A 72,089-nucleotide genomic window follows, 5' to 3' on the forward strand; every position below is an offset into this window, starting at 1 on the left:
TGATTGTCAATAGTTCCTGCGGGTTTACGTTTCCTCCTGAATTTCTTTATCTCCTTCCAAAATGCATGAGAGTCAGAAATATTCAACAGCAGGCTATTCACTCTATTTTGTTTATGACTGTCTTTTTTCTGTTTGAGCACTTTGGAGTATGACTTTCTCTCCGTTAGGTATAACATCTTTAACCTGTCTTTCTCTTGTCCTGTCTTTTCCTTTTTGTACATCCGAAATGCCTTGCGTGTTTGTCTTTTTAATTTTCGGCATTCAGAATCGAACCACTTGTTGTTTTCGGAGATTAAAGGTGAGTCATTTTTAAACACCCTTTCCATTGGTTTGGCAGCGTCTTTCCCGTCCCTTCACAGTTCCCCCTTCCCGCCCTTTTCCCCGCGCGGCATTCCCTGGCGGTTCGTTTCTTTAGCTAAACTACTGACAAACAGTATGCGCAGTGCTTAGGCCGCACAGTGGTTTTGACATATCAGAAGATTTGAGAGAGAGAGAGAAAGAGAGAGAGAGAGAGAGAGACAGAGAGAAAAAAAGAGAGAGAGAGCCTAGGTAACAAAAATATTCTGTGAAGAATGCTGTCTACACGAAAAAAAGCACACACGCGGGTTTCGCAGCTTCTCACGGGAGCCTTATTATGTTTCTTAGTCAGTTCTGCTTCCCTATGGTGAAGACGCATGTAGACATCCTTTGACAATCATTGTTTTTAAACTTATAAATCATCTTCACGGTGTTTTTTGCCGAATGGGGGAGAAGTTAAACCTATTTATTTTTTGCGGTACAAGCGATTTGCCGATACAAAATTGTTTTGTTAACCTTTTGTTTCTGAGAAGATTGATAAAACGTACATCTTGGACAGGTATGGGGGGGGGGGGGGAGGGGAGGGAGGAGGGAAGGGGAGGTAAAAGGAGGTGGGGGGGGGGGGATCTAGGGGGACATAGGTTTGGGGACTTTGATTTTCATTATACTGTCTTTTTACATTTAGTCAAGTTTTTACTAAATGTTTTAACATAGAGGGGGAATCGAGACGAGGGTCGTGGTGTGTGTGTGTGTGTGTGTGTGTGTGTGTGTGTGTGTGTGTGTGTGTGTGTGTGTGTGTGTGTGTGTGTGTGTCTGTCTGTCTGTCTGTCTGTGCGTTCAGTTTCATTCTGTGAGTTCGACTGAGCTTGACTAAAATGTTGTATTTTCGCCTTACGCGACTTGTTTTCACTTATGACTAACACTCACAAAGAAACAAACAAACAAGTCGCGTAAGGCGAAAATACAACATTTAGTCAAGCTCAGTCGAACTCACAGAATGAAACTGAACGCATTGCATTTTTTCCGCAAGACCGTACACTCCGTAGCATCGTCTGTCCACCGCTCGTGGCAAAGGCAGTGAAATTAAACATCCAGAAAAGCGCGGTAGCGGTTGCGCTGAGGAGGATAGCACGCTTTTCTATATCTCTATTCTTCTTAACTCTCGGAACGTGTTTTTAATCCAAACATATCATATCTATATGTTTTTGGAATCAGGAACGGACAAGGAATAAGATGAAATTGTTTTTAAATCGATTTCGCAAATTTAATTTTAATCATAATTTTTATATTTTTAATTTTCAGAGCTTGTTTTTGATCCGAATATAACATATTTATATGTTTTTGGAATCAGAAAATGATGAAGAATAAGATTAACGTAAACTTGGATCATTTTATAAAAAAAAATTTAATTACAATTTTCAGATTTTTAATGAACAAAGTCATTCATTAATTTTTAAGCCACCAAGCTGAATGCAATACCAAAGTCCGGCCTTCGTCGAAAATTGCTTGGCAAAAATTTCAATCAATTTGATTGAAAAATGAGGGTGTGACAGTGCCGCCTCAACTTTTACAAAAAGCCGGATATGACGTCATCAAAGACATTTATCCAAAAAATGAAAAAAACGTCTGGAACTCTCATGTCAAATTTCATAAAGATCGGTCCAGTAGTTTACTCTGAATCGCTCTACACACACACACACACACACACACACAGACACACACACACACACACACACACACACACACACACACACACACACACACACACACACACATACACCACGACCCTCGTCTCGATCCCCCCTCTATGTTAAAACATTTAGTCAAAACTTGACTAAATGTAAAAAGGTCAATCAAACAAAAAATAAATTAAAAAAATAAAAAACATTAAGTAAACAAACAGTTTTTCAGTCCTTCAATCAATCAAGCAAACAAACAAACAAAAACAAACACAAAACAACACTCAATCAATCTAAGAAACGAGCGTGTCAAACATGTCATGCTATTATTATAGGTGTTCAGTTTCGAAAATAATCTATCGTTTTATGATGTATCGGTCGAATGAACATGATTGTATTTATACTAGCCTACAAGCTCTGTCTGCTGGAGGCTTTTCTTTCTTTCTTTCTTGTGCCCCTCCTTTTTACATTTAGTCAAGTTTTGACTAAATGTTTTAACATAGAGGGGGGAAGGGTCGAGACGAGGGTCGTGGTGTGTGTGTGTGTGTGTGTGTGTGTGTGTGTGTGTGTGTGTGTGTGTGTGTGTGTGTGTGTGTGTGTGTGTGTCTGTGTGTGTCTGTGCGTGTGTGTGTAGAGCGATTCAGAGTAAACTACTGGACCGATCTTTATGAAATTTTACATGATAGTTCCTGGGTATGATATCCCCGGATTTGTTTTTCATTTTTTCGATAAATGTCTTTTATGACGTCATATCCGGCTTTTTGTAAAAGTTGAGGCGGCACTATCACACCCTCAATTTTCAATCAAATTGATTGAAATTTTGGCCAAGGAATCTTCGACGAAGGCCGGACTTTGGTATTGCATTTCAGCATGAAGGCTTACAAATTAATTAATGACTTTGGTCATTAAAAATGAAAATTGTAGTTAAAATTATTTTTTTATAAAACGATCCAAAATTACTTTTATTTTATTCTTCATCATGTTCTGATTCCAAAAACATATAAATATGTTATATTCGGATTAAAAACAAGCTCTGAAAATTAAAAATATACAAATTATAATTAAAATTAAATTTCCAAAACCGTTTTAAAAACTATTTCATCTTATTCCTTGTCGGTTCCTGATTCCATAAACATATAGATATGATATGTTTGGATTAAAAACACGCTCAGAAAGTTAAAACGAAGAGAGGTACAGTAAAGCGTGCTATGAAGCACAGCGCAACCGCTACCGCGCCAAACAGGCTCGTCACTTTCACTGCCTTTTGCACTAGCGGCGGACTACGTTCAGTTCCATTCTGTGAGTTCCACAGCTTGACTAAATGTAGTAATTTCGCCTTTCGCGACTTGTTTACACTTAGTCAAGTTTTGACTAAATGTTTTAACATAGAGGGGGGAATCGAGACGAGGGTCGTGGTGTATGTGTGTGTGTGTCTGTCTGTGTGTGTGTGTGTGTGTGTGTGTGTGTGTGTGTGTGTGTGTGTGTGTGTGTAGAGCGATTCAGAGTAAACTACTGGACCGATCTTTATGAAATTTGACATGATAGTTCCTGGGTATAATATCCCCAGATGTTTTTTTAATTTTTTCCATAAATGTCTTTGATGACGTCATATCCGTCATTTTGTAAAAGTTGAGGCGGCACTGTCACACCTTCATTTTTCAATCAAATTGATCGACATTTTGGCCAAGCAATCTTCGACAAAGGCCGGACTTTGGGATTGCATTTCAGCTTGGAGGCTTAAAAATTAATGAATGACTTTGGTCATTAAAAATCTGAAAATTGTAATTAAAATAATTTTTTTATAAAACGATCCAAAATTACGTTTATCGTATTCTTCATCATTTTCTGATTCCCAAAAAATATAAATATGTTATATTCGGATTAAAAACAAGCTCTGAAAATTAAAAATATAAAAATTATGATTAAAATTAAATTTGCGAAATCGATTTAAAAACAATTTCATCTTATTCCTTGTCCGTTCCTGATTCCAAAAACATATAGATATGATATGTTTGGATTGAAAGCACATTCAGAGAGTTAAAAAGAATAGAGATATAGAAAAGCGTGCTAACCTCCTCAGCGCAACCGCTACCGCGCTTTTCTGGATTGTTAATTTCACTGCTACGAGTGTACGGTCTTGCGGAAAAAATGCAGTGCGTTCAGTTTCATTCTGTCTTCTTCTTCTTCTTGGCGTTCGCAGAGGTTACACAATCAGTCCAGCACTGGTGATAAATGTTGTCGTTTTCTCCAATTCCTGTCGACTGCCGTATAGTTTGGTCTGCAAGGGAGTTGGTGACGGCCACACTTCTTTTCGTTCCTCATCTAGTAAGGGACATCGCTGTAAGATGTGTTCCGCTGTTTGGTCCTCTTGACCGCAGGCACAGGTTGGTGATGGCGCCAGCTTGAACTTTCGGTTCATGTGAGCATTGAGCCTGTTGTGGCCAGTACGCAGCCTGATGAGGTTGACTTGCTGCTCTCTGGACATTGTGTGGTAGTCATCTCTGTTTGTCCTTGGCCTCATCAATGCCTTGATGATTGTTTTCTGCTCACTAAAGCTGACACTGTTTTCAGGTTGGTCTTCCACGGCTCCTTCTTTTGCCAGCTCATCTGCCCTTTCATTTCCTGGTATCCCACAGTGTGCTGGTATCCACTGGAGGACAACTCTTCTGGTTTGTCTGACCATCTGTAATGCTTTGGCCAGGTGTGGGAGTTTGTCGTTCTCTAGGGCCTGAAGGACTGAAAGGGCGTCCGAGAGGAAGACAACTTGGTAGCAAGGGTCTGCGGAATCCTGAACGAAGGAGGCGGCCTGCATGAGAGCTTCTGCTTCTGCTTTATAGTTTGGTTTCATTCTGTGAGTTCGACTGAGCTTGACTAAATGTTGTATTTTCGCCTTTCGCGACTTGTTCTTCCTTTTCTTCTCCTATTATCCTTTTGTACATCGGAAATCATTCATTCCTGTTTCGCTAGGCACTGCATGGCCTCTTCGTTTCACTGAACATTCCTGAAAGGTTGATGACAGAATGCCGTGACAAAACACAGCTATTTCTTATATTCGCCTCTGATCTAATCCCTGTAATTAGGTGGTCGAAAAGTTCCTGCAATTCCAGATAACCATTAATCGATCAGAAGCTCAAACTCACTCCGCCTGTTTACCGTATAAGCCCGCTGTGCTAGAACAAAGTTAGCTTTGTTCAATGAAAAACTGATGTTCTCAAACTGAAAGAGACAACGAGTAAGCCAGAGGTCGGCCGCGGTCTTTCAAACAAACATCTTGCTTGGATGCATGGTTCTTGTACAAGATAATTTATAGTTTGATAGAATTAAAAGATCAGGCAGCAAATCAGAAAATGTTCTGACTACATGCTCCTATAATTATTTGTTAAAGTAATACGACACCGATAAAACAAATTGCACTAATCATACTACTACAATGAACATAACTGCTAAAGGGGGACGGGGGCGGGGTGTTGTGGTTTTTCTGGTGGTGGTGGTGGGGGGGGGGGGGGGCGTTGATCGACTACGGGGATAGCTTTGCATCTTCATATCTCTTCTGATGCTTTCTACCCTTAGGGACAATGATCCTTCTCGCAACCTCCACAAGTATTCTGCTCACAAAGGGCGCGGGTAATTAATTCATACAGGCTTCGTTAAGACTGACAAGCCGAAGTGTTCATCAAAAGCAAGATGATTAACGTGGGGAAACCGGCACGGTTGGCCTTAAGGCATCCGCCCTGTGATCGGGAGGTCGTGGGTTCGAACCCCGGCCGGGTCATACCTAAGACTTTAAAATTGGCAATCTAGTGGCCGCGGCTGCTCCGCCTGGCGTCTGGCATTATGGGGTTAGTGCTAGGACTGGTTGGTCCAGTGTCAGAATAATGTGACTGGGTGAGACATGAAGCCTGTTCTGCGACTTCTGTCTTGTGTGTGGCGCACGTTAAATGTCAAAGCAGCACCGCCCTGATATGGCCCTTCGTGGTCGGCTGGGCGTTAAGCAAACAAACAAACAAACAAACAAACAAACAAACAAACAAACGGGGGAAAATGAAATAGGCCTACTTTCTTCAAGGCGCTTCGGTTATAGTAGGTCTATGTCTGTAATCTCGACTCAAAAGCCGGCTCAGTGGAAAGAATCACTGAAGAAACAAAAGTGTTCACCCGAAAATTATGTAACAAAACCCAAACTTTTTTCTCTCGGTCTGTGTCCACAAGCATATTATAATTTGCTTAAAATATGCTCTCTTTGTCTCTCTGTGTCTCGGAAACAGTTCCGTTAGCAGTTCGAGGAGTGGGGGGGGGGGGGGGGGGGGGGTCTTCCCCTGCATTGTTAGACACCTGCAGGGAAAATACAACAACGAGAAAGACGTACGCTGGTCGTTAAGGCAGCCATCATAGTACACAGTATGAGGACGCGCCCCTAGTTACGCGCGATCTGTTTGTTGAGGGATCGATCGCCGGGTTGTGCTAGTGTTCGTTGTATGTGTGTATGTGTGGACTGATTTAGCCTTTCCTTTCGTCTCTGCCCTGGCCACACAACCGTAACACTTCAACATGACTGACGCAGGGTGAGTCAATTCTTTCACGATAATAGAGATTTCACCCTGACTCTTGTCCCTTTTTGCTTATCAGCTATGACTTTGCTAAAGCTTCTCAATAGTCAGAGTGTGGTGATCAGTTTTGCCACCGGGTCCTTGATTTGGATGTGGAACGGGGTCAATAATTTCGTGGCGGACTGGCCTCTGTAAATGGTATTGTTTTGCTGCCTGCATGCATGCGGCGGCATGCTGTCGTCAGTGTAAACAATCATGGCGGCCATGTCGCGAAGGCGTGTCTGTCTTTCTTTCTTTCTTTATTTGGTGTTTAACGTCGTTTTCAACCACGAAGGTTATATCGCGACGGGGAAAGGGGGGAGATGGGATAGAGCCACTTGTTAATTGTTTCTTGTTCACAAAAGCACTAATAAAAAAATTGCTCCAGGGGCTTGCAACGTAGTACAATATATATATATATGACCTTACTGGGAGAATGCAAGTTTACAGTACAAAGGACTAAACATTTCTTACATACTGCTTGACTAAAATCTTTACAAACATTGACTATATTCTATACAAGAAACACTTAACAAGGGTAAAAGGAGAAACAAAATCCGTTAGTCGCCTCTTACGACATGCTGGGGAGCATCCGGTAAATTCTTCCCACTAACCCGCGGGAGGTGTGTGTCTGTCATCGCGGCTTTATATTATACTCGATGCTGAATACATAATTAATCTTCTTGTGTGTGTGTGTGGTTGAAACAGACATAGATCGGAAATATTGATATACAGCAATTTTTTGACTGAATTTTCCTAATGCGAATAGTTCCTCTGTAGTCAGAAATGACAAAAAGTAAATATTAAGGGGCTTATTGTCCGTCAGGTCTTAATTGCCTATATTGGACATGAATTGGTTTATACGATTTGAGTTTTTACACCCTCACGGCTTTTGATGTATGCGTGTTTAGGTGGTATCAGCCATCTGCACTTATGGTAGAATGACCAAGATCTTTAACGTGCCATTGTGGTGACACGGGGGTGGGAGATGGATACTGTCTCTGGGTCTGCACATAAAGTTGACCCGTGTCCGTCCCGGCCCGGATTCGAACCAGCGACCTTTCGATCACAAGTCCAGTGCTCTACCACCTGAGCTACCCGGGCCCCCCAGAAATGACACTCACATAGGCTCAATATATATGTGTGCATGTGTGTCAAAGTGCCACTACCATGCTTCTTGTAAATAATATGCTTGTTATGACATTTTTCTATATCTTCTACCAGAGAGAGAGAGAGAGAGAGAGAGAGAGAGAGAGAGAGAGAGAGAGAGAGAGAGAGAGAGAGAGAGAGAGAGAGAGAGAGAGAGGCTGTTTGTAACAGTCAAAACAAATGCTAACAACTCAGGTTTATCACTTTAATCGATTCCCTGTTAGCAATAACAACCATACTGACAAATATGTTAAAGCATACAATTATCACAGTGCCTCATCAAACACACTCATCTATCAATTCAAAAAATATATGTAGACCGTAAATGCTCTTGCTCTCTCTCACTCATACATGACCAATTGCCAACATGTACAACCATCTATGAAAATGCACACATACACACAAACACACGCAAGCGCACACACACTGTACACAAGCACAAAACACATATCATATGTATGCAAACAGGCGGACTTTAGATGCAGAACTCTCAATTAAAGGTTTTACCATAATTATACAGTGGAACCTCCCTTGTATGACTTCCAAAACAGTGTGAAAATCAGTTCTTATAACAGAGGGAGTCTTAAAATGGAGGTATATTTACAGAGGTTATGAACATAACATCTGAAAAATCAAGGTCTTACAATGGGGGGTAAGGGGTCTTAAATTAGTGGGTTTTAAAGAGGGGGTTTGACTGTGCACCCAAAGTTTTGTTTTGAGGGTATGATTAACACATGGGTAGATCTACATAACAGATTACTCACTAAATTACTGGTCTTTCTATAGCTGTGAACAACCTGTCCATCAAAGATTGATAAAACAAACTCACACTGAGTGGCTTCAAAATGCAAATGGAAATACATACAGTGGAACCCCACCACCAAAACTCCTTTTTAAGACCCCTAATGTAAAACTCTCTCCTTTTCACACTCTTTTTTCTCAGACTTTCTTTTCATAGCCTTTGTAAATTTACCCCCATTTTAAAACTCCCTCTTGTTTAAGACCCGATTTTCTCAGATTCTTTGAGGTCTTAAAAGGGGGGTTCCACTGTACCATAAACATCTCATCTGCAACAGACCAAAGTAGTTTACTTAACAGACCAACACACTGTTCAAAATTAATAGCTAACACACAAGTGCAAGAATGCATGCTTTGCAGCACACTTTGATCATAAACACTAAGCAGATTAATTATAGACCAGACCAGACATAAAATCATAAAATCAAGACCTCATCAAAACACTGTGTGGGGAAGTCAATCTGCATGCCCAACATAATTTGTTTTTCAAAAAGTGATTTGTATAATGAAGTAAACCACCCTTTACCTCCAAGGGATAACTGATCAGACATAATTCATGTCTTTGTTCCAAAGTGCTATGGAGAGTTACCCCAACCCACATTGCATTCACTCCAGCCTTTTGATTCATGACATCTTCTGTAAATGAGCCCATCTTGTTTTTTAGTTCTAAAGCTTACAACGTTGTTTGTTGATTTTTTCTTCCCTTTTTACATTTAGTCAAGTATTGACTAAATGTTTTAACATAGAGGGGGAATCGAGACGAGGGTCGTGGTGTATGTGTGTCTGTGTGTGCGTGTCTGTCTGTCTGTGTGTGCGTGTGTGTGTGTAGAGCGATTCAGACTAAACTACTGGACCGATCTTTATGAAATTTGACATGAGAGTTCCTGGGAATGATACCCCCGGACGTTTTTTTCATTTTTTCGATAAATACCTTTGATGATGTCATATCTGGCTTTTTGTGAAAGTTGAGGCGGCACTGTCACACCCTCATTTTTCAATCAAATTGATTGAAATTTTGGCAAAGCAATCTTTGACAAAGGCCGGACTTTGGTATTGCATTTCAGCTTGGTGGCTTAAAAACTAATGAATGAATTTGGTCATTAAACATCTAAAACTTGTAATTAAATTTTTTTTTTATTAAACGATCCAAAAACAATTTCAACTTATTCTCCGTCCTTTTCTGATTCCAAAAACATATACATATGTTATATTTGGATTACAAACAAGCTCTAAAAATTAAAAATATGAAAATTATTATTAAAATTAATTTTCCGAAATCGATTTAAAAACAATTTCATCTTTTTCCTTGTCGGTCCCTGATTCCAAAAACATACAGATATGATATGTTTGGATTAAAAACAAACTCAGTAAGCTAAAAAGAATAGACATACAGAAAAGCGTGTTATCCTGCTCAGCGCGACCACTACCGCACTATTCTGCATGGCTTGTCGATTTCACTGCCTTTGCCACAAGCAGTGGACTGACGAAACTACGAGTATGTGGTCTTGGTGAAAAAATCAGTGCGTTCAGATTCATTCTGTGAGTTCGGTAGCTTGACTAAATGTTGTTATTTCGCTTTACTCGACTTGTTTTGTTTGTTTTTGTTTGTATTGTTTTGTATTTTAATGTTGACAATTATTGATATGAAACATAATGTGTGTATTCCACAGAACCGAGGAGAGCGAGAGGAGGCTGCAGAGCTCGGAGTACCATAGTCGTTACAGGGAGTACGACTTCCAGCCCCGCATTGAAGCCATTCGACCCAAGGCTGAGCCTCTGCCTCATGATGCTGCCATGGAAACAGCCACCACCACAAAGTCAGTACACCACACTTTTTTTTTTCTTATATGTGTGTCTAAACTTACTGCATGGCCTTCTCTTCTTCTTCTTCGTTCATGGGCTGAAACTCCCACGTTCACTCATGTTTTTGCATGAATGGGTTTTTACCTGTATGACCGTTTTTGCCCCACCATTCTGGCAGCATACGCCGATTTCGAGGGAAGCATGCTGGGTATTTTCGTGTTTCTATTACCCACCGAACTCTGACATGGATTACAGGATCTTTTCCGTGCGCACTTGGTCTTGTGCTTGCATGTACACACGAAGGGGGATAAGGCACTAGCAGGTCTGCACATAAGTTGACCTGGGAGAACGGAAAAATCTCCACCCTTAACCCACCAGGCGGCCGCGGCCGGGATTCGAACTCACGACCTTCCGATTAAGAGGACAACGTCTTACCACCCTGCCACTGGGCCGTCACTGCATGGCCAATCCCTAAAACAAATTGTTTGGTTACAGTAACAAAACTTTTAGAATGATTTTGTCCTGCCTACCTAACCTATTTTGGGGGACAGGTTAAAGTAACCAACACAATTTCATTTTATTTTAAACATTAAAGGCACACTCAGCTTCACGTAAACCATCAGTTTTTGGTCACAGACACGGTCACACTTTCGTTTAAACACTCACCGCTTGAAAACAGCCTAGGTGCCCTCCGTAAAGAGCGAGCATTTTTCAAAGAATCTATTTTTGCGTGGCCACCTCGAACACCTCGTTTTGGTGCTTGAACTAACTTTTAAAATGTAAATAATAAATTGACAGCTTGTTTCACAAATATTTTTAAATCATAAAAGAATTCTTTTTTCATCAAGACAAGATCAGAACAATTCGAAGTTTTGAAAGTTTCAAAAAAGGGAGCCCGGAAGCAGGTCACGCAAGGTCGTGTTTGCCCAAGCAGACAAATGTTCTGCATACCGCCTGCTTCTTTGAAGCCAACCGCAGCCAATAAGTTTGTGTGACTCCCAGTCGTTTGTTGCATTTTAGATTCAGAGCTATAACGTGCTATTGCAGCTACAACGAGTCGCATTGAAATCACAAACTGACGACCAAATTGTAAGAAAAAAAAGGAAAGTGTTTGACACTGGTCCACGGTGGGTCAGGGATAAAATAAACCACAAAATCTGGTGTGTGGTTTACACAAGCTAAATAGCCATTCAAACGAACTGTGTCATTTAATGCTATTGCAAGGTGTTCGATAAGGTAAGAACTGGATTTTTCATGAGAAGATTTCAATCGTTTTGTAAAGCATTTGAGGCAGACGTACAGGGTAAATGTTGATGGAGGTAATGCAATAACAGTCTTCAACTGAACAGAACATCTAAGCTAAAAATTTAGCTATAGTCCTTAGCATTGTGCTTTTCTTCCTTGCATTGCACTGCAGTCAACGAGGGTATAGGGAAGGTTACGTTATGTCTGACAGACAGGAATATAATTAATTGCTACCTGAAACTTCTTTGTTGCACTCCTAGTGGGCCAAAAATCAGGCAGATGGCTCAAAACAGTGCTGAGCATTTTATGATGTTACTTCTTCTTCTTCTTCTGCGTTCGTGGGCTGAAACTCCCACGTACACTACGTGTTTTTTGCACGAGTGGAATTTTACGTGTATGACCGTTTTTACCCCGCTATTTAGGCAGCCATACGCCGCTTTCGGGGGAAGCATGCTGGGTATTTTCGTGTTTCTACAACCCACCGAACTCTGACATGGATTACAGGATCTTTTTCGTGCGCACTTGGTCTTGTGCTTGCGTGTACACACGGGGGTGTTCGGACACCGAGGAGAGTCTGCACACAAAGTTGACTCTGAGAAATAAATCTCTCGCCGAACGTGGGGACGAACTCACGCTGACAGCGGCCAACTGGATACAAATCCAGCGCGCTACCGAATGAGCTACATCCCCGCCCTGATGTTACTCAGAATGAGAATACTATCTTTGGTATAGAACTGATAAAGATTTAGAATCAAACATCTGACCTATAAAGACGATTATGATAACAATTAAAGATAAATAAACGCTTGAAAAAGAAACCAGCTGCGAGTTCATTCAATAAAATTCAAGCCTCTGCAGTATTTTGATATCAAATGTATGTCACGTCATGAAACCAAGATAATCATACATACAGCTTCTTTGTCTTACAAATTTGACAAAAAGGTAAGACTTTACGTTCGTAAAGTATGTTGAACACACACACACACTCTCTCTCTATCTCTCTCTCTCTCTGTTAGGTTATTTCAATGTTCCAGCATTTACTTACACTTAATTAGACACGCTGGGGCTACAAGTTAATACTTCCACAAGTACATTGTTCACTGACACTGACTTTTTTTTATTTAAAGCAGAGCTATTGTCGCAGGATCTATGTTTAAAGCTATAATGGCATTTGGCCTTGTGTCTGGTGCCAGCAAGTCCTACTCTTGAAATTATCACAGCAAAAATATCAATTCCAAAGCAGGGGTGTCTATATCCCATGATTAAACAGAATGTATGAATGTAACATTACACCTTAACTTAGCCTCATGCAAACATCCTACATTCTACAAACCAGTCATTCGTTGACGTTCCCAACTTGCGCATTATGTCAACAATTGATTTGATCCCCATCCCCACTTTCTGAATTCTCTTCAACCAAAACCTCACCTCAACCCCCTCATCCTGCATTCTCTTCAACTCAATCCCAACATTTAAACCCCCCCCCCCCCCCCCACCCCTCTTCCTCCTGAATTCCTTTCAACCCAATCTCACCCTCACACCCCTCCTCCTGAATTCCATTCAACCCAATCTGCACCTTCCACAACAGAAAGTGAAAAAAAACCAACACAGTCCTGCAGTTATTTTCTGAGATCCATCTGAAACTCATAGGTCCACACACTGACTAAGCCACCTAGATGTTTATAGGGTTTGAAGGCCTTCTGTTCAAAGCCCATGCTCTTGTACAAAGCACAGGCTGGCTGGTGTACTTCTGTGGTAATGAGATGTATTATGTCGTAGTCACGGCTCTGGCAGAAGTTGATCACTGCCTTGACTAGCTGCTTGGCAATTCCATGCCCTCGGAACTTATGTTTCACTGCCATGCGTCTTAACCACGCAACCTTGGGTGCAATTTCAGTGGCGTTTTGCAGGGAATGTGAATGTCTTGTCTTGACATCATCTGAGAGACTGGTCTCTAATTGCTTTGCTTTATAAGCTGCAGCAGCATCATTCTCAGGATCTTTTCGGACAACAGCAATTGTTCCTGCAATCAGGTCATCAACTTCAGCCACCCAGAAGTGATTATCAGGGCAGTCAAAGTAGGTAGTGTCTACCCGTTTCATGTCATTAAAGTTAGGACCGTAGAAGAAGTATACCGTGGCTGCCAGGCAAGCGAGGTAGACCAAGGACAGGAGACAGAGGAGTGAGAGCAAAATTAGTAGAATGCCAGCATCCGTGATGAAACCAATTCCAACGATGAGCAGGGCTATTCCCAACGTAGCAGGGCGCAGGAGTGCGATACGGAATGAAGGCCATAGATTGCTGAAGCTCCCCTCACGCAGCACCGCGCTCGCCCCCTCTTGATCCGCGCGTTGCCATGGACGCACAACCACGCGCATCTTGCGAAGCGATCTCCGTCACACACACACAGCGCGGGCGGTGCGACCTGTAGAAAATAAACAGAACATGGCTTTAGCGATTGCAGATAGCACGCAGGCTGTAATGCACATCACGACATGCCAAGTGTTCGCTTAATTCAAACAAAACACGCACAACATTTACCTGACACATCGGCAAAGCTCAGCTCTATCGCAGATCTACTCGTGTTGACATTCTCTGTAATACATGGGAGCCGCCATGACACTTTGTGACATGGAAAACTTGGATCAGGCCGAAATCAATTTTTAGCAAGCCGCAAGGAAACGGATTGTGGACTGACACGGGCTCGCCACCCGAACAACAACAGGCCGTGTCATTTCTGTGCCCAGAATCAGAATTTGCGCGGGTGTGTCCTGCAAACAAATAAAACATAGAAATAATAGAAAAACTTCGGATAGAAAATAATGATGAATAGTATTTCTTTAAACAGAAAGGGATGGGAAAGTCCGTATAGGGGAAGGTTGCCTAAAATTGACCACTTTTTGTTTCATGCTGATAACTAGCTTGTTTTATAGCTCACTTTAGTTAACCGTTTGATCTAATTGGAGCGAAAAATCACAACTGGTCCATAGCATATGGCGCCTAATTTTGAACGGTGAAGAGGCCTTCACAAATCACTGTAAAAAGCCCCCTATACTTCAAAACACATAATATGTAACTTGATATACAACTTAGTGTGCATGTCAGACTAATTCAAATATGCTTTAGATTTATCTGTTTCGGTTTGACAAGAATATTATTTGAAGTACAACGTGAAACTAAAGCCACTTATCAAACAGAGAGAAAATAAATGAAATTATCAAAATCCACGAAAAGAAGGCTATTTTTGTATTTTGTTGAAAGCTCGAGGGCTAGTTATAGGTTATTTTTAGCAAGCTTGATAATAAAATAATAAACCATGCGGCCAGCCTTTAGCTTTTATTTTCTTCTATTTGTTGAAGGTGGTCCATACACAAGGGGACACACGCATAGTTTAAGATTTTGTCAGTGTGAGTGTGCGTGTGTCACTGTGTGTAAAAAAAAATAACTGAAAGGGGGAGGAGGGATTCTTTGCCATGCAATTTCCCCCCGATTTCATTCGTACATTTTGTTCAGTGTATGTATTTTTGTTGGTGTTGTGTGTATTCAGGCTAGACTACATCGAGCACCCTGTGGCCCGGCAGACGGCAGCGAGACCCTCGGGCAACAACCTGCAGCAAGAGGGCACTCACGACTTCACCTCCTCTTACAACCAGCACTTTCCAGGTAACGACACCTTGCACACAAGTCACCTATCTCAGTGTTTTCTTTGATTCTAATTTGTTGACTGAAGTGTGTTTTTATTTTATTAGTTTTTGTGTATACATATGTGTGTGTGTTTTTGTTGTTGTTTTTTTTAGATAGCAAAACGGTGTCACTAAAACACGAAAAGACGCGAAAAGACGCGAAAAGACGCGAAAAGACACGAAAAGACGCGAAAAGACGCGAAAAGACGCGAAAAGTCCTGGTACATGTAACTGTTTTTAGTCGAGATTGGTGATTTAATATAAACAATCATCAAAACATGCACACTCTCTCTCTCTCTCTCTCTCTCTCTCTCTCTCTCTCTCTGTCTCTCTCTCTCTCTCTCTCTCTCTCTCTCTCTCTCTCTTCCTCTCTCTCTCTTCCTCTCTCTCTTGCTCTCTCTCGCATGTGTGTGTGTGTGTGTGTGTGTGTGTGTGTGTGTGTGTAAGTGTGTGTAAGTGTGTATGAGCTTGTGTGTGTGTGTGTATACGAGGGTGTGTGTGTGGATGTGTGTTGGTATTCGCTAGCCGTGTCCAGCCAGCTGCACACAATTAAGTCTCCTTTGGGTGAAGGAAGTTTTTATCTGTTTGAAGTGGGCGGTCATTTGTGAAAAGCTCGCCATAAACGGATCGCTTGGGCCCCAGGTGGTCGTAATGTAATGTGCCGCCAGCTTGACTGGGTATGTTGGGGGAAATCGGCGTTTTGTCAAGTAGATTGTAATTCCTTTGTCGGATCGGATGGATAGAATACCAGCTCAGCTGGCGTGTGGTCAGTTGCGTAACTTTTATAAGTTACCCGGGGTAGCCGCTGATAACACGTTCGTGTGGGAATGTTTGATGCGCTCAGATCAAAGCCTCATTTAAGAGATAGCGAATTCTGTTGCAAGCCCCTGGAGCAAATTTTTGATTGGTGCTTTTGTGAACAAGAAACAATTGACAAGTGGCTCTATCCCATCTCCCCCCTTTCCCCGTCGCGATATAACCTTGAATGGTTGAAAACGACGTTAAACACCAAATAAAGAAAAGAAAAGTAAGGAGGTGATTGTTACCAGAAGGTGTCTTTTCGCGTCTTTTCGCGTCTTTTCGTGTCTTTTCGCGTCTTTTCGAGTTTTAGTGACACCCTAGCAAAATGGCTTTCAGTTAGAGCAGATCTTTTTTTATTTATTTACTTATTATTTTGTATTACATATATTATTATTTTGTTGTTGTTGCTGTTTTGGTCTTGTTTTTGAGACTCAAGTTTACATTGGCTTGGTTCCTTAAAAGCTAATTATGGAGAAGCGGGGTGGAGAAGTGGAGAAGGGAAGAGGGGAGGCGGCACAGTAATCACACAAAAGACAACTATACACGTACCTGCATACATTGGCAGCAGATATTTTCTTTTCTTCGTTTTTACATTTAGTCAAGTTTTGACTAAATGTTTTAACGTAGAGGGGGGAATCGAGACGAGGGTCGTGGTGGTGTATGTGTGTGTGTGTGTGTGTGTGTGTGTGTGTGTGTGTAGAGCGATTCAGAGTAAACTACTGGACCGATCTTTATGAAATTTGACATGAGAGTTCCTGGGTATGATATCCCCAGACATTTTTTCATTTTTTTGATAAATGTCTTTGATGACGTCATATCCGGCTTTTCGTGAAAGTTGAGGCGGCACTGTCACGCTCTCATTTTTCAACCAAATTGGTTGAAATTTTGGTCAAGTAATCTTCGACAAAGCCCGGACTTTGGTATTGCATTTCAGCTTGGAGGCTTAAAATTTAATTAATGAGTTTGCTCATTAAAGTTGTCATTAAAATCGATTTTTCCCAAACAGATCTAAAATTGATTGCATCGTATTCTTCATCACATTCTGAATCTAAAAATATATACATATGTCATGATTACTCTTAAAATGTGATCACAATTAACAAAAATAGAATAATTAGTCTTACGATTAAAATGTAAGAAATCGATCCAAAAATGATGTCATCTTATTCGTGATCATTTCCTGATTCCAAAAACATATAGATATGATAGGTTGTATTCAAAACAAGCTCAGAAAGTTAACAAGAATGCAGAAAAGCGCGCTTTCCTGCTTAGCACAATACGCTACCGCGCTAATCTGGCGTGTCAATATCACTACGATTTGCACGTGGAAGGTGAGCGATTTCCTTCACGCGGGGATTGACGAAGCTGTACTGTCTTAGTGAATAAATACAGTGCGTTCAGTTTCATCCCGTGAGTTCGACAGCTTGACTAAATGTAGTAATTTCGCCTTACGCGACTTGTTTTTGTTGCTTTTGCCAAGGTACTGCAACCAGAAGCAAAGATAACACCCTGGGCGTATTACATGACAATCAATGTCGTCTCTTCAGCATTTGACAAAGTTGAGCAAAAGGAATGGCACAGTGTGTGAAGCAGCGGGGAGAGGCACAAGCACACTCCTTCTCATGAAAACAGCTCGACTCACAGTCTCAGCTAGATCTGGCCAGGCTTTGACTTGGGATAAGACCATTCCTTTACTTGGTCACATACCAGAAATGAACTGTACGGCTGCATTCTGTACACAGTTGGATTTTTGTTAATGAATTAATTTCTTTAAAAGCCACTAGTTGCAAATGGAGGGGTAGTCTCATTCCATGTCAAAGCCTGGCTGGCCAGATCTGAGATGGTGAGCCCAACTGTTTTCGCGAGAAGGAGTGTGGCTTTAACACATAACACCGGCATGTCATGTCTTCAGTGTTAGGTCAAGCTAAGTGTGTAACGTATGTGTATGTGGCCAGTTTGGAATAAATTAATGATTGTGTATGGGTCGGTAAAACCTTGATTGACGGTGACTTAAAGGCTGCCATATACGTAGCGTTCATTAATTATTTCATATTGTTTACATGTGCCAATAATGTTATAAAACTGTACCTAAGGGGATATAATAACGATTGGCTGTAGCTTTCGAACACAGACAAAATTATTTCAGTATTGCAAAGTGGTGTTGATAGTGTCGAATGTAAACAGAACAGTCTCAAAGTGAAAGTGGGTGTTTTCCGGAAATTGCGAAGTTAACAAGAATACAGAAAAGCGCGCTTTCCTGCTTAGCACAATACGCTACCGCGCTAATCTGGCGTGTCAATATCACTACGTTTTGCACGTGGAAGGTGAGCGATTTCCTTCACGCGGGGATTGACGAAGCTGTACTGTCTGTGTTGACGGTCTAAAAATAGCCCAAGTCCTGGAGAACTGTTGCTAAACATAGCAATAAAGAATTAATTGTTTCTCGTAATTGGTAAGGACTTCAAACCTAAAACTTTGCACGAAGCTTAATTTATACATCCCCGCAACGATGGGAAAAGCCCTGGAAGTAATTAAACTAATTAAATAGGACTACATGTCAGCCTTTAATTGTGTAACACCTTTGTAGTTTGGTGTGCCGCTTCTGCAGTGTTATAAGCCAAACGTTGTACACATGGAGCGTGTATGAGGCCATGGGGGTGACTGTCATCTTTGTGATATACCGCGACCTTAGTGCTTTAAAGGTGGCCGTCTACATTTTTGCTTTTTTTCAATAATCTTATGGTTAGATTTCGATACAAAATTATGTCAAATGATGAATGAACCATGGGGAAAAAAGTTATAGAAAAAAAATATATGTAAAAAAAGATTTTATTTTTGGGTAGCGTGACTCACGCTTCCAATATTTTGTTTTCTGTTTGCTGAGAACATGTGCTTTGCCTAAAAATACTGACCAATCAAATTCATGTCACTATGCTTATAGCCACGCCCAAACAAGTGCAGCAACAGTTTGACACTGGAGCGCTGTCCAAGCTTTTTTTTAAACGCACGAAATGCACGGGATGTGAGAGGAGTTTTGCGCTTGGCATTTTCCAAATAAGGATATCCTACTATGAGTACTACGCTGGAATACTACAATGAATTTTCAAATGGCTACACTGGCTTCGTCTTTCCGGATCGAAAGGGGGTGTATTGTTGACTAGATGATTACCCGCTTCGCCGGGAAGAAGTAGAGCCGAATACCAGGCTGCGCCTGGGACCCGGCTTTGCCGGGTGTACGCCGGCTTCGCCGGCGCACGAAGGAAAGGAGATAAACGCGCAAAACACTGGAGACCTTCTAAAAATAGTAACGTGCAGTGACCTTCTAAAAATAGTAACGTAGTAACGGGAATATGGATTGACGCCACACGGAGGAAGGGAGATAATCGCGGCTGAAAACACTGGAGATCACTGGAGAAGATAAGGAAGAGTTACTGGTAGTGGATCCCGACAACAAAAAAACAAAAACAAAAAAAATCGGTTCAGCGCGCACAGCGCTGCGCGCTGAGAGCACGTGTTGAAATATCTCATCGATGAGGTTGTGTCCGGGGTGTAGCTGAATACGGTGTCCAAATTTGAAAAAGATCCACCGAGAACTTTGGCCGTGCATCGCGAACAGACAGACAGACAGACAGACAGACAGACACTAGTCGTATATATATATATAGATATTTGTAGATAATAGACTCTGCATTTTAATGGTCAAATGGCGATTTCGTTATAAAAATCTTAAATGTAGACAAGGACCTTTAACACATAACACCTTTGATGTTTTGTATTATATGACTGACTTATCTTTAGGGCTAGGCCTGCTCGGTATAAGGGACGTGTATGTGGCCGTGGGAATAAATTAACCATTGTTTGGAGGGTACCTACAGAACTGCCGTTATTGACGGTAACTAACGAAACACCTTTGTTGTTTCATATGCCGCCTCCTCAGTGTATGTTAATTAAGCCAAACTGCATGAGTATTAAGAACGTGTATGTGGTCCGACAATTCTTCATAGGTACGACGGTGATTATTTGGTGATTCATACAACACCTGTGTTAAGACCAGACTAAATATTATATATCTAAAAACACATTTATGTGGCCTTGTGAATGACTTTAATGCGCGTTTGCAAAGGTACAACGGCGATTGACGTCAATTGTCGTATAACTCCTTTGGGGGTCATTTTAGTGTAATACCAAATGTGAGAAAAAAATAAACGAGTTTTCGGCCTTGGGAATGCCACCGTAAAGGCCTTCTTCAATTAAGCCCGAAATTGACTTCGCGAAGACTTTGTTAAGTCTTTTTACCAAAATTTCAGTGCTAAAGCTTCGTGCCGGAGAGCTTCGTGGAGTGGACTTCGCAAAGTCGATCTTGCCCAATGAATAGCAGGCGTAACGATTGTTTGTAGGTACAAAAGGGATTGACGGCGACACTCGTAACTCCGGTCTTTGGTGCTTTGTATGTCGACTCTTCAGTGTTAAACCAAACTGACTACAACAGGAACGTGTGAGTTTGGGACCTTGAACATGACTGTGAAGACTGTGTGCAGATGTGACGGGTTCGAGAGTGAAGCCAATTCGCCAGGACAAAAACAGGCAGGAACCAGGCAAATTTGTAGGAGAGCCCTCGTACAAAGGTGAGTCCGGTTATACTCTTATCAAGACTGTGTCAACTTTGAACTTTTCCTGTACAACGCTTGCCACTTAATGGCCGAGAGTCTAGTCGATGTTTTCAGCTTACTTCTTTTCTTCCTTAAGTGTTCTTAAGCTTAAGTATCGTTACGCTTATGTAATGCAATCTAAACTTGCGTTCGAAATGTATCGTTGGTTAGTGTGAATGTCTTTCTTTTTCGCCATTGTTTTTTCATCTCGAAAATATTTGGTAGTAGATGCTCCCGTTCTCATCCCAGACTGATTGTGATCCCTCTGTGTATTGTCACGGACACGGTGCATAATTATGTCAGTCGATACACTGAACGTTTTTAATCAAAAGATAATTGTTTTAAAGCCACAATCGATTAAAGAATATTGAAAGGTCGCCACTTTATTCACACTCACAGCTTGCATTAAAAAAAAAGTACAATTTAATCTTTCTTTCTCTCTCCCTCTCTGTCTCTGTCTCTGTCTGTCTGTCTGTCTGTCTGTCTGTCTGTCTGTCTGTCTGTCTGTCTCTCTCTCTCTCTCTCTCTCTCTCTCTCTCTCTCTCTCTCTCTCTCTCTCTGCACAGTGTAATTACTCAAACATTGCAACAATTGTTCCTACTAACACCGCATAGCCTATACCTTGTGCTGGTTACATTCTACTAAGTCAATCATTAACAAGGACAGATTCCGCAGTCTATATATACGAGCACGCTAACTAGACAATAACAAGCTAGCATTCAAACAATAACAAAAGCATTAAAACTTGAAAGACGGTTTTCAATCCCAGCCTTCTATGCAATCCCCACGAAGCGAAACACAAACGAATCCCCAGGGAGGCATTAAATGCAATTCCGTCTCACATTCAGACAAGCGAAGCGATCAAAGGCTTTAGAAAACTGGTAATGGAATAACGGATATAAGACCCACCCGTTATTATTATTGAAGTCAGTGGGCTGGAACAATTGAGGAGATTTTCTGATCGAAGAAGTTGAGGCCATTACCCGCGTCAGTTAGTGTAGAAGCTGCTCGTTGGGAGGAGTGTACTAAAAGAAACACGGACCTTATGACAGGTAGGACGATCTTGTACATTTTCTTTCCGATTTTATTGTTTTTCCCCAAAAAAAGTGCTATTGAGTTAGCTAGTATTTATTTATTTATTTTTATTATTTCATCGTTTAATTATTTATTGATCTATTTATTGTTTTACATTTTTACTCATTGATCTATTTATTTACTTAGTTATCTATTTATAATATTTAATTTTTTTTATGAATGTTAGGTTCTTTTATTTGTCAACTTTTATCTATTTATTGATTCTTCTACTTTTGAGAGGGGGGGGGGGGGATTTTGGGGGGATAAAACTTTTGCAATTTTATAAAAATGTTAATGAGCTATGGTTATCGAGGGTAGTGCGTTGCGTGCGATGAATCGGTCGTTGACCTCAACTGTTCATTAGTGGTAATCGTTTCCGTGCACTACTTTCAACACCACGGATAGACGGATTTTTCCTGGTGTGCCCGACCGAATTTCAGGTACATTATCTGTTGTAGTTTCAGGGGACTAACTGTCCTCCGTTCCGACGTCAATAATGTATCTTCCTGCCACCGCACCCCTTTCCTGAACAAGACTTACAAAACGACATCAGTCGACGCACGCACGCAAGCGCGCACGTAAACACCCCACACACACACACACACTGACACACACACACTCGCACACAAACGGCACGCGCGCACGCACACATCCATGTTCGTAAAAGTGCTTGCGCTCGCAAAACTCGGGCATAACACTTTCATTCTCCTCTCCTTCTTCTCCTCCTCCCCCACTCCCTCCTTCTTCAGAGAATGATTCATCATTCTGAACATCCCTCACTCCCCTGAACTTTGACTAAACATAACTTCCTTCGGTCCACTTTGTGTTTAAAATTTGTTAGAACAGGGATTCAGCTGAAATTGAGATGGTTAGGTCTTACCTCGCTTGGTCGGATATCGGAAAGATAATCTCATGTGCGTGTTCCTCGGGTTTAGTAAGATGTCAATCGTCTGAAAGTGAGAGTTGAGGGCAATAGATTATGCACAACTTCTGAATAAGTTTCGGTTTCTTTGGTGACCTGGTTTCTTGCTGACCTTTATCTGTTTGGTTCAATTTACTTTGGTACACTTTAAAATGTAGTGCTATGTAGCCTACACGCTTGTAGTATATGTCGCACAGTGACTCTCGGGTTTGCACACCATGTGCTTCAATGCTTTCGCTGGACGAATACCATGTAGTTGATTTCTTCAGCGTTGACGATAGTTGTAGCGCAAGCACTGTACAACTTGCACCTGTTATATCAGATTGCACACGTAGAAGTATAGCAGCATCGTTGACGTTGTACGCTGTGGTGTTGTTCTTGAGTATTGATCAGCTCTTGCTGCTTTCGATCGGGCTTTGTGTCGCTTCCTGCTACTTGAATAATTAAGCATTGTTGTGGTCTTCTTTGGTTTTCTAAGTTGAGGAGATCTTTCTGAAATGCTTACATTTCATTTCCACTTCACCATGAGAAAAGAGTAGTAATTCGAACGCAAGTTTAGGTTCATGAATAAGTTTGTTTGTCAGTAAAGACATATCTCGTCGTTGTTTTCGCAAATAAATAATGAAAAACTTTTTGATTGAATAAAAACATCTTTTTATTTAGATCGAAAACTATTTCATTATCTATTTACGAAGAAACACTTTTTTTATTCAGAATTTTTCAATTTAATATTTGTAATATCATAGAATCAGAAATACATGTTTTTGTAATTAGTGGACAGAGATGTGCTGAAAGTTATGACATTTAATTTTAATCTAAACAACGAAGTGACTGTGGTAAGATGAACAAAGTTTAAAAAAATAAAAAATAAAAAACCAAAGGAATACTGTACTCACCGATACAAGAACGAGACAAGACGGTACGAATTTTCGCTTATGGAAGCTTCATCAGGAAAAACAAGAACACAAAAGACAACAAAAAGCAGACGCAACACGGAACGAACAGGAAAAACAAGAACACAAAAGACACTTGATGAATGCACAAAGTAGGTGGTTTTTTTCGTAAACATGAACCAGAACATTGCCTTTTGGGCTTTGAACAGATTAACCCTTACACTGGTGCAATTCTGTAACACATGTTACATAGCCACTGGTGAATTAACAGAGAAAAATAAAGAAAAACGGTCATATAGGTTTTCGCATCCATTATCGGAACCGACCAAACAGACTGAGCCAGTAGCGTTAATTTTAATGTTCTTTCTCGACATAAACATTCTTTCTGGTATACTGAATTTCAACAAATATCGAAGGATACAAATATCTATGTCATCAAGAGACATAACCGACGCATAGTTATGAGATGCGTATCAAGAAGAGCAGGGACGAAAAAGAGAACAGAAGAGAAGCGAACTGAAGAAAAGAGAACAACAGAAAAGAAAAAAGAAGAATACAAAATAGAAAAGAACAGAAGGGAACAGAAGAGTACAGAAGAAGAAAAAAAGGAACAGACAAAAACCTGATAAGAGAAGAACTAGGACAGAACAGAAAATGTTTATCATATGCTGTAGTGTCAATTCTAAACCTCAACAGACTTTCAGCACAGCTTTGTCATTTTGATTACTCGCTTGCTGTCGTGAGATTGCGTGCGAACGTGCGTGCATGTGCGTTTGCGCGTGTACGTCTGATCTCACTGGCATGTGCGCGTGCGTGTGCTTATGAGCGTGTTCATGCGGTGTCGCTGACTTGCTGGTATTGGCTGGCAGCGGAGTTCCAGGAGTGGAGCCTGCCCCCTCGCCACCAGCGCGAGGTATCGCAGTGGGCCCCTCCCCAGGACCCCTTCCAGGGCACCTCCACCGCCAAGAAGGACTTCACGGAGCACACCATCAGCCGCAGGGAGATGTTCAAGCGGCAGGACGAGTGGGGAGGTCCACAAGGGAACTTCCAGAGCTCCACGGGCTACAAAGACACCTTTAAGGAGCACGAGCTGCCCCCTCGTAGGCCCCGGAACCGCCAGCTGTGGACCTCACCTGCGGTCAAGTTCAGCGGTGTGTCCACCAACACGAGCGACTTCACCGGCGCCTACCAGCCCAAGCGCGAGAGCCTGGGCCCTAACCGCGCTGCCTTCAACTCCAACGCGCCCTTTGACAGCAGCACGACCAGCAAGGACTCCTACAAGGAGAAGCCGCTCGGGCAGAAGTACGTGCACGGCTACCAGCCCTACGTCCGGCCTGAAGGACACATGGACCTCAGCACCACCAACCAGAGCCAGTTCCGTGAGTTCCCCTTGACGCGTCAGGTCATCGAAAAGCCCAGCTCCTCCCACATCCTGCGCGGCGCAGGCCCAATGGCATCGGAGAGCGGCTACAACTCGGAGTTCGTGGAACACAGAGCGGCTCGACGTGAGATGCTGAAGCCCCAGAACAACTACGAGCCTCCTTCCTCCAAGTTCGACGGCGAAAGCACGGCTAAAGGCGACTACGTCGAGAAGCTGCTAAGCCCGCGCGAAACCTACCGACCACAGTGGGCTCCGGTTGGCTCGGGCGCTCCTTTCGAATCGTCGACGGAGAACAAGGCGAGCTTCGTGGAACAACCGGTGCAGCCAAGACTTCGACGTGAGAAGCAGGCCTACATTGCGCCAAGCGTGCCCTTCCAGGCCAGCACCACAGCCGCGGAATCCTACCAGGGCCTCGTCGCGCCCAGGACCCGCAACTTCAAGCCCGAGAACAACACCATCAGCTCGGACGGCAAGTTCGAGGGCAAGACGACCTTCATGAGCGACTTCCAGGAGCACGAGGTCAGCCCGCGCTTCCGCCACGAGCAGGACCGCTACGTGAGACCAGAAGGCGAAATGGACATGATGACCAGCAACCGCCAGGCCTTCCAGGAAATGGGTCGCCCCCAGAGGCTCCCAGTCCTCAAACCCGGTTCGTCCCACCTCATGAAGCGGGAGGGCAAGTTTGACGGCAGCTCTAGCTACGCGGGCGACTTCATGGCCCCCATGGCTCCGGTCAGACAGCTGATAAAGCCCAGAGACGAGTATCAGCCCAGTGGAGACCGCTTCGAAGGCACCACCACCCAGAAGTCCGATTTCAGGGGGGCCTACGCCCCCAGGCAGACCAACTTCCGGCCCCAGAACCGCCCCCTGCAGAATCTCAACGCCTTTGAGGATAACGTGCGCCCGGACTACCGTGCTTGGCGTGACGCCAGTCCCCAGGCTCTCACTGTTTGAGTCGTCCACTATCTAGCTGTGTCACCTCAGTGTCTGATCCGTCCACTGTCCAACTCGCTTTCATTTAAAGCCACCTTGGGCTAAAAGCTCAAAGGAGTACATGAACATAAAATATAAACTGTGGACCCTCAGCGTCTCATCCATCCACTATTTAACTACGGATCGTGATTGATTTTCTTAACTGTCTATAAGTCTACAGTCCACGGAGAAGCATTGTGTGTCACATAACCGCCTTGCTTCAACAATCAAAACACCTGTTTTGAGCAGAAGGCATGACGTTTTTATCATTAATTTTTTCAAAAAGCACGTGTTTGTCCTGCTGTATCAACTCCATGGCCTTTGGCGTTGAAAATGTGTGCTGAAAAATATTAGTCATGTCGTTCAATATACATGTGTGCGGTTAATGTAATGGTTGAAATAGGGTTTCACGCCTTAGCAGAGCTGAAGATTTAACCCAAGACAACGAATATGTGTACAAATGTGAATCTAATTCATAATGAAAGTTTTTCAAATATCATTAAGCAGAATCCAGCACCTAGTCTCCTCTCGTTCTCTATCCCCGTCCTTTCTTTCTCATCAAATGCTTGTGTTTTAATCGACGAACGATGTCCATTTTTGCCTGTTGTAACCTGGTCATCTTTTGGGTCATGGAAATTTTACATTTCGAGTCAAAGAAAGCAACAAAAAGAGTCTGAAAGAATTGGACTGAACGAACATTTGGGAGCCTTGTTTTTGTACTTCTTTCTTTCTTCACTTTCGATTTTTGAGAAGAAAGATTACCTGTTTCATTTCTTATTTGATTTGTTCGGGATTGGCATTTACTATAGCTTTCGGTGTAATCTTATAGCTGATGATTATGCTATTATGTTGATCACCCGTGAGATAATCATTTTTTGTATGCACCGTTTTGATTTGGGTTTGTTTTGATTTTCTGCAGCGTTCTCGTCCGTTGTTTTGGTGAAGGTTTTGACTAGAAATGGAACTATGTGCACCTTATACCGTTCGCCATCTTTTTGTGTGTGTGTGTTCGCTTTTGTGTACGTGCGATATTTTATTTGAATGCACAAAGAAATTGTCTGTGATTATATTCTGCAATGTTATTCCATGTACCGTCTGCAATATATATCCACGTCAATGTTTTCTTTTGAATCAAAGGTATTATTTTATATTTGTTCTGTGATTATAATTCGTTCTGTGATTTGTCAACAACAGTGTCGGGATAGTCTAGTTTCATTGTTGGGTTAAGGGTGTGAGCCCAGCATTTAAGAGACTACTTGTGGTGATCTTGTCTGTAGTGAAGTGCTTTGCGACACATTGTTATGAAGCGTGTTTCTCAAGGTACTCATGTACAAGATTTACCTCCAGTTGTCGGAAACCACTGATAAATACATTTATAAGTGGAAAGACGCAAAAAGCCAGAACAAAATAAGGCGTATTAAACATTGTTCTACAAATGCATTTACAAGTAGACAGATAACAGAAATGCCAAAATAAAATTGTTCATTTGTGTTCTAAGTCACTGTCTTCTGTTAGCAAGAATTTCGTGTGACATGCATTGTAAAAGTCATTGGTATTGCATGATTTATTAACCGTCCACATTTCAAACATTCTCTTTTGAGAGTATGATAGGCCTAAGTATTTGACTCAGCGATTTGCCAGTAAGTCAACGAAAACTGGTGAGTTTGATAGTAAGCTTCTAAACGTATATACTGTCCAACCAGACAATAATATCAAAAGGAATACTGTTCTGCGAGGAGCTAGCTTTTACTCAAATACTTTGTATTCTGAAGCTCACCAGTCGTATGCTTGTTTCTAATACATGTACCTCTTTCAACTGAAGGTGGACATTCAGTTGTAGTTGTATCTCTGCTGTTGTGGCAAACGATAATGCATCGTTACAGACCCCTTATTGGATCCTTCCTTGCCAAAATTCAACTCACTGAAAATGCTAACGCAATATAAAATTACTGGCTTTACACAAGGGAAAAAATTGTGTACTGTTTCACATGATACTATTTACTTGGTAGAATAAAGACAACCGTGGATTTAAGAAAAAATGGCATACTGGTTATTAAATTGTAAATGTGTGATATTGCCTTACTGGGGAGAGTCAGAACTATTGGTGTTTTTGGTCGAGGTGAATAAATTGATTCTAAATAATAATAGCTTTTGCTTTGATTGTTTTTCTCATTGTGTGTATTATGTTGCACAGTAGTTGTGCACGATTCGTTCTTACTTCCTCTCTCTCTCCTCTCTCGTCTCTCTCTCTGTCTCTCTCTCTCTTCTCTCTCTCTCTCTCTCTCTCTCTCTCTCTCTCTCTCTCTCTCTCTCTTTTTACATTTAGTCAAGTTTTGACTAAATGTTTTAACAATAGAGGGGGAATCGAGACGAGGGTCATGGTGTGTGTGTGTGTGTGTGTGTGTGTGTGTGTGTGTGTGTGTGTGTGTGTGTGTGTGTCTGTCTGTCTGTCTGTCTGTGCGTGTGTGTGTGTAGAGCGATTCAGACCAAACTACTGGACCGATCTTTATGAAATTTTACATGAGAGTTCCTGGGAATGATATCCCCGGACGTTTTTTTCTTTTTTTCGATAAATACTTTTGATGACGTCATATCCGGTTTTTTGTAAAAGTTGAGGCGGCACTGTCACACCCTCATTTTTGAATCAAATTGATTGAAATTTTTGTAACGCAATCTTCGACGAAGGTCGGACTTCGGTATTGCATTTCAGCTTGGTGGCTTAAAAATTAATTCATGACTTTGGTCATTAAAAATCTGAAAATTGTAAATAAAATGTTTTTTTTTTATAAAACGATCCAAATTTACGTTCATCTTATTCTTCATCATTTTCTGATTCCAAAAACATATAAATATGTTATATTTGGATTAAAAACAAGCTCTGAAAATTAAAAATATAAAAATTATGATCAAAATTAAATTTCCGAAATCGACTTAAAAACAATTTCATCTTATTCCTTGTTGGTTCCTGATTCCAAAAACATATAGATATGATATGTTTGGATTAAAAACACGCTCAGAAAGTTAAAACGAAGAGAGGTACATTCTTCTTCTTCTGCGTTCGATGTTGATGGCCGTGCTAAATCCTCAGACCAGTGGCTGCCAGGAAGTCCGCAGTGAAGAGAGGTACAGAAAAGCGTTCTATGCAGCACAGCGAAACCACTACCGCGCTGAACAGGCTCGTCCGTTTCACTCCGTTTTGCACAAGTGCGTTCAGTTTCATTCTGTGAGTTCCACAGCTTGACTAAATGTAGTAATTTCGCCTTACGCGACTTGTTTTTCTGTCTCTTTGTCTCGGGAGAGTGTGTATATGTTCAGTTGAGCTGAATGCATCTGTATTTTGCATTAGATTAGCTTAGTGTTCGCTCACAAGCATCAAGAAAATACACCTACAATATTAATAAGACACCGTATGTGATATTAAAAACAAATATGAGCTTTCACTCTCACGCACGCACGCACACACACACACACACACACACACACACACACACACACACACACACACACACATACACACTCTAACACACCTTCGAACGCGCTCGTGCGCATATTTACACATACAGGAATACTACTAGCATATACATACAATCAACACGCATTTGACAAAAAAGGATAAATGAATAAATAAATAAATAAATAGAAAAAAAGATCGTCAAAATATGAAAGTAGAATGCAAGCACACACACGCACGCAGACACTCTCAATACAATACTTCATGACAACACCCAAACACACACCCACACACACACACATACACACGCGCGCGCGCGCACTCACACACACACACAAACACACACACAAACACACGCGCACGCACGCACACACACACACACACACACACACACATACACACACACACACACACACACTCACTCACTCACTCAATCAGAAACCAGTACAAACCGAGGCTGACTTAACTGGTCACATATTTTAACAGGTAAACCTCAAGTTGCAACAGAAGGGAGAACACAAAGTTACCCAGAGCCCAAGAACGACAACTCACTCACAGCAGAACCCTAGCGCAGACCAAAGGAGAAGAGCCAGTCAATATGAGCGAATACCTAGGTCCAGCCGTCCGCAAGAAGCGGAAAGGGGAGAGTACCCAGTCTGAAGTCTTAAAGTCGACAGACAAGATGGACGGCAACACAACCACTCACCTAGACTACCCGCCTCATGACGTACAGAGGACGCAGAAACGCCGTGTCCAGCCGGATAGTTCTTTGAAAAACGATGGTCAGTTTGACGGAAACACGATCAACAAGCAGAACTACCCGGAACACAGTCTGCAGAAAAGACAGAAGAATGCGCGGAAGAATTCGGATTTGAAAGGCGGTCAACCGTTCTATGGAGAAACGACAGCCAGAAAAGAGTATCCCGAGCACGAGTTGCCCCACAAAGAGAAGCTCAAACGACCCCAGGATCAAGGTTTGACTGATGACAAGACGTTCCGTGGGGATACAACAGCCAGAAAAGACTTTCCCGAGCACGCGTTGCCCCACAAAGAGAAGCTCAAACGACCCCAGGATCAAGGTTTGACTGATGACAAGACGTTCCGTGGGGATACAACAGCCAGAAAAGACTTTCCCGAGCACGCGTTGCCCCACAAAGAAAAGCTAAAACGACCCCAGGATCAAGGTTTGACTGATGACAAGACGTTCCGTGGGAATACAACAGCCAGAAAAGAGTACCCCGAGCACGCGTTGCCCCACAAAGAGAAGCTTAAACGACCCCAGGATCAAGGTTTGACTGATGACAAGACTTTCCGTGGGGATACAACAGCCAGAAAAGAGTACCCCGAGCACGCGTTGCCCCACAAAGAGAAGCTTAAACGACCCCAGGATCAAGGTTTGACTGATGACAAGACGTTCCGTGGGGATACAACAGCCAGAAAAGACTTTCCCGAGCACGCGTTGCCCCACAAAGAGAAGCTCAAACGACCCCAGGATCAAGGTTTGACTGATGACAAGACGTTCCGTGGGGATACAACAGCCAGAAAAGACTTTCCCGAGCACACGTTGCCCCACAAAGAAAAGCTAAAACGACCCCAGGACCAAGGTTTGACCGATGACAAGACTTTCCGTGGGGATACAACAGCAAGAAAAGACTTTCCCGAGCACGAGTTGCCCCACAAAGAAAAGCTCAAACGACCCCAGGACCAAGGTTTGACTGATGACAAGACGTTCCGTGGGGATACAACAGCCAGAAAAGAGTACCCCGAGCACGCGTTGCCCCACAAAGAAAAGCTAAAACGACCCCAGGACCAAGGTTTGACTGATGACAAGACTTTCCGTGGGGATACAACAGCCAGAAAAGACTATCCTGAGCACGCGTTGCCCCACAAAGAGAAGCTCAAACGACCCCAGGATCAAGGTTTGACTGATGACAAGACTTTTCGTGGGGATACAACAGCCAGAAAAGAGTACCCCGAGCACGAGTTGCCCCACAAAGAGAAGCTCAAACGACCCCAGGATCAAGGTTTGACTGATGACAAGAACTTCTACGGGGGTTCTACACAGAGGCAAGATTTCAGAGAAAGCGAGACACAGAAACGAGAGAAAATTCTTCCCCGCGACAGTAACGGTCTCACTGATGACAAGACGTTTTACGGCGACTCGACACAAAGAAAGGACTTTGGAGAGAATGAAATACAGAGACGTGAAAAGATCCTACCCAGGGATAGTAACGGTCTCACGGACGACAAAAACTTCTATGGCAAGTCAACCCAGAGAGATGACTTCAGAGAAAGCAAGATCGAGAAACGACAGAAGATAATGCCCAAGGATAGCGACGGCCTGACGGACGACAAAAACTTCTACGGCGGTTCAACCCAGAGAGATGACTTCAGAGAAAGCAACATCGAGAAACGACAGAAGATAATGCCCAAGGATAGCGACGGGCTCACTGATGACAAAAACTTCTACGGCGGTTCAACCCAGAGAGATGACTTCAGAGAAAGCAACATCGAGAAACGACAGAAGATAATGCCCAAGGATAGCGACGGGCTCACTGATGACAAAAACTTCTACGGCAGTTCAACCCAGAGAGATGACTTCAGAGAAAGCAACATCGAGAAACGACAGAAGATAATGCCCAAGGACAGCGACGGCCTGACGGACGACAAAAACTTCTACGGCGGTTCAACCCAGAGAGATGACTTCAGAGAAAGCAACATCGAGAAACGACAGAAGATAATGCCCAAGGATAGCGACGGACTAACTGATGACAAACACTTCTACGGCGGTTCAACCCAGAGAGATGACTTCAGAGAAAGCAACATCGAGAAACGACAGAAGATAATGCCCAAGGACAGCGACGGCCTGACGGACGACAAAAACTTCTACGGCGGTTCAACCCAGAGAGATGACTTCAGAGAAAGCAAGATCGAGAAACGACAGAAGATAATGCCCAAGGATAGCGACGGGCTCACTGATGACAAAAACTTCTACGGCGGTTCAACCCAGAGAGATGACTTCAGAGAAAGCAACATCGAGAAACGACAGAAGATAATGCCCAAGGATAGCGACGGGCTCACTGATGACAAAAACTTCTACGGCGGTTCAACCCAGAGAGATGACTTCAGAGAAAGCAACATCGAGAAACGACAGAAGATAATGCCCAAGGACAGCGACGGCCTGACGGACGACAAAAACTTCTACGGCGGTTCAACCCAGAGAGATGACTTCAGAGAAAGCAAGATCGAGAAACGACAGAAGATAATGCCCAAGGATAGCGACGGGCTCACTGATGACAAAAACTTCTACGGCGGTTCAACCCAGAGAGATGACTTCAGAGAAAGCAACATCGAGAAACGACAGAAGATAATGCCCAAGGATAGCGACGGGCTCACTGATGACAAAAACTTCTACGGCAGTTCAACCCAGAGAGATGACTTCAGAGAAAGCAACATCGAGAAACGACAGAAGATAATGCCCAAGAATAGCGACGGGCTCACTGATGACAAAAACTTCTACGGCGGTTCAACCCAGAGAGATGACTTCAGAGAAAGCAACATCGAGAAACGACAGAAGATAATGCCCAAGGATAGCGACGGCCTGACGGACGACAAAAACTTCTACGGCGGTTCAACCCAGAGAGATGACTTCAGAGAAAGCAAGATCGAGAAACGACAGAAGATAATGCCCAAGGATAGCGACGGGCTCACTGATGACAAAAACTTCTACGGCGGTTCAACCCAGAGAGATGACTTCAGAGAAAGCAACATCGAGAAACGACAGAAGATAATGCCCAAGGATAGCGACGGACTAACTGATGACAAACACTTCTACGGCGGTTCAACCCAGAGAGATGACTTCAGAGAAAGCAAGATCGAGAAACGACAGAAGATAATGCCCAAGGATAGCGACGGCCTGACGGACGACAAAAACTTCTACGGCGGTTCAACCCAGAGAGATGACTTCAGAGAAAGCAAGATCGAGAAACGACAGAAGATAATGCCCAAGGATAGCGACGGGCTCACTGATGACAAAAATTTCTACGGCGGTTCAACCCAGAGAGATGACTTCAGAGAAAGCAAGATCGAGAAACGACAGAAGATAGTGCCCAAGGACAGCGACGGCCTGACGGACGACAAAACATTCCACGGTGACAGCACGTCCAGGAGTGATTTCACGGAAAAATCTTCCCAGAAGCGAGAGAAGATCCTGCCCAAAGACACCAACCTGACCACTGGCGGCAGTTTCGACGGAAGCACCACATCCAGACGGAGTTTCCAAGAGCACCAAGTGCAGAAACGGGAAAAGGTGCAGGTACCAAAAGATAGCGGCGTCCTCACAGAAGACTCGAGTTTCCAAGGCAACACTGTCACAAAGGATGACTTTGTCGAAATGCAACGGAGCAGACGACAGCCGATCAAGCAGCAAGACGCCGACCTCAAGACGGAAGGCAGCTTCGATGGCAGCACTACAACTCGAGTGGACTACCAGCAACCCCAGCCGCAATCCATGCGCAAGGGGAAGACACCCAGAGACGGGATTTCTCTGACCAGCAGCAAGCAGTTCTACGCAGACACAACATCCCGTAGTGACTTCACGGAGAAAACCCTGTCCGCACGTCAGTCCCAGCCGCGCAAAGCAGACGACCTGTCTCTGGGACAGGACGCTGAAGACATCAGCTCGGACATAAAGAAGTATCTGAAGGAGCACCAGATGAAGCCTTACAAGGCCAGACGTGGCAGCGGGAAGCTTGCGCAAAAAGCCTGGTCGCCTGCTAAGGACTCCCAGGACACCATCGTGGAAGAGCCACACATGGAGGCGGGTAGCGGGTCTGCAGGAACAGAAGCTGATCACACCACACCGCGCAAAGCATGGGGCGACGTGCAGAGCAGCGGCCTCAAGCATGATGACACCGACCCGCGTCAACTGTGGTCCAAGGCCCCTCCCCCGCCTCCTGCCCGGGCTCCCCACAGAGCAACCTGGGGCCCTGATGGAGAAGATTCGCAGCCATCCTCAGCGCCCTCCACTCCCGCCACAACCCGCCCGTCTGCACGTGCCAGGGAGAAGGCTGTGAGCAGCGCTGACGCCCGCGTGGAGCGCTCTCCTCTCTCCGGAAAGAGTGACGGCAACGTCTTCTCCAAGTACAGCGTGCTCCCCAAGCTGGACTTGTCCTCGCTCACCGCTGAGGACGACTCCCAGCCACCCAGTCAGAGACAGCAGCAGCAACCCTCTTCCCAGCCTACCACTGCAGGGGCGACAGGAGAGTCAGCCTACACCGCCTTGCCGCCCATAGCTGCTGACAGAGAGCCCAAGACAAAAGACACGCACCTCCCTCAGAAGTCGCTGGACGACCCTAGGCAACACTGGGCCGTCGCTCCTCCTGTTCCCGCCATTAGGGTCCACCCGGCATCCTCTCACCCGACTCCACCCGGGCACGATAATGAGAACAAAACTGCTGCCGTCAAGAAGCGAGATACGCCGTCTGATCCCAGGTCGTCTCGGCCTATGGCGTTCAGAGACGCAGCCAACACAGGGCCAGTCAGCACACAGCCAGGCGATCCTTCACCAGCTGCTGTCAGCGGCGGCATGACCAGCGTGATGACTCACGGCGAGCCACAGAGAGGAGGAGAAGAAAAGTCACGTCGCGGCAAACCCTTGAAGCCCATTGAGCACACTGTCATCGAGAAGCGACAGCCGTTGAGGCCTCGTTCTTCAGGCGTGATGAGGGGGCTCTACCGGGACAACTGGTCCACCAACTACCGCCAGGACTTCCAGGAGAGAGAGAAGCTGACGAGCAGACCTGCTGGCGCCTTTCACGCCTCTATCTCCCTATCCCTGGGTGATGCTCAGTCCGATACCGTTTCCTGGAAGGACGTTTTGCCTGCTCGAAAGTCCTCACAAGCCTTCCCTTAAACTGACACATTATCTGCGGGCGTAGGAGCTGCTAGTACGTTAGAGCTGCTAGTACTAAACTCGTCTGCAGGCCTCTCATTTTATGGCTGCAGCCCTGCCTGGCACCTCGTACTGGAAGAACGCCACACCTGCAGGCAAGTCGTCGCTACTGGCACCTTTACTACCAGCATCGGGGATGGCCGAACGGAAGAAAGTCAGAGCATTCGGTCGGAATTACACTCGGCACCCAGGGAGGGTGGGGGGGGGGGATGTTGGTCACGAGAGAGCGCCAAATTGGTGGGGCTCAAGCGCTTGGTTGCATTGGTTGAAATTGAGATCTGTTTATTTGAAACTTCAACCAATCCGATCAAGTGTATGTGTGCGTCTCACCCAGTTGGACAATTTGTCGTGCATACCACACCAGGCCTCGCTGCCGACAGGAGCTCTGCCCGACGACCTTGTCGTGCCAAGTGCCTGTGCTTGGTGCTTGGCTTCTTTCCCTTTGACCCATGTGGCACGATTCTCTTTTCATGTCCTGTAGAACAAAAGGATTTAAAATCACCTCGACAGATCTGCAGTGGTTTACATGTTCATGTTGTTTTCACGATAACGAAGGTGTTTTTAAACCCTCATTACTGCTGACAAAATAACGCTGACATCAAGTGAGGACAGAAAATGAACAGGGTTTTACAAAATCAGATATTGCAATTTAGATTATACAGTGTCATATATTTCATCATTAAATCATTCTGTGTGACTATACAGAGTAACATTTTCGTTTTTACATAAAAGTAGTGGTAAAAGATTTGTATAAAAGCAGAAAAGAAAGAAGATAGCAATATCTTATTGTGGAAGATTAATAAGATCAGTAGAAGAAAAAGAAGAAAAACGCTTGTACTTTTAATGAACACATTCATGTTTTATTGGTTGTGCGCTACAATTCATTGTTGGCAAAATGAATTCTGAAAATTTTCCTTTCGGAATTTGTTTTGGCTCTAAGAAATCTTAATTTTTAATTTTTTGTATGGCTTTACTTATATTATCCAATGCGACAATACTGCTGCTGAACATGCAATAGGCCTACTGCTTCGGAACTATGTGATATTTTATATAACGAGTAAAAGCTGAGAAGAATTTAACATTCGTTGACATTTTGAGAATGTACTATTTTTTCTTACTTGATTTAATTTTTTTAAATATTTTTTTTTATGTTGGGCATGTTGAGTCTGAACTTATCAGGCATTTCAGTATTTCCTTAATCAAGGTAAATCAATCAAAAATTGCCTACAATATTCCGTCCACTTGGCAAAATGATTCCAATCAAAATGGTCAGTAATTCTTTATTGTACTCCTTGCCCAGTCGAATTAATGTACTTTTTGTTGTACCCGTGTTTCCCTTTCCTCAAGTAACCCGTACTCAGATATTTTTCCCCATCTGTTCCCGGTACTTTCAACCAGTTTTTAATTACTTTTTTGTGGTAATAGTTTTGTTAGTATTTGTCTCATAGATTGTTATTCACTTTTGAAATACGCTCAACGTATTTGTAATAAAACCGGAATTAGATATTCCAATGGCGTTTGACCTCTTTCCTTAGATGTACTTTTTTTTAAAGACTGTTTTCGATGTCTGATGGGATTTGTTACCATTTAACAGCCGTAACTAGTATGGATTGTTAATCAAATCAAGTTTGCACAGTATTAATTCGTTTGCATTTTTGTGTAGTTTTCATCTGTACAGGTGTTTTGCAGTCTTCTGTTGACTCTGCAGATCGACGCACAGTTTGCGAAAACTGATGGAAAACGCATTTTATATGTTGAAGAGCAGGGCAGGGTATCCAACATTTTCGATTTCGTCATGTGGTCATTGTAGAACAGGCACGCGGGCGTACACAGATAGAAAGAACGAGAGATAGACAGATAGACACAGAGAGAGAGAGATAGTATCAGTTGCTTACTCGTCAAAATGGACAGATAATGAATTTTGTTTTAAAACTGACAAAGCCCCAAAGCCACAGGCTTGTCCGCGAGCGCGCGTGCCTCCAACTAATCTCTAGCCGTTCATCGATTTTACGAACAAACAAAGCACAAAATCATTAGCTGTCTGCAAGTTGAAAAGGAAGTAAAAACAGAAGTGACCACATGTTTCAGTGGATACCCAGCAACCTGCTTAAGTACGAATCATTCGTCTACAAACGACTTTTGTTGAGCGTCGGAGGAACACATCACCTTTTCGCTGTAAAAATTATGATTGGTTGTATTATTTTTTCGGGAACAAGAACTTTATATGAACAGCCTTTCACCCAGAGATTATACTTAAACAATTGCGTATCGATATTTCATATGTGTTGGCGTATTTGTTTGTTTGTTTTACTCAAAATGTGCACTGCTGAGATACTGCACAGTTTGCAACACACAGCTCAGTCGTCTGTGTTACTTTTAGCTCAAACGGCCTCCTGTATTAATTTACTATATTTCGTTTTAACACACGCAAAAACTGTTGATAGAATCAATAACACGAGTACACGTATTTCCAAATTTAGTCTGTTTTTTTAATTTTTTAATTTTAAATTTTTTTAGATATATAAATCGATTTGATATTGCTGAAACTGACCCTTGTGCCTTGCAATTTCTTCGTCTGTTTGCTTTCTTCTAACATTTGTCCTTTTGTGTCATTATTAATTTGTTATTGTTTTTCTGTTGGACTGTTTGTTTTATTATTTACATGTACTCCGAAAGCACCATCGAAAGGTTATGGGAGAATGCTCAGAGAAAGCTGTTTTCTTAGGCATGTCCTTCGCACTGATTGTGACACTGTAAACAAACTTGCCTGTCTGTCTGTCTGTCTGTCTGTCTGTCTGTCTGTCTGTCTGCCTGTCTACTTGTCTGTTAGTGTCCAGATCTGCCGATCATCTCTCTTCTATCGCGGACACAAACTATTATGCTCAAGATGTTGTGAAATAAAATAGACTGTGATACTTTTTACATATATTTTATTCATAATTGCCGCATCGTCATACATGTACTATATATTAAAAAACATTATAATTTACGAAAACGCTGGGAGGCTTTGTAAGTGTACCTATCATTTATTATCTATTTAGTAAGGGTCTCTTTCTTCTGAAATAAAAATAAGTGTGAACATGATGCTGTTTTCCTTCTTGTGTGTGTGTGTGTGTGTGTGTGTGTGTGTGTGTGTGTGTGTGTGTGTGTGTGTGTGTGTGTGTCTGTGTCTGTCTGTGTGTGTGTGTGTCTGTGTGAGTGTATGTGTGTGAGGTGTATGTGTGTGGTGTGTGTGCGTGTATGTGTGTATGTGTGTGTGTGTGTCAGTGTGTGTCACTATGTTTGTCTATGTGTGTGTGTGTGTGTGTCAGTGTGTCAGTGTGTGTCACTATGTTTGTCTATGTGTGTGTGTGTGCGTGTTCGTGGGGGGGAGGTGATTATTGCATTCAGAGAAGACGAAGCAGAACAGATGACCAGAGACAGATTTACACAGAAAGTAAGATATATACGTATATATATAGAAAAGAGACGCAGACAAAAATAGAGACTGACATTTTGTAATGAAATGGAAAATAAAATATCATATATCATATCATACCATATCATATCATATCATATCATATATCTCTCTTTCTTGCCCCACCCCCCCCCCCCTCCCCTCCACTCTCTCTGTCCTTTACTCTCTCTCTCTCTCTCTCTCTCTCTCTCTCTCTCTCTCTCTCTCTCTCTCTCTCTCTCTCTCTCTCTCAAGTCAAGTTTAGCTTATTCTGGCAGCGTCGTGTGAAATTCTCTCCCGGCATTGGTTCGATTCCCAACGAGTCTCAATACTTTCAAAAAACACCTTTCATTATATTTAATGTCATAGTGCGAAAAGTCACAGCGATGGAAGACTTCGTTCTTGATTTATTTTCATATTGATCATATTTGTCCATAGCATCAGTGTTTCATATAAAAACTCCGTTTTGATAACACATTTTGTTCAAACATGTATGTTCAGTAAATTCCCACTTCTGTTGTACATGACGTAAGAAATCGTATAAAGCCTGTAATGTGTACATAGTCCTGTGAATTCTGCTTTTTAGAAAAAAAATGTGTGTGATGAATCTACGTGTATATATATACATGTATTTGATTAGAGTAGTCCATCTCTGGGCGAGGGCTGGTTGAAGAAAGCTCGTTTGTATTACTTCGTAAAATAAAATTGTATTTGATTTGATTTGATTTGATCTCTCACTCCACACACATCACTCGCTCGACGGAGACTGCTATTCGCATATTAACACTTGAGCAGGCTAGCGAGACCGACAGTAACAACAAAATGATCAGCTAATGAATAACATCAATATTTCTGTCGTGGAGGACAACTTTGAGCAGAGTGTAAGTAAGGCGTATTCATGCGGTTACGTCCCTTGAACTACTAGTCATGGTCCATCTGCAGTGTCGTGTGTATATGTGTGGGGATGAGAGAGAGAGTGTGTGTGTGTGTGTGTGTGTGTGTGTGTGTGTGTGTGTGTGTGTGTGTGTGTGTGTGTGTGTGCGTGTGTGGGTGGGTGCACCTTATTGTCGCGCTATGTTAACGCTCACTGTCAGATTAAACTGGTCAGTTTATGACACTCACTGTCGTCATCTACATACTCGGTCTATAAACCCAGTACTCTCACTGTAGCTCAGTATATAGATCCCTCAATGCTGAGCGTTAACCTTCACAGCGAATATACATTAATTGAACCAATCAGAACGGAGAGATCTGACTAACTACTGCGCGACCACGTTCGACTCAAACCGAAAAGCATCTGCATGTGGCCTACATTTTTTTCTCTAGCATTTCTACAATATTTTAGCATGTTGTATTGCTTTTGAAGCCTAGAAAAAGAAGGGAGTTATGGTGCATTTTTGAAACAAGCGAGTGAAAGTGATAACCACAGGATTTTGTGCTCAAGTTTTTCCTTTCGTGACTCGCACGCTTCGAAACGTGCATCATAACTCCCTTATTTTATCATATTTGTGGCTCAAAACTTAGTATAACGTGAGAAAATACTGTGAAGATACTAAAACAACAACAGCATTACATGCACATAGGCCTACTTTAGTTTTAGGTCGAGACTCGTCGCTCTGTAATTAGTCAGAGCGGAAGTGAGCCACAGTGAGAGCTTTGAATGTACTTTCGATTCAATGACAATTGTCCGCATGATCAAGTAATCACTACTGCGGCCAGTTAGTTTGTATTCAGTTACGAACACGGAACTGGTTCTACTACTTTTTTGCTTTCCTAGACTGAGGGAAACCTACTGACAACAAAAGGGACTTTACTCTGGTAAATGGGATGTTAGTTGGTTGTCCCATAAATAAATTCTGCGTTACTACGGAAAATTGGCGAGCAGTGGTCTATATATTGTGCCCGTCAGTGTTTGGTATAAGGTGGTACAGTAACACACACACTGAGCAGAGCAAGGCGGTATAACACAAACTCTCAGCAGAACCAGGTGCCATAACACATGCAGGCTGCAGAGTAATTATAAGGCGGTATGACACACACACTCTGTAGAAAGACTGAGAGGCGGTCTAACACAAACACTCAACAGAACCAGGCAGTATGACACACACACTCAACAGAGAGACTGAGGCGGTATATAACACAAACACTCAACAGAACAAGGCGGTATGACACAAACACTCAACAGAACAAGGCGTAGGACACACACACTCAACAAAATGAGGCGGTAGGACACACACACTCAACAAAACAAGGCGGTATAGGACAAACACACTTTGTAGAGAGACTGAGGCAGCATAACACAAACATTTAACAGAACAAAGGGGTATGACACACACACTTTGTAGAGAGACTGAGGCGGCATAACACAAACATTTAACAGAACAAAGGGGTATGACACACACATTCAACAGAACAAGGCGGTATGACACATACAATCTGTAGGGAGACTGAGGCGCGGTCTAACACAAACACTAAACAGAACAAGGCGGTATGACACAAACACTCAACAGAACAAGGCGGTATGACTGTGACAAACACACTCGACAGAACAAGGCGGTATACACACACACTCAACAGAACAAGGCGGTATGACACACACACTCTGCAGAGAGACTGAGGCGGTCTAACACACACACTCAACAGAACAAGGCGATATGACACACACACTCTACAGAGAGATTGAGGCGGTATGACACAAACACTCAACAGAACAAGGCGGTATGACACACACACACACACACACTCAACAGAACAAGGCGGTATGACAAACACACTCAACAGAGAGACTGAGGTGGTCTAACACAAACACTCAACAGAACAAGGCGGTATGACACACACACACACACACACACTCAACAGAACAAGGAGGTATGACACACACACTCAACAGAGAGACTGAGGCGGTCTTACACAAACACTCAACAGAACAAGGCATATCTCATATTTTCAATAACATGAAAGTATGAGAACAAACACTCAACAGAACATGGCGGAATGACACAACACTCAACAGAGAGACTAAGGCGGTCTAACACACACACTCAACAGCTGAACAAGGCAGTATGACACACACTCTGCAGAGAGACTGTGGCGGTCTAACACAAACACTCAACAGAAAAAGGCGGTATGACACACACACTCAACAGAACATGGCGGTATGACACACACACTCAACAAAACAAGGCGGTATGACACACATACTCAACAGAACAAGGCGGTATGACACACACACTCAACAGAGAGACTGAGGCGGTATAACACAAACTCTAAACAGAACAAGGCAGTATAGCACAAACACTCAACAGAACATTAAGGCGGTATGGTGCGCCAAATTGATATTACTATCGTTAATAACTGTTATATAGAGTTTTGAAACTATCGTTATCTGTTATATAGAGTTTCGAAACTATCGTTAACTGTTAAATAGAGTTTCGAAACTATCGTTAACTGTTATTTAGAGTTATATCAATAGCGCGTTTGTGCGCGCTATTGCTAAAACTATGAATAACAGATAACGAGGGTTTCGCAAAACGGCGGTATGACACACACACTCAACAAAACAAGGCGGTATGACACACATACTCAACAAAACAAGGCGGTATGACACACACACTCAACAAAACAAGGCGGTATGACACACATACTCAACAGAACAAGGCGGTATGACACACACACTCAACAGAACAAGTCGGTATGACACACACTCAACAGAGAGACGGAGGCGGTCTAACACAAACACTCAAGTTAGAACGAGTAATTACAATTAACAATTGTGGAGATTTCTTTGCTGATGTCTTTTAATTTTTAATTTTGTAAAAAAAATTGTTTTACCACAGTTGCATTCAGTCTGCTACAAGTATCAGCACAACCCTTTATTTTAATTTTTTTTTTTTTTTCTTCAAGGCGGAAGGTATTGAAGGTATTTTTTTTTTCTTAATCAAATTCTCATATTTTCAATAACATGATAGATAAATAAACGAATATAATATTCATCATAGAACTTAATAAAAAAAAAAATAAATAAAAAAAAAATCCTACCATTAATTTACTCTTTTAGAGAGACTGAGGCGGTCTAACACAAATATTCAACAGAACAAGGCAGTAGAAAACAAACACTCAACAGAACAAGGCGGTATGACACACACTCTGTAGAAAGACTTGGGATACAATCTTTTTTTCTTTTTTTTTTCTCACTCAATCATGTAGGGTTAGGGTTAGGGTTAGGGTTAGGGTTAGGGTTAGGGTTAGGTTTCACTTTTTTTTGTTTTTATTTTCCTTTTTTTTTTTTTTTTTTAAATGCGAGGAACATCCTTCTTCATAGTTTGTTTTCTTTTAAATTCTGATATTTTTAAGTACATGATAAATAAACAAATATTACAATCACTGGTAAAATGTCAAAAATCATACCATAAATGGACTTTTAAGGTTTAACTCCCATTACAGACCTATGAAGAAGGATGCTTCCCGCTTTTACGAAAGAAAAAACCCCAAGTAAAACTTAACATAACCCTAATTCTAACCCTAACCCTAACCCTAACCCTAACCCTGCATGCAACTGAGAAAAAAAATAAAATTCTATCCTGAGTCTTTCTACAGAGTGTGTGTGTCATACAGCCTTGTTCTGTTGAGTGTTTGTGTTAGACCGCCTCAGTCTCTCTAAGAGAGTAAATTGATGGTATGATTTTTTTTAATTTTTAATTTTTATTTAAATGTTATATGATTAATATTATATTCGTTTATCTATCATGTTATTGAAAATATTAGAATTTGATTAAGAAAAGAAAAATACCTAATGTTTGTGTTCTACCGCCTTGTTTTGTTGAGTGTTTTTGTTAAATTGCCTCAGTCTGTAAGAAAGTAAATTAATTTAAGTACTGAATATTTTTTCTTTATTTAAATGTTATGATTTATATGATATCGGTTTATCTATCATGTTATTGAAAATAGGAGAATTTGATTAAGAAAAGAAAAATACCTATGAAGAAGGAGAAAGAGTAAACAATAAGGGTTGTACTCATACTTGTAGCAGACTGAATGCAACTGAGATAGACAAACAAAATTAACAAAATTAAAAATTAAACAAAATCAGCAAAAAAATTCCCACGATTGCAACTTGTTATTACTCGTTCAGTTGAGTGTTTGTGTTAGACCGCCTCAGTCTCTCAGTTGAGTGTGTGTGTGTCATACCACCTTGTTCTGTTGAATGTGTGTGTCATACAGTCTTGTTCTGTTGAATGATTGTGTTAGACCGCCTCAGTCTCTCTACAAAGTGTGTGTGTCCTACCGCCTTGTCTCTCTGTTGAGTTTGCTTGTCAAACCGCCTTGTTCTGTTGAGTTTGTTTGTCAAACGGCCTTGTTCTGTTGAGTGTTTGTGTTAGACCGCCTCAGTCTCTCTGTAGAGTGTGTCACAGTCATACCACCTTGTTCTGTTGAGTGTGTGTGTCATTCCGCCTTGTTCTGTAGTGTTTGTGTTAGACTGCCTCAGTCTCTCTGTTGAGTGTGTGTGTCATACAACCTTGTTCTGTTGAGTGTTAATGTGTTATACCGCCTTGTTCTGTTGAGTGTTTTTATGTTAGACTGCCTTGTTCTGTTGAGAGTGTGTGTGTCATACTGTCTTGTTCTGTTGAGTGTGTGTTTTATATCGCTTTGTTCTGTTGAGTGTTTGTGTTATACCGCCTCAGTCTCTCTACAGATTGTGTGTGTCATACCGCCTTGTTCTGTTGAATGTTAATGCTATACTGCCTCAGTTAATCTACAGATTGTGTATGTCATACCGCCTTGTTCAATTGAATGTTTGTGTTATACCGCCTCAGTCTCTCTACAGATTATGTGTGTCATACCACCTTGTTCTGTTGAGTGTTTGTGTTATACCACCTTGTTCTGTTGAATGTTTATGTTATACCGCCTCAGTCTCTCTACAGATTATGTGTGTCATACCACCTTGTTCTGTTGAGTGTTTGTGTTATACCACCTTGTTCTGTTGAATGTTTATGTTATACCGCCTCAGTCTTTCTACAGATTGTGTGTGTCATACCGCCTTGTTCAATTGAATGTTTATGTTATACCACCTCAGTCTCTCTACAGATTGTGTGTGTCATACCGCCTTGTTCTGTTGAGTCGGTTTGTGTTATACCGCTTTGTTCTGTTGAATGTTTATGTTATACTGCCTCAGTCTTGCTACAGATTGTGTGTGTCATACTGCCTTGTTCTGTTGAGTGTTTGTGTTATACCGCCTTGTTCTGTTTAGTTGGTTTGTGTTATACCGCTTTGTTCTGTTGAGTTGGTTTGTGTTATACCGCCTTGTTCTGTTGAGTTGGTTTGTGTTTTACCGCTTTGTTCTGTTGAATGTTTATGTTATACCGCCTCAGTCTTGCTACAGATTGTGTGTGTCATACCGCCTAATTCTGTTGAGTGTTTGTGTTATACCGCCTTGTTCTGTTGAGTGTTTGTGTTATACCGCCTTGTTCTGTTGAGTGTTTGTGTTATACCACCTTGTTCTGTTAAACATATGTTTATGTTATATCGCCTCAGTCTCTCTACAGATTGTGTGTGTCATACCGCCTTGTTCTGTTGAGTGTTTGTGTTATACCGCCTTGTTCTGTTGAGTGTTTTTGTTATACCGCCTTAATTGTTCTGTTAAGTGTTTGTGTCACACCGCCTTGTTCTGTTGTGTGTTTGTGTTATACCGCCTTGTTCTGTTGAATGTTTATGTTATACCGCCTTAGTCTCTCTACATATTGTGTGTGTCATACAGCCTGGTTCTGTTGAATGTGTGTTTTATACCGCCTTATTCTGAAGTCTGCAGGGGAGTGTGTGTGTTATGGCGCCTGGTTCTGCTGAGTGTTTGTGTTATACCGCCTTGCTATGCGTAAGTGTGTGTGTGTTACCACCATATACCAAACACTGACTCATGGCACATATGTAAATATAGACCACTGCATGCTTGCCATTTTGCCGTAGTAACGTAGAATTTATTTATGGGACAACCAACTAACATCCCATTTACCAGACTAAAGTCCTTTTTGTTGTCAGTAGGTTTGCCTCAATTTAGGAAAGCAAAAAAAATTAAATGTAGTAGAACCAACTTGGCGGTTAGTTCCGTGTTCGTAACTGAATACAAACGAACTGGCCGCAGTAGGGATTACTTGATTATGCAGACAATTGTCATTGAATCGAAAGTACATTCAAAGCTCTCACTGTGGCTCACTTCCGCTCTGACTAATTACAGAGCGACCAGTCCCGACCTAAAACTAAAGTATGTGCATGTAATGCTGTTGTTGTTTTAGTATCTTCACAGTATTTTCTCACGTTATACTAAGTTTTGAGCCACAAATATGATAAAATAAGGGAGTTATGATGCACGTTTCGAAGCGTGCGAGCCACGAAAGTAAAAAGCACGAAATCCTGTGGTTATCACTTTCACTCGCTTGTTTCAAAAATGCACCATAACTCCCTTCTTTTTCTAGGCTTCAAACGCAATACAACATGCTAAAATATTGTAGAAATGCTAGAACAAAAAAAATGTAGGCCACATGCAGGTGCTTTTCGCTTTGAGTCGAACGTGGTCGCGCAGTAGTTAGTCAGATCTCTCCGTTCTGATTGGTTCAATTAATGTATATTCGCTGTGAAGGTTAACGCTCAGCATTGAGGGATCTATATACTGAGCTACAGTGAGAGTACTGGGTTTATAGACCGAGTATGTAGATGACGACAGTGAGTGTCATAAACTGACCAGTTTAATCTGACAGTGAGCGTTAACATAGCGCGACAATAAGGTGGTGTGTGTGCTCGCGCGTGAGTGCGTGTGTGTGTGTGTGTGTGTGTGTGTGTGTGTGAGTGTGTGTGTGTGTGTGTGTGTGTGTGTGTGTGTGTGTGTGTGTGTGTGTGTGTCTGTGTGTGTCTGTGTCTGTGTGGCATGTATAAACTCCAGGTAGGGGTTAAACATTTGGTTCGATGGGGTCAAAACTCAATGAGGCGAAATGCCCAAAATCTTTAGGGCGAAGTGTCTCTCTCACTCTCTCTCTAATGACAAATGCAATGTTAATATGGCACAAGTTTAATGAAGTACAGAAGAAGAGTGCTGGGCGGGTATGCAGGGCCGAGGTGTACGAGAAAGTGTAAAACAGGGTGGGAGCCAGCCGCGGTGTTGGATAGGTTAAAATTGAGATATGTCGTGATTTCAACGAATCAGACCCCGCAGTTTGTGCTCTCCCGTTTGGGTGGCACCCACTTTTGGTTCGTGCATTTCAGCCCAGGAGTCGAGTTTATAGAGTCCGGGTTAAGCCGTCCCCCGTTTCTCAGCCGCGAGAATTTGCGAGTGAAGCGAGTGGGACACTCACACACACGAACACACACACGAACACACACACGAACACACACACACACACACACACACACATTCACACACACACACACACACACACACACATACACACACACATCCACACACACACACTCACACACACGAACACACACGTACGCACGATTATCTCTCTCTCTCTCTCTCTCACTCTATATATCCCTATTTCTCTTTAACTTAAGCTGGGTAGTCAAGGGGCGAACTGACTTCGGTCACTTGGGGCGACATTGCAAGGCTGGGGCGAAAGGATACAACTTTGGGGCGAAGGGGTAACAACCCAGTGGGGCGAAATGCCCGAAATCTTGGGGCGAATATGAAATGGGGCAAAGTGGATGTGAACCGATTATGAATATCGCCTCAGTCTATGTGCGAAATAAATTCTGCCCAAAACTCCCACTGTTCACAGAATGCGGCTACACTTGATTGTTGGTATGATTCCAAGTGAAGGGATGCTTTTATTCCCTGTAAAAGCCTGTAGAGCTCTGTGGCGGTGAAGATGACCGTGCACGAGGGAAGGATGCTGCACCCTCAATCCTAAATCAACGGAATCATCACCGAAACCCAAAATCATCCGCTTCCGTCACAGGTTCGTTATGTACCCGATGATCGATTGACAATTGTCTCGTGAGTAAATTGCCCTGGCACTTTCTTTTGGTTTAAACAGTGTTTTATTCAACAATTTATGGATATGATATATATAATAATCAAGTTTAGGATCAACAACAAGCTATAAGCTTATAGTGGTGATCCTAACAGGAGAAACAAACATACGGATGACAATATATATCTTGCGGCGAGACTTTAACTGATGAATCACCGTACTTAGACCAGTAACTTAGTTACCATTTACTGGTTAAATACATGCTAATTTATGTTGAAACTGCCCCCAGCATGAAAACTGCCAACAACCAGTGTTAATTTTTATTGTGTAAAAAGGAGTTTTACGAAAAACTCAAAGCTGATTTGAAACTGATATGCAAAAATAATGTGATACTTACGCGTTTGATAGTCGTGCTCAAAGGGAAACGTGCATAACGATAAGTCACGTGGGATCGTTTTAAAAACTTCGTTTTTGTGTCTTGCTAAAGTTTAATCTTATCTATCCTATTTCTCTGCTGAATTATGTCAATATATCTTTCCCCTTACCTAAATTCACTCGTACACTATGCACAACAAATATTAAGGCATACATTGTTAATCTGTATATTTGCACATATACGAAAACATACTTAGACATATTTGTATTTTTCCACGATCGAAGATTCATACTTTTGATTAGTCATTCTTCTCCAGTGATGCTTATTGTAGTACATTCTGTACAAGTTGTTTGACTGTACGGTAAGCATGTCAAGTACAGTCTGTCAAAAAAGATTGAGAAGTTTTACCTCAGACAAGTTTCAAGGTTCATTTTATAGGTTCATAAAGGTTATCAAGTGGTCCATTTGAAAGACACATATCATTTGTTCTAATTATCTCCTCTTGGCTGTGCCAGACAGCAATTAACTCCCTTGGTCACAAAATGGTGAGTTTCTGAATCGAATGTGTCATTTTAGGAAATATTAAGTGGAGAAATGATGAAAACAAAGATCAAAATTAATTATGCAGACATCCTATTTACAGGGAAACCTGAATGTTGTTCGGGTTTAAAGAAAATATGTGCAAATGCCAGAAAAAGAGGAAGAACGTGACCCAGATTTATGACGAAAAATGACCGTGGGTTCCTCTGCTTAGTGCTGCACCATGCTAAACCCAAGAGTTTGAGACATTTCCAAGCGGATTGAGTATGTGAAGCATGTCTAGCAGAATGAAAGATGATGATTTCCACTGAAATAAACAGCCCATAGCAGAAGGAAAAACTAGCCATTTGATCAAATAAATTAAATAAAATTACGCACTCATTGCTTTTTAGCTCATCCACTTAAACATTCCAAACAGTAATTGTGCAAAAATATGGTTCAAAAAGAAAGTTCCTAATGTTTTTCTACGGTCAAGCTTGTCAATTAGTTTCATAGTCATGACCCATCTGTAGAGCTCTTTGTTTGTGTGATTGTGTGTGTGAAGTTGTGTGTGTGATTTTGTGTGTGTGTGTATGTGTGTGTGTGTGTGTGTGTGTGTGTGTGTGTGTGTGTCTGTCTGTCTGTCTGTCTGTCTGTTTGTCTGTATGTGTGTGTGTATGTATGTATGTCTGTCTGTCTGTCTGTCTGTCTCACAAGAAGTGTCTGAGTCTGAGTGCGTGTGTCTCTCTTTGTTTATTGTATATTTATTGCATCTGCCAACCTCGCAAGATCGTTTCGAAACTGTAGAAGATATGCTATGTTTAATACATACATTATTTTTCCATATAATTTATCTCCAAAGCTTTAGACACGTCTCTGAAACATAAATCCACAAACCCGGCAATCGAAACATTAATCACACATATCTAAAACTGTCAATGAGTCGACTGCCTGAGGTAAGAGACAGACATGGAGGTACGAAGCAAGGTCTGAATAACGATGATTGGTCCCGATGAGTCACGTGACACCAGATCGCGCCATCTTGCCCAAAGATGGCTGCATCCTCTACCCTCAGGCTGTCAGGATTGGGGCGTGTTGAAGCGCTGATGAATAACTAACGCCACAATTTGAACAATCTTCTGGCTATCAGTGTGGGAAAGTGGAGACAAGTGGAGGTGCACGTTATGATACGTAATGCATTACCAGTAGACGCTTATCACTGAACATTGCCGCCAACGCAGGTGTAACATGACCACGTGGCAAAACGTTTACTTCGTTCTTGTTACACCTTTTTTTGAACCATGGGAATGAGGTGTTTTTTCTCCAGAAAACATTCATCTAAGCATTTAGTCATTGAGACACCCCCTCTCCCCCTCCCTCATCCCCCCGGTAATGTTTTGTTGTTGATAAATTGAACATCGATTTTGCTTTTGTGGATACACTTAATTTTGCAGCATCGGACTTGAAAGACACACATCCTGACAAGATATCTTCAAAATACCCGTATTTAAATTGCCGTAAAATATCACTGTTTTGTTTTAGCATACAGTTGTACTGCACACAAAAACACTATATAACCTCATTGAAACACTTTCGGTTTCAAAGCTGGTACGTTTTTATTAGAAAAGTGTATAATGTTTCTTATACAGTCATTTTTAAAAAAAACCGTCTGGTAAAACAAAACAAAAACAAATTCAGAGATAATAAACCCACTGATTGTAGAATTATGCCATATGTAAGCCTAGTTCGGTATTTTAAAATATGATATCAGAAATGAATCGTTTAAGAATGTTTCCCGCTGCAGAAACGATAGTAGACGCTTTGAATTTTCGCATGCATTCAAGTTGAAGCCACGCTGAAAAGTTCGTGCCAGTTATATGTTTGTTGGTAACGTTTCGCCTGAAGGCAGATTTATTTCTTACAAAGTAGCGGTTGGGTTTTGGCAACGTGTGTCCGGTCGTTAGTAATCAAATTGTTAGATAACTGCGCGGTCAGGTTGGGCGTCCTCAAAGCCTGGTCAGACAGAACCGACTGCGTGTCTGCCGGACAGTCCATAAATAGAATATCAGCTCTCAGGCAATGACACGTGTTGTGGCGATGTTGTGTTCTCTCCTTCGTTGTGCACGTAGTATTAAAAGTGTATGATTGTGCATGCGCGTCCATGTTGTCGTTCGGGATATAATTCCGTAATTTGAAGGCTGCCGGCGATTACACCTAATCAAGCACACAGCGCAACTCTCCCTGCGGCTTCAAGCGTTCCACTCTGAGGATCGAACGACTCGATTTACAAACACATGGATAACAAAAGAATAAACATGAAAATAAACAAACATTTCTCTATTTGAACAGACTGGGCAATGAAGGCTTCACAGATCTTGATGTCAGCGCCTGTTGACAAAACATGGGGGTTGGACGATCTCAAAGTTTTTTCTATCTCGCAGTCTCATCTGTCCTTTCGCCCAAAGCTAGGGAGGTCTTTGAATTCTAATGACGGAATAATACAGCGATTAAAATGTCAGCGCTTGCATCTCGTCATCTGATAAGAGCAACAATCCTACGCCTGCCTCAAGCGCGCAGAATCGTCAATCAGGCCCCGAGGACTCCTCAACGTTCCGTCATGTGATGCAAAAACCACGTATAGATCGTCAGGTGACTGACTCCAGTAAGCTTTTAAGTAAGTTATTGTGTGCATGCGTGCGTGCGTGCGAGCGTGCGTGCGTGCGTGCGCGCGCGCGTGTATGTGTGTGTGTGGGCAACTTATAAATATAATAATCAACACAAAATTAAAGAAAAACATTTTCCTTTGACTTCTTGTGGCAACACAACTTCCAAACTAAATACACATTTTCATAAACAGCGCACAGAAGCAACACGTTTACGTCACAGGAAGAATGGACTGCTTAAAACGTGTGAGATTGGACTAGGTAAGCATACTTCCTTTTCGGTCTACTCCTCGGGGAAGAAAGTCCAGCAACAGCAGCACATAATTATATGGACTCCATAAAAGCATTTATAACAACAATAACAAAATAAAAACTATGACTCAAGGTGGCTGTTGATATAATGACCGACCAAGAGCTCTGTTTGCAAGTTGATTGACATTTGAAGAGTGAATTTAAAGTTGTACCTATTCCGAACCAAACCAAGGTGATTGCGCTCCTTTGCGCCTATGCATAGACACTATAAGACCACCCGGAAAACCCCACTGCCACTACTGATGATTGTGGTGTTGATGCTGATGATGATGATGCTGCTGATGATGATGCTGATGATGATGATGATGCTGCTGCTGCTGCTGCTGCTGCTGATGATGATGATGATGATGGTGATGGTGATGATGCTGCTGCTGCTGCTGCTGATGATGATGATGGTGGTGGTGATGATGATGATGATGATGATGATGATGATGATGCTGCTGCTGCTGATGATGATGCTGCTGCTGCTGCTGATGATGATGATGATGCTGATGCTGACGATGCTGATGATGATGATGCTGATGATGATGCTGCTGCTGCTGCTGCTGATGATGATGATGCTGATACTGATGATGATGATGATGCTGATGCTGATGCTGATGATGATGATGACGCTAATGGTGATGATGATCATTAACGATGGGGACCAGAAGGAAAAGACTAGTGATATTCTCCAGGAGCATATATATATGCAAAGGCGACATCTTAATCAAGAGTTGCCCGTCGTGTCGCGTCGTGGGTACCTTGAACAGGTCAATGAGCTGGGGTGAATGAGGTCAAGTGACAGACAAAAACATGTCCGGCAACTCGTGATGAAGACACTGCGGAGCCAGACAAGCTGAGAGACAAGAGTGTGAAAGACTTCAGTGTGGAAGACGAGAGTGTTAAACTGAAAGACACAGGCAGCAACAATGTGCAATCAATACTTTAAGTCTCGGCCCAAGCCATCCCGCGAAGAGCGACAAAGGCTTGAGCCCCGCCCCTTCACTGCTGACTCCATGGCAACAAGTGGCGTTGGTATTGATCTGGTCAGGGGGCGGAGCTTGTGGCAGCCAATAGGACGCTTTGCTTTCAAAAAAGATCTGCGAGAGCGGTGTGTGTGTGTGTGCGTGTGCCTGCGGGTTTATGTGTGAGAGCAAGAAAGAGAGAGCAGTAGAGAGAGAGAGAAGTGTGTGTTTGTGTGTGTGTGTGTGTGTGCGTGTGTGTGTGTGTGTGTGTATGTGTGTGTGTTGCAGAAATAGAGGGAAAGGGACAGACTGACACAGAGAGAGACTGTAGCGTGTGCGCCGCGTGCGTGCGTGCGTGCGTGCGTGCGTGTGTGTGTGTCTGTGTGTGTCGTTTGTGTGTGTTTGTGTGTGTGTGTCTGTCTGTGTGTGTGTGTGTGTGTGTGTGTGTGTGTGTGTGTGTCTGTGTGTGTGTGTGTCTGTCTGTCTGACTGTCTGTCTCTCTGTTTGTGTGTCAGTGTATATGTGTGTGTCTGTGTGGCATAGAGAGAGTGAGGGAGATTAGGAGAGGGACATACTGAGTGAGGGGGACAGAGAGGGAGAGAAAGACAGAGAGAGAGAGAGAGAGAGAGATCAGACAGAATTAAATAAAATAAGATAAATCTCTTATTTTCTGAGGGTAATAGAATAAGCAATATCAACTTTTTCGCATCCAGCCCTCACTCAAATAGAGGGAAAACATTTTAAGCCAGAATTAACAAATAAAGAGAGAGAGAGAGAGAGAGAGAGAGAGAGAGAGAGAGAGAGAGAAAGAGAGAGAGAGAGAGAGAGAGAGAGAGAGAGAACTTTGAACTTTGAACTTTATTTATTTATCGAGGGTAACAGAATAAGCATACACTAGTGGTACCCGTGCTACGCACTTTGTGTGCTGCGCATGCGATGTCATTTTGTTGGTTATGTGCTTGTGAAAATGTTGTTTGCACCCCTCCCCCCCCCCCCCCCCCCCCCCCCCGCACATTATCCCGCATATAATGAATTATATTCTCTTGGTGAAAAATAAAATGTTAACCCTTACACCGGTGCAATTCTGTAACACATGTTACATAGCCACTGGTGAATTAACAGAGAGAAAAATAACAAAAAACAGTCATATAGGTTTTCGCATCAATGGGAGGTAATCGGAACTGACCAAAAAGACTGCGCGACCGCACGCGACTATACAAACAAACAAAATAAAATACAGCAGGTATGACGTTTGCATGAATCCATGATTACGTCTACATGAACAACAGTGATAAAAGTGCGCATCTCTTCCCAGCCGTGCAGCGCTTTGAAAGTTGGAAGCATTAAAATTTAAACGGGTAAAAAGCCATCGTGAAGATACGAAAAAAAGTATGACGTCTAAAATACTTAATGATTCAAACGCATAGTATAACATATCTAATTGACAACAGAAAATATATACATGGTTCACACACACAATCGAGTGCACACATCCATCCATGCTTATTTAAAGTCATGTACACACACACACACATACATACATACATGGCATCAAGCAACACACAATTAAATGACACATATGGAATATGGAAAACGTATAATGGACATGAACATGGCAAGTAATTTACACCGTTACCTACTATAAAATTGATGATATATATATACCACTCACTTGCTATTCGCCTAAAAGCTTGCGGTGTGCTGTGACACATATAAGAAACCAGAAGAAAAAAGGACTTTACTTTGGCGAAAAGAGCATATGCTGCTTATTTTTGTACATAACTGCTATAACTGTATTTTTTCCGAACACTTACATGTAAAAAACATAGAGATATATCTTACCATTTCACTAAGACAGCCAAAATAACGGTCAAATTAAGGGGAGATCATGATGACGTACATGTCTATGGTTGCACCGGGGAAAAATATTTAGTCGCTGGAACCTATAAGGTATAACACATGTTACATAGCCACTGGTGAATTAACAGAGAGAAAAATAACAAAAAACAGTCATATAGGTTTTCGCATCAATGGGAGGTAATCGGAACTGACCAAAAAGACTGCGCGACCGCACGCGACTATACAAACAAACAAAATAAAATACAGCAGGTATGACGTTTGCATGAATCCATGATTACGTCTACATGAACAACAGTGATAAAAGTGCGCATCTCTTCCCAGCCGTGCAGCGCTTTGAAAGTTGGAAGCATTAAAATTTAAACGGGTAAAAAGCCATCGTGAAGATACGAAAAAAAGTATGACGTCTAAAATACTTAATGATTCAAACGCATAGTATAACATATCTAATTGACAACATTGACAACAGAAAATATATACATGGTTCACACACACAATCGAGTGCACACATCCATCCATCCATGCTTATTTAAAGTCATGTACACACACACACACACACACACATACATACATGGCATCAAGCAACACACAATTAAATGACACATATGGAATATTGAAAACGTATAACGGACATGAACATGGTAAGTATTTTACACCGTTATCTACTATAAAATTGATGATATATATATACCACTCACTTGCTATTCGCCTAAAAGCTTGCGGTGTGCTGTGACACATATAAGAAACCAGAAGAAAAAAGGACTTTACTTTGGCGAAAAGAGCATATGCTGCTTATTTTTGTACATAGCTGCTATAACTGTATTTTTTCCGAACACTTACATGTAAAAAACATAGAGATATATCTTACCATTTCACTAAGACAGCCAAAATAACGGTCAAATTAAGGGGAGATCATGATGACGTACATGTCTATGGTTGAACCGGGGGAAAATATTTAGTCGCTGGAACCTATAAGGTTATACGGCGACTTATCAGGTGATAATGTTTCGAACTGTTTAGTAAACAAATCTATGGAATATTTTGGAGTTCCATTAACAGATAAACAGATCTATCTATCTTCTTATTATTTTAGGTTCGTCTGGGGTAGAGAAATAAAACACACAGCTAGGTTCGTCTGAGGTGCGGTCGCGTGTTTAGTCGAACCGAAAGTTGAAGAAGAACCAATCACAGATCTCTTTCGCCGCGATGTCAAAGTTCAGGTCAAAGTTCACTGTGTCTGCTCAAATTTGCGAGACAAACCTCTTCAAACTTTGTTCGTGGACAAAATTGGAAGTCGGGACCTAGCGGAATCGATTTCCTGGGTCACGTTGGCATAGCAACCGAAGGAGAAGGCACAAATCCGCGCGGTTTGGTGACAGGAATCGAAAAACCACCGAAAATCCTACCAGTATTATATAGTAGATGCTTTTTTTCGTCCGGCCCTCGCCCATTGAGGGTAACTCGATTAATAACAAGAAGAAATAGAAGTTAAGTTAATTACAATACAATGTATATAATTAACACGTCAAACAATTAAAAAGACATTTTAAGCCAGAATTAACAAATAAAGAGAGAGAGAGAGAGAGAGAGGGGGGGGAGAGGGAGAGAGAGAGAGGGAGAGAGAGAAAGAGAGAGAGAGAGAGAGAGAGAGTGGGTGGGATAAAGGGAAGGATACAGATAGACAGACAGATGGACAGAAGGACAGGCAGACAGACAGAGAGACAAAACGACATACAGAGACATCGATAGAGAAAGATCACGATGAACAATGTATCTCAAATTAGCAGGATAGCAATACATTCGCAACACATGCACGTGTGCATTTTCCACACTCTTAGCTTTACACTGCTCTTAACAATACATATCTGACTTGTAATTGGTGGCACCTTTCTTTTACAACTAGTTTTAATTTGTCAGCCTTTGCAATGTTCATGTTTTTAAGCATGTGAGTTAAAAATACTTCCCGTAGAGATGATGAGTGTGGGAAACTTTGAGAGGGACCAAGGTAATCTCATATGAAGAAAACTTTAACAATATGAACACTCCTACTATTTTGTGAGTTTAGTTTTAGCAATAGATATTTAAAGTAGGGTGATAAACCTATAATGGCGGAAAGATATCGTTAGAGCAAAAGACATATTCATCAACCTTGAATAGGAAACCAATACCTAGTAACAACAGCAAATGGACAGAATAATTTAATATGTACAAAATTCACACACACACAAACACACACACACACTCACACTCACACACACACACACACACACACACATATATATATATATATATATATATATATATATATATATATACACACACGTGACACACACACACTCACACTCACACTCACACACAAGCACACACACACACACACACACACACACATACACACACTCACACTCACACACTGACAAGCACACACACACACACACACACACACACACACACACACACATACAAACTCGCTGTACACGTTTAATAAAAACAACTACAAAAGCAGGCTAACATTTAACAGAGAGACGCTTTATCAGTTACGATGCACTCTAAAGTTACAAGCTGGGTGTGAAAAGTTATGACAAATCCGCATCATCTTTTTCCAGACATCATTATTTTTAGAAGTTTTCACAGACACCGCACATGCAAGGAGAGGAAAATAGCAGAGACTGGTATTCCATTCACATGCAAGTAGCTTAATCATCCCCGGTACCAGGGTCAATGGATATAGGCTACAATATGGCACCTGCCACGAGGTTAGAGAAGTTAAGATCTGAACTGAAACATAAACGACGACGCGTGACGTCAAAGTAACGAAAAAAACGAATCAAGGTACCCCTTAGGTGTGTGAACAACCAGAAACTGCACCTCACTGCATATTTAGCTGAACGCGGTTTTTTTGTAGGGATTGATTCATTACTTGACTGATTGACGTTTTACTCTCGAGGATAGGTAATAGGGGAGAGGCATGCGCAGTCCATTTCCCCGTCGTGTTGTAGAATGAGGTCTGCGGCGTGATGTATATTAAACTCATTACGATAAAAAAAAAAAAAATCGACAAAAGCAAACGATTTTATTTGAGAGCCTCAATAGTCTTTTTGAAGACGCAACGACATTTAGTAGGCAGTAACCGCTTGTGTGATGCTGTGGGTTTCTTTGAACGTCTCGCGGCAGTCTTCACACAGCTCCTGTGGCACAATTTACTAACATGGATCTGAAAGGCATCTAACTGAGTTGTCGTTGCATTCCCACATAAGAGCATAGCGGCACCTCAGGGGAAATTGCTTTTTACTGCACGAAAAGGAAACAGGATGTTCACGCGCGAAATCTCGTTTCTCTATATGAGAAAAGCTCTCCCTGTGTATTTTAACCTGCCTCCTTTTGCTGGCCTTGGCCTGACTGTGCACACACTTTCGTACACGTTCGTAAAGAATCTCAATGAAAGAACAATATGGTTCCCAAGATAAGCCGTAGAAGCGAAAAGCGCAAGGTGACGGCACACTGAGCAGAACTCGTCAAGTGACTGTGACTAAGGACAATGTAGACTACATAATTGTCATTGTCATTGTCATTGTCATTGTCTTCGTCATTGTCTTCGTCATTGTCTTCGTCATTGTCTTCGTCATTGTCTTCGTCTTCTTCTTCTTCTTCTTAATCACCTGTTTCGTTTTTGCTGGTTTGTTTGATTGGTTGATTTGTTTGATTGTTGTTGTTGTTTTTGATTTTTTTCCACTTTTTTCCTTCTTCTTTTCTTGGGGGGGGGGGGGGGGAGGGGGGGGGGAGTGGGTGTGGGTGAAAAAAGGGGATCAAGGCACATGAACGCACAAATATTTCTTGAAAATAGGTATTGGTTCATAAGTTTCGACACGAACAAACTGGTGGCATTTAAGCAGAACCTCTTAAAGCCCTACTGTGTCAGCTAACCGTCAAATCTAAGTGCGACATGAAAGTAATAAAACTCGCTGAAACTAGCATACACACTACTTTACACAGCGAAATAGTTTTTACTGTTGCGTTTCCTTCGAATATTTGACACAATCCTTGACAGGGGAAAAGCCTTTCACTTTTTTTTTCGATTGATTTTTTGTTTACATAACTTTTAAACATGAAAGAAAATTCTTTTTTTTCTTTCTTTTCTTTTCTGTCTTTTTGCCCTATTACTTTGTGTATGTCTTTTTCTCGTTGGTTAAACTTTCTTTTAGTTCAACACACCCAAGGAAGCCACGTTTTTCCTTCTAGCTTTTAAATTTTTTTAGTTGAACACAAGGAAGGAAGAGTTTTGCACTTGCCAGCGCCAGCACAACAAGCGAGCGAAGACCGAGCAAGGACAAAAGTGGTGCAACAGCGTTTTCAGCAGGATTCACGTGCAGCCAAGCGTAAGACGACAAGTGGAAGACAGGCTGCGTGCTCCACGGGGGCTGTATACCCGCAACCGCTTGACGTCTTCCACCCTATTCCCACCTTGTTCCCACCCCGCTCCCCGCGCGGACCTAGGACGAACTGAACTGAGAAGAACCATCGATTGGCGGAAGGTTCAAGAGCGGATGAAATTTGGGGATGATTTAGAGGATAGAACTCTGGTACACACACCAGGGCAATACATTTCCAATAGCGGCTATTCTACATGGCGTATTTTCAAAATGTTGTTGTTTTTGTTGCTGTTGTTGTTGTTGTTGTTGTTGTTGTTGTTGTTGTTGTTGTTGTTGTTGTTGTTGTTGTTGTTGTTGTTCTTCTTCTTCTTCTTCTTCTTCTTCTTCTTCTTCTTCGTTCATGGGCTGAAACTCCCACCTTAATTCACTCAGGTTTTTGCACGAGTGGGATTATACGTGTATGACCAATTTTTACCCCGCCATTTGCAAGCAGCAGCATCAACATGTAATCGCCCAAAACTGTGCATATTTCAATCATCGTGATTGTGTGAGTAAAGAATCCTGAATTCGGTCACAAGGCTCGATCTAACAAAGTACAATTTCAAGAAACGAAAAGACAGGGGAATAGAAGACATGGTACGCCCTGCACATCTTTTTTGTTTGGTTTGTTTTCCAGAAAACTTAAAAGACGGCGGAGAGGGACGGAAGGTTGGAGGGGGTGTGAGAGAAAGACTATTCTAAGAATCTCTTTTCCCATCAAAGATTACAAACTGCAATGAGAGCGGCACACTGTCATGTATATATATATTATATAGCTTAACGAGTGTTAACATGATTTGTTTTAAATGTTTAAATTGATTGCGTAACGGTCATAAATATTACAGCTGACACGAATGTTCACACGTTAACGAATTTTTTGCGAGATCTTCGACTGGCGTCCACATAAAACTGAATAACTAATATTCCATCGATACAAGTGCGGAGGGCGGAACCGTCCCACAGTCACCAAGTGCATGCTGTCTCCTGTTGCCATGGGTTACCAGAGAACAAAGATTGTTCATTGGTTCCCCACACAGCAAAGACAGGATGAGCAGAAAGAACTGTTCTGGTCAATAGACAGACACTTGTCAAAATGTTAGCAACTTGTTGGACAATTACTGTGTTGGGGCGTTACATCTCTTTTCGAACCAAGCTCCTTGTTCGGGTGGATGCCATGCCCAATTCATGTTGTTGAATGTAAGATACGGCAAAGCAAAACACCTTAAAATGTTGTATATCAGATTGTGATCCCATGTTGCTTTGGAGACTTACTTACGGTCTTCTGAATACTTGTTTGATTGTCAATCATTATGGATAATATATTTTTTTTTATTATTTATGAATATATAATAATTCTGAGAAGCAAATGCAAGTAAGCGCTCTAAATACATACCACATGACTGTGCAACAGAGTAAGTAGGATGTATGCGGAACCAAGGTAACTGGGTGGCCGAGTGGTAACGCACTTGCGCTCGGAATCGAGAGGTTGCGTGTTCGACCCTGGGTCAGGCCGCTATTTTCTCCCCCCCTTTCCTAACCTAGATGGTGGGTTTAAGTGCTAGTCTTTCGGATGAGACGAAAAACCGAGGTCCCTTCGTGTACACTATATTGGGGTGTGCACGTTAAAGATCCCACGATTGACAAAAGGGTCTTTCATGGCAAAATTGTATAGGCATAGATAAAAATGTCCATCAAATACCCGTGTGACTTGGAATAAAGGCCGCGAAAGGTGATTGCTCGCCTAACAGGCTTGAGGTTTGCTGGTCGATGTGAATGCGTTATATATTGTGTGTAAAAAATGTTTGTTTGTCTGTCTGTCTGTAAAAAAATTCCATTTCACACGGCAGAAATTAATATGTAAAGCGCGGAGAGCACAGTTAATTGTGGTTCGCGCTATATAAGCTCACCATAATAATAATAATAATCCCCTGGCACCTGAGAAAAAAATGTCGCTTGTTCATTTCAATGCTTGTTATTCTCTCACGACCCGGGAGATTCGTTCCGCAGATGTTTCACTTAGTCTATGTCTGATGCATTTACAGCGCTTACTTCCCTTTGGTTCTCAAATCCGAACACAGCGCTCTGCCTCATCTGTTTAAGATTCTCATATAGAATACATTATATTTTCTTTAAATGGCTACCGCCGTGCTGTATCGCAGCTAGCTTTTCCTGGGGAGAAATCAGCCCCAATTTCCACGACGGAACCCATATACTTCTAAAATGAAGTTACTACAACTTATATCTTAGCCTACTTAGCCTTACAAAATACGGCGTAACGAGATGCTTGGTCTTATAACCGGTACAATGCGTCAACGGAATGACAGTGGAACAAGAAGGAAAAAGAGGACAAAAAGTTACTTCTTTGTCATTCCTGCCGGTAAGACGGCTGTAACTTTTAAATGATGAGAACTTTGTCAAAAGGAAATAACGGGTCAACTGGTGCTGTCCATGCCCTATTGACGTTACAATACTATGCAGAGTATGTGTTCTGAAAGGCAAAACTATGTCGAGCCAGTTTATAGAAAAAGAAGAAAAAAGTTTTCAAAAGATTCTGCGTTCAGAAAGGCATCAAACCCGACAGAACACACAAAAGAAGTGTTACGAAGGAAATACTCTCGGATGTATTATTGGCGATAGGTATGAATGAGCATAAAAGGAAAGCTGAAACAAAAATCGTTTTTGTGTTTGAAAAAGAAGACAGGAAGGAGAGACACTACCATGACAGCCAGATGGACAGAGACAGAGACAGAGACAGAGAGGTCGAAAGAAGGAAAGCGCAAAGAGACCAGAATCAACACACACAAAAAGATAAAAGAGAAAGAGATGGAAACAGAAAGGGGAGAACTTAGTTTGGATGATAAAAGAAGAGAAGAAGAAAGAAAGCAAAGAGGGGGAAATGGTCAAGGAAAAAATATTAAAAAAGCTAAACAAAAGTGAGGGGAAAAGAGGGAGAGATAATGAAGATGGGAAGGATAGAGACAGAAACATAGAGAGGCAGACAGAGACAGAGACAGAGAGGAAGACAGACAGATAGACAGCGACAGACACAAAGAGACGGAGACAGCTAGAGCTCTATTGATATCAAACACAGCAGACGGCAGAAGGAAGACGAGCGCTCGTGGATAACGCATCTAAAGTCAACGAGGACAAAAAACGAGCAACAACAATTTTGGGGGTTATGCAATTTCCCGATCAGATTGCACAAGCTGATGACTCACACAGAGTACACGAGCTTTTATTTCCGAAAGGGGCTCTTTGATGCTAGGACATTTCTTAACGTTGATTGCCTGATTCCCCCCCACCCTGGCTGACTCAGGGGGTGAAGCCTCAGTGTTATCGCTGCCCGTGAGAGCTGGCGGTCTTCTTCTTCGTCCCCAAAGACAGCGGTTGCACAAACGAGCTGCATGTTGCTTGTTGTTGCTAAGAACAGAAACGTTCCGCGTCGTTAGCTGTGCGGTGTGGCACAAATTGAATCAGGTCTCTGTCTCGTCATGATTTGATTCCCCTCGCACGCAATTAGCTCTCTCAGCTTGTCAGCGGCTGCTAGTTGTCCACAGATAAAAAATGTCAAGATCAATTTAGTGTCAAACCTCTTTTTTTTTTTGTTCATCGGCCGTTGGTGGGTTTTGTGTCTTTTTTCTCTCACACAAATGACAGGTCATATTTCTAATATGATAACAGTCTCTTGTGATTTTATCATTGTGCTGTTTGGCGAATGCCAACTGGAGATGAGTTATATGTTAGGAGCTACTCACACGTCGTGCCATTCTGCGACTATTCGTATTATAAGCCCAATAAGCATTGAAACCAGTCTAGTCACGTCTTGAAAGCCTTGACACACGTACAAGCTAGCGTTGCTAGAACTTTGTGCAATTTTGCAGAAACCTTGCAAGCCTTGCGTGCCTTGGAGGTGGTTTAAACCAATCAAACACCGATAAGGTTACACCCCTTTGCCTCGATAGTTTTGTTTGACATTGAATTAGGCACGAGTAAGCTTACACACCTTGGTAAATTATTTACCCGTTCCTTGGTCGACCAGACAGTCAGTTTATTGTGCTTGAGATTCGTTTTCTATGAAAACGAAACTTTACAAAAATGACATCTGACAGCGGCAGTACTAACAACAAGATAATTATGTTCATGCCTTCCGAGTCATGCTTTGAGGTTTGTTTGTTTGTTTGTTTGTTTGCTTAACGCCCAGCCGACCACGAAGGGCCATATCAGGGCTGCTTTGACATTTAACGTGCGCCACACACAAGACAGAAGTCGCAGCACAGGCTTCATGTCTCACCCAGTCACATTATTCTGACACCGGACCAACCAGTCCTAGCACTAACCCCATAATGCCGGACGCCAGGCGGAGCAGCCACTAGATTGCCAATTTTAAAGTCTTAGGTATGACCCGGCCGGGGTTCGAACCCACGACCTCCCGATCACGGGGCGGACGCCTTACCACTAGGCCAGCCTTGAAAGCCGTGCTTTGAGAGCCTTGACAGTTACGCCGAATGTGAACAGGCCTTTATTGGTTACAAGAACAACGGACGGGACTGGCAGCGGGCGTAATAGTTGAGATGCAGCCGACTGTTGCCGACGACAAAACGTCACAGGAATTCAACAAAGGACATAATTATGAGAACTGTTCTCAGTGCGGAGTCACGCTCTGATTAAATCGAATCCGTTTAAAAGCAATTTTTTGTCTCTCATTTAAACGGTATTGACGGCGGAGTATTACTAATATTAGAAGCAAGCCGAAACGACGTTTTCGGTTTTGAGACGAACACAGAGTTGTTTAAAAGTTGTGTGAGATGAGACTCTGAGTTCCAAATGAACACTTGAACAGAATCCATTTGAAGTTCTTTCTTGATTTCCGATTTTGTAGAAAACCACCCACCGTTACAAACTAGGCCCCCCCCCAAACCCCACTCAAAAGAAAAACTTGCGTGTGGCTGGTTGGCTGGCTGGCTCTGTGTGTATGTGTGTGGGTCTCTCTCTGTCTGTCTGTCTGTCTGTCTGTCTGTCTCTCTCTCTCTCTCTCTCTCTCTCTCTCTCTCTCTCTCTCTCTCTCTCTCTCTCTCTGTCTGCCTGCCTGTTTGTCTCCGTTTCTGTCTATGTCCCTGTCTATGTCTCTGTCTCTCTGTGTGTCCCGTCATGTAGAAAATAGGTGACGTGACACATAACCCCCCTTATATTAATACATAAAAAACCTTAGCAAATAATTATTGGCTAATTTCACAGCACTTGAAGAAGTTATTGTGTGCAAAGTGCTAGTATGATCGTGGCAAAAAGCAAGGACCCTGATTACACAACAACAGGTTGCTGCAGGTCTGCGGCCTCCCTGCTTCATCTTGACCGTCGTTGGCAGTCACAGGGCCCGGTCTTGGGGGGGGGGGGGGTTACAGTGGTTGCGCAACCCCCCCCCCCTGGCTTAAGCATGTACCTCCAAAACGCTTTATTTTTTATTTTTATTTTTTTGTGGGGGAGGGGGGGGGGGGGGGGGGGGGTTACATCTGGATCATCATGAAATCCGAGGAGAAATCGCACCTCTCACCCCCTCAAGACAATTTTCTTCAACGATTTTTGTGATGAAAAGTATGAGTCCTTACAATCTCAATTCTTCTATTGCCTGTACAGCTTGCTGTCGAATTTACCTTTTTCGTTCCAGAAACATCAAAAAACGTTCAGCTTCAAGCCCCCTTGCAACCACCACCAAGGGGGCTTTGCTTAACCCCATTTGTTAACCTCCAAACACAAGTTTTAGTACGATGTGCAAGTGCTTGCCTGTCAACACTGGCCTGGCTTGTTCTTTTCCCGAATCTGTTACGTCCCACGAGTTGAAAAGAGTTGGGGATTCGAGTCCAGAGAGAGAGAAAGACGAACCTCCGGAGTTACAGAGATGTATCCAGATTTAGAGACAATTCCATCGATGTGGACTCATCTGCAAAGACTGAAGGTAGGAAATAGAGAGCGGTAAGTGCAGACCTGTCACACTTCTGTTGTGCTCCGTGCGTGCATGGGAGACTTCAGATAGTGTGGGGAAGATAATGCCGTCGCTTGTGTGTTACGACACGGTGAGCCTTTAAAGGGATGTTATGGACATGACGATTTCACAGCGAAAGACAATGTTTGAAAGCGACGCCTCCGCCTATCCCCCCCCCCCCCCCTGAGTTTTCTGAAAACTTTAAAAATAAAAAAGAGCTTATTTTGCCAACCCAAATTCAAAGCAATCAAGGCAAGTCACGCTGAAGCCAGTTAAGACACACTCAGTTCGCTGGGACACTTCTATGGCTGTTGTCAGGACACCGTCATAGTAATGCTGCCACAGAAGGCTGGGCGAACAATGAATTAACAATGGCACGGTCCCGCACAATCAATGACAGTCCCAACTCTCCATTAGAGTGGCGGTTGAAGATGTGAAAGGTTTGGGGAAAATGCACTGACCCGAGACTGAGCAAGATGTTACGAATTAGGCTGTGTGAAATCGTGCGATAATCACATCTGCTATCTGTCTGTCTGCATATATGTCTGTCTGTCTGTCTGTCTCTGTCTGTCTCTGCCTCTGTCTCTTTCTGTGTATATCTCTCTCTCTACCTCTCTCTCTCACTCTCTCTCTCTTTTCTCTCTTGAAATAGTGGCTCGCCGAAACGAACAACGAGTACAGGCGCTGGAAAATGAGCATGGTTTTATGAACAGTCGCATGCAGAAAGTAGAGGAAGAAATTGAGAGGCAAGACAGATTCTCAAGGCGCTCTAATGTAAAGTTGCTTGGACTCAGGGAAGAAGGTGGAGAAAACTATGACAGATGTGCAACAAGAGTGATTGACATATTGCAGAGATATTTTCCTCACAAGAATTGGGATGAATCGGACATTGAAAAAGCCCATCGCCTAGGTCCCTCTCCAAGCATCACGGGGCGTCCCAGGCCAGTTATCATCAAGTTCCAGTCATGGAAGGATGCGATGATCGTCATGAAGGACAAAGAGGGAAAGAACAGGATGAAGAACGACGATGGTTTGCGTGTGGCAACAGACCTGACCCAGCACCAGAGGGACACCATTTCTTACTGGAGGGAGCAAGGAAAGCATGCTTACTTTGCCAGAGGGAAGTTGGTTGTGGAAGAAAGGAGACACTATTATCGTGATTCAAACGAAAACACTTACACTTCCCAGTCCCATTCTCAGTTCGCCCGAAACCGTCCCCGAAACTCCCAGTTCCCACCCCTACACAACCACGAGCACCCCATGGATTATCCCAAGGAAACAAGGAGCGACGCAAGACAAAACCGGGCATCGTATGCGACCATGGCAGCAACGTCGCGCCGCTCGGACGACGCCCCGCCCACTGTGCATAAAGACGAAGACGACGACGATGACGACATCAGCACCATAGGCGACGACAAGATGGAGGACGCTGTGTCGGAAGCTGGGCTGTCTGACGCCGGGCATCACCAAGAGGGGGAAACTGCTGCTTCAACGACCAGCGTGCCACCTCTGAGCAACACGGGCAGCCCCGGGAGTCTGCCGCCTCTCCGAGGAATGGGCCGAGGTACCCCCATCTCTTCTCCTCACTACGAAGCTTCTGCTATTGCTTCCGGTGGAAGCAGTGGGAGTAGAGGGAGGGGCAGGGGCAGGAACCACAGCGCCCAGCAGTCCAGAGAGCAGACGACCCCTATGCAGACCAGGAACCGGTCCCAGACCTCTGCCCCTCCCTCCTCCCGCCAGCAGACTCTACTGGACAACTGGAACGGCAAACGCAGGTAGGGGTTAGGCCGAGGCCCTTCCGCACATCCATCAGCATCTCAGGCATGCCAGGAACCCACACAGCGCACTCACATCCCTGATGTGCCTTGCGCTAATGCTACCACCACACACTCTAAAACAACGTTATCGTTGGCTACGCTTAATGTCGAAGGCATCTGGAACTTTTTGAGAGATACAGATATCACAACCTTGTTAAAGTACGACATTCTCCTTTTCACGGAAACATTTAGTGAACTGGTACCGAACTCGTTATTACAGTGTCAATCCCATGTAATTTTCCCATCCCCAGCTGTAAAAGTGTCAGACAGTATTCATGCGCGGCGATCGGGGGGAATTATGTTTCTAGTGAGAAAGGAGTTGTGTAAGTACATTAAGCAGATTGAGATAGAAACGGATAATATTATTGTGTTGAAGTTGTCTCACCATGTCTTGGGGATCGACACTGACTGTTTGCTAATCGGTGCTTATCTCCCACCAGAATCAGCCCCATATTACGAAGAGACAGATATATATAATGGTGTTTCACTTCTTGAAGATAGTCTTTTAGAAGCTGTGAGGGAATGTGGAGATCTGCCAATGATAATTTGTGGTGATTTGAACTCAAGAACTGCATCTCTGAACGTTAAAAACACAGACCCGATTGCTAATCTTTCCGACATTACTGCCCGCGTCAGTGACATTGATGACCTTAAGATGCCGAGAGTTTCCATGGACAAAGTTGTGAATGCGTTTGGCCGATACCTTCTTAACATTTGCGAAGAATTTGGTCTAGTGATTCTGAATGGATTACAGAAAGCAGGCTTCCCTGGAAATTTCACATACATATCACAAAGTGGCAGCAGCGTTATTGATTATTTTATTGTTTCTCAAAAATTACGTTCACTTTGCGAACATTTAAAAGTTGTGCCCATGGTTGAGACCAAACATTTATTGGTGGAATTGTTTATTGCCACTAAGAATGGCGTGTGTTACCCCAAAACCCATGGTAAACAATATTCTTGTTCGAAATACCAATGGAACGAAGAGAAATGTGCAGAGTTTCACTGTCACATGCAGAGCGACCATGTTAAAGGTATTATTGAAGAAGCAACGGTGCTCATTGACATTGATGTCAACCAGTCGCTTGCAAAGTTTAATGAAAGTTTGTTTTATGCTGGAGAATGCATGAGAAAGGTTATATTTGTCGGCTCAGAAAAAAGAAGAATTTGGTTTGATCTTGAATGTAGGCAGAGCCGTCAAGTTGTTTGGCAACTCCTTCGCAGGGCTAGCCATTCGGACGAAGATGAAGACAGATTGCAGTATTCTCAGAAGCGCAGAGAATATAAAGAGTTGTTGAGGCAAAAAAAGGAATTATATAAAGATTCTGTGGTTGAGTCATTGCATGCAAATTTAAAGGACCCTAAAAAGTTTTGGGAAACAGTCCGTTCAGTGCGACCATCTCTTGGTGGACAATGCAACATATCGATGGAACAGTGGTATGAGCATTTTCGTGATGTTTTTGGTACCGTACCACCTGCGGAAACAAATACCCCAGGTAATGAAGGTGATCAACGTTTTGAGCAAGGAGAGCTGAGAAATTGTGACTCTTTAAACCAATTGATCACACATGATGAGGTAATGTGTGCAGCCCGGGCGCTAAAAAATGGAAAGGCAGCTGGCCCAGATGGGTTGATTAACGAGTTTTATAAGAATGGTATTGATATACTTTTGCCTTTTTTGACCAATTTTTTTAATCATTTATTTGACAACGGTTTGTTTCCCGATGAATGGTCACACTCGATTTTGCACCCAATTCATAAGAAAGGAGATATTGATTCACCGGATAATTATAGAGGTGTTTCGTTGCTGAATGTATGCAGCAAATTATATAGTTTTATTTTGAATAAACGTATTTCTGATTGGATAGAAGAGAACGAAGTTGTTGGGGAGGAGCAAGCTGGTTTTCGCCAAGATCACTCTACAGTAGATCACATATTTACACTGTTTGGAATCGTACAGAAACAGTTGTTGAGACATAGAAAACTGTATGCAGCCTTTATAGATTTTCGGAAAGCGTTTGACTCTGTTCACAGGGATAAACTATGGAAAGTACTGGATCAGAATGGCATGTGTGGAAAGATTGTTTTAGCCCTTAAAAGTATGTATACGACAGTGAAAACGTGTGTTCGAGCAGGAGGTGAACTTTCAGATGTATTCATGTGTCCAGTCGGCCTAAAACAGGGTGAAAACTGCTCACCGATTTTGTTCTCATTGTTTATTAACGAATTAACCAAAGACATTATGGAAAGTGGAAGACACGGTATTCAATTGTCACCGGATTTAGTCGAATTATTGATTTTGTTGTTTGCGGATGATGTGGTTTTAATCTCTGATAGTGTCATCGGTTTGCAAAACCAGCTAAATGTTTTATTGACCACCTCAAAGAAGCTTGAGGTAGTCGTAAATATGGCTAAATCGAACATAGTTGTGTTTAGAAACGGTGGTCATCTAGCATTACGAGAAAAATGGTTCTTTGGTGATAGTGAAGTGAAAGTTGTAAACATGTATAAATATTTAGGAGTCTATATGTCCACAAGAATCTCTTTTTCCCACACTCTAAACGACCTTGCTGATCGCGCGAGAAAGGGAGTATCAGCTATCCTCAAACTTCTTTGGAGTATTGGGGAATATTCTCCTGATACATTTTTTAAACTGTTTGACAGTCAAATACAACCGATCTTGACGTACGGTTCGGAGGTCTGGGGACTCTCTGCTGATCAACAAATTGTTGAAAGAGTACATTTGTCTGCCATTAAAAGGTTTGTCGGTGTCCATTCGAAGTCACCAAGGCATATAGTTTACGGTGAAACAGGACGTTATCCTCTGTTTGTGGTAACGCACATAAAGTGTATGAAGTTTTGGCTTCGATTAACTCGGATGGATGGCAACAGGTACCCCAAGAAAGTGTATAATATGCTACTGTCTATACAAAGGCAAAATTACACGACATGGGCTTGTAACGTTCGTAATGTTTTGTACAAGTATGGATTTGGTGAAGTGTGGGAAGCACAAGGTGTTGGTGATATTTCCACGTTTGTAAGAGAATTTCGCCAAAGACTTGTCGATTGCTTTAGACAGGATTGGCATAGTTCCCTTGAATCACACGTTTTTTATAATGTGTATTCGTTATTTAAGCAGTCCTTGTGTATGAGTGGTTATTTGTATCAGATAAGAAATGTTCATTTGAGAAGAATGTTAGCACGTTTCAGATTTGGTATGTCACCCTTAAATAACCACTATTTACAGTATAAACCCAATGTGAATAACGTAGACAGATTTTGCCCTTTGTGCTCAGATGATACACTGGAGACGGAAGTACATTTTTTACTTGTTTGTCCCGCATATAATGAGATCAGAGTTGAATTAATAGCCTCAAAGTATTATCGGAACCCATCCATGTTTAGAATGTGCCAATTACTATCCTCAACAAATGGCCAAGTGGTAAGACAATTAGCAACGTATATTTACAAAGCACTACGATTTCGCACTGATTCTCTGGAAAATGCTCAGTTGCAAGATGCAGGTCCATAATGTTGTTTTTTCTGCTTATTTTAAACATATGTAAATCGCCGTGAGCTCTTGTGAGAAACGGCGATTAATAAATGTCCATTATTATTATTATTATTATTATTATTATTATTATTGTTCGCTTGTATAATGTGTCACCAGTCTTGTTATGGGCCGGAGGCCTAACAAATAAAATTTCCGACTCCGACTCCGACTCTCTCTCTCTCTCTCTCTCTCTCTCTCTCTCTCTCTCTCTCTCTCTCTTTCTCTCTCTCTCTCTCTCTCTCTCTCTCTAACTTGAATAAATTATGGTAGTCTAATCAACAGACAGATTTCAATCGTTCTTGTACAATGTGAACAAACCTGCATGATGTCATTGACATCAAACTTGGCACGGATGTCATTTAGGGATCTGGTCCCCGCAATCTTTTTTTTGCCACCAGGCTCAGATTTGTTTATGGCGAAGATGTATAACAGAAAAGTTGTATTAAATCGTCTTAGCTGCGTAGAGAAACAAAGAAAGAAACGATTTAAAACCGACGCCTGATAGCCATAGCAACTTTTCAGTATCGCATTTGCTCTTCTTTTACACATTACTGGAAGAAGACCTTGGGCGTGAACGTGTTTGTTATATTTAGTCAAGTTTTGACTAAATATTTTAACATCGAGGGGGAATCGAAACGAGGGTCGTGGTGTATGTGCGTGCGTGTGTGCGTGCGTGTGTGTGTAGAGCGATTCAGACTAAACTACTGGACCGATCTTTATGAAATTTGACATGAGAGTTCCTGGGTATGAAATCCCCGAACGTTTTTTTCATTTTTTTGATAAATGTCTTTGATGACATCATATCCGGCTTTTCGTGAAAGTTGAGGCGGCACTGTCACGCCCTCATTTTTCAACCAAATTGGTTGAAATTTTGGTCAAGTAATCTTCGACGAAGCCCGGGATTCGGTATTGCATTTCAGCTTGGTGGCTTAAAAATTAATTAATGACTTTGGTCATTAAAAATCTGAAAATTGTAAAAAAAAAAAAAAAAATTTATAAAACGATCCAAATTTACGTTTATCTTATTCTTCATCGTTTGCTGATTCCAAAAACATATAAATATGTTATATTCGGATTAAAAACAAGCTCTGAAAATTAAATATATAAAAATTATTACCAAATTTTTTTTTTCGAAATCAATTTAAAAACACTTTCATCTTATTCCTTGTCGGTTCCTGATTCCAAAAATATATAGATATGATATGTTTGGATTAAAAACACGCTCAGAAAGTTAAAACGAAGAGAGGTACAGAAAAGCGTGCTATCCTTCTCAGCGCAACGAATACCCCGCTCTTCTTGTCAATTCCACGGGCACTGCTTTTGCCACGGGCGGTGGAGTGACGATGCTACGAGTATACGGTCTTGCTGCGTTGCGTTGCGTTCAGTTTCATTCTGTGAGTTCGACAGCTACTTGACTAAATATTGTATTTTCGCCTTTCGCGACTTGTTTGTTTTTTCTCTCGACAAGACACTATTATCATTATTAATGTTGAAAAGAAACACGTCTATTCATCAAAAACGACTGCGATATCACTTTACGGGCACTGTTAAAGGCTGACATAGTCCTATTTAATTAGTTTAATTACTTCCAGGGCTTTTCCCATCGTTGCGGGGATGTATAAATTAAGCTTCCTGCAAAGTTTTAGGTTTGAAGTCCTTACCAATTACGAGAAATAATTAATTCTTTATTGCATTGTTTAGCAACAGTTCTCCAGGACTTGGGCTATTTTTAGACCGTTGACGTCACTTCGTGACGTTTCGTAAACCAAAGATAGCGTTTGAGACTGAATATGAATTAATTAATGAACGCTACGAATATGGCAGCCTTTAAATGAACGGTCAAGTGTCCCTTTCAGGTTTTCTTGGATCACAATATCTGAGCAGTTAAAAAGAATTAAGTCGTGGTGTTTGCTGTTACAATTTCATTTGA

General features: G+C 42.3%; 2 protein-coding genes across 2 annotated transcripts; both read left to right on the forward strand.

Annotated features, from left to right (window-relative positions):
• The first annotated feature begins 6,524 nt into the window (after positions 1-6,524).
• LOC138980280 (stabilizer of axonemal microtubules 2-like) lies at positions 6,525-25,914 on the forward strand. The gene is made up of 5 exons (XM_070353174.1): positions 6,525-6,538; positions 10,180-10,326; positions 15,105-15,220; positions 20,580-20,666; positions 24,449-25,914. The coding sequence occupies exons 1-5, from the start codon at positions 6,525-6,527 to the stop codon at positions 25,912-25,914; spliced, it is 1,830 nt and encodes a 609-aa protein (XP_070209275.1).
• Positions 20,584-38,420, forward strand: LOC138975196 (protein split ends-like). The gene is made up of 2 exons (XM_070347855.1): positions 20,584-20,666; positions 29,870-38,420. The coding sequence occupies exon 2, from the start codon at positions 29,982-29,984 to the stop codon at positions 35,295-35,297; it is 5,316 nt and encodes a 1,771-aa protein (XP_070203956.1). The 5' UTR covers positions 20,584-20,666; positions 29,870-29,981; the 3' UTR covers positions 35,298-38,420.
• Positions 38,421-72,089: the final 33,669 nt, after the last annotated feature.

This window comes from Littorina saxatilis, linkage group LG1, assembly GCF_037325665.1.
Source record: "Littorina saxatilis isolate snail1 linkage group LG1, US_GU_Lsax_2.0, whole genome shotgun sequence".
In the NCBI taxonomy this organism is placed as follows: Eukaryota; Metazoa; Mollusca; class Gastropoda; order Littorinimorpha; family Littorinidae; genus Littorina; species Littorina saxatilis.

Excerpts from the sequence above, each read along its gene's own strand:
- LOC138980280 (XM_070353174.1), top strand. Across the intron at positions 15,221-20,579 it reads TTACAACCAGCACTTTCCAG|ATGTGACGGGTTCGAGAGTG; the intron begins GTAACGACACCT and ends GACTGTGTGCAG. Across the intron at positions 20,667-24,448 it reads AGGAGAGCCCTCGTACAAAG|CGGAGTTCCAGGAGTGGAGC; the intron begins GTGAGTCCGGTT and ends ATTGGCTGGCAG.
- LOC138975196 (XM_070347855.1), top strand. The coding sequence starts at position 29,982 with ATGAGCGAATACCTAGGTCCAGCCGTCCGCAAGAAGCGGAAAGGGGAG.